Raw genomic sequence first — 72,089 nt, 5'->3', positions numbered from 1 at the left:
TTTTTTAGACGCTATTTTATGTACCAATTTGATTTAAGCCACATTTAGTGCCTAAACCTTTTTTTCAATTCCTTCCCTAACACTACCAAAATAAAAAATTAATTCAAATTTTAATCAATTAATCATTTATTAAGGTAGCTTAAAAATTTGCAACTCAATTGTCTACATTATTTCCTTCACAGAAATACCTTTACATTAGTTGGTTCATTCATGCATGTAATGTTTGTTATTCCTTATTGCCGTTTAAGGTATTGTAACTAATCCGTCTTGACTAAAGATGACCTGATCCAAAAGTGACTTGCTCAAGATTTCAATCCATATAACCACAATAATTTAGCATAATTTAAATCTGAACTATACCCCTATTCTACTAGACCCAATTGAACTCCACTCAGTACTTAAATTAACATCTCTAATTATAGTGGATTGTTTGAACCCCTTTTGTCCCCAATTTTTTTGTTTTCCTATTACTCCATTTAATAAAACTGTCACGCCTTATTTTTGGCCTGCCCCATGACAATTATCTAGATTTAAGATTTGTCATTGCTTCCACATATGTTGTAAAGAATGTTGATCTACACGACTACACCAACGAGATTATCACCTTCGGTATTAACTTATTCGTACTCTTAACTTCCTACTCTCCAATATGTATATACACTTTTTAGTTGTAAGTTTGTAACATGACAAAATTTTTACAACCTCTAAAGATTTTCTGTTCATTTTTTTTAAAATTCATTTCAAAATCTTAGAATAAAAATAAATAAATAAACAAATAAAATGAGTTAACATATCTCAAATTTAAAAATTGACTAGACTATACCTGAATCGAATGTGATCTCATATTCTCATGGAACCCAACGCAAATTGACATTTCTGGTGTATATATAAAAGGCGTTGGACAAGAAATGGGTATAGTAACGTGGTTAAGTAATGGCGCATAGCAGCATAATTGTTATTTACATGGCAAGTAAACTATAAGACAAAAGAGTGATGTTTTTTTTTTTTTCTTCAAGCACATTAAAAATACCACTGTAGTAATAAAAAATCACAAAAATTAAATAAATTTACCAATTAACCTTCCTATGTATATCTCAAACAAATAGCAGCTATACGTCTAGTTGCACCCTAATAACTTAAACTTTAGATATCTCTTGTAGCTTGGACCATAAAAAATAATATTTGGCGGCTAGGCAAGAAAGAGCCTTCCCCTGGTAAAATATCATGGGGTGACCCTTTAGCCGCTAGTTTTGGCTGGCAATCAAATCCACTGACTATCGAACACAACCAAACATTCAACCAAAATGACCCTTAACCATTTCCAAGAGTCCCTTTTACTTGTGCTTATTTACTAGTTGCCACACTCCTCTCTTTCTTTGTCTTTCTCTCTCTCTCTCTTCCTCTATTCATTCTTCAATCTTTCATAAACAATTCAATCCATTAATTATCACCATCTTTGTTGTTTTTGTAGTAGAACAGAGCAACAAAAAAAATGGCATTACTTCCTGTTAACAAGATCATACCACCAACATTAGCTTCATCTAGGAGAAATACTAGCCTATCATCGACAACGTTATCGTCGAGTGTGATAAGATGCCACCAGATTAGACCCCAGAAGGCTGGTGCTGTTTCACCTGCGGCCGAGACGGCACCGGCTTCGTCGGTTGATGCAGCGAGGCTGGAGCCGAGAGTTGAAGAGAGAGATGGGTTTTGGGTTTTGAAAGAGAAGTTTAGAGATGGGATTAATCCTGCTGAAAAAGTTAAGATTGAAAAAGACCCAATGAAATTGTTTGTTGAAGATGGGATTAATGATCTTGCTACTTTATCAATGGAAGAGATTGATAAAGCTAAGCATAATAAGGATGATGTTGATGTAAGACTTAAGTGGCTTGGTCTTTTCCATCGTCGTAAACATCATTGTAAGTTTTTTAATAATTTTTTTTGTTTAGTTTTTGATTTGATATTATTAGATCGGATTTTATGATTTATTTAGTTACTTTTTGAGTGGTTGATTACTTATTTTGGCAATTTTTTCTAATTTGATTGTTAAGTCAACCAATTTTTGTCGCAATTTAGATCCTACAGTCGAGAGCATGTGCATTATACGTAGCAGTTCATAGTGAAAGGACATGAATAATATTCGGAATCCTGAAATTAGATTGGTACACTGTAAAACCATTGCCTGTTAGTGTTGACTTTATTGACAATAGATTGTATAGAATGATAATGAACTAGGTAGGTGAATTGGTATTGAGAATTTTAACAAATTGGAGTAAAAGTCTGATGGATGAATGTAAATTTGGTGATATTTTTAGATGGGAGATTCATGATGAGATTGAAGCTGCCGAATGGGGTAACAACGAGTGAGCAGACGCGGTACCTAGCAAGCGTGATCAAGAAGTACGGGGAAGATGGGTGCGCGGATGTGACCACAAGGCAAAACTGGCAGATTAGAGGGGTTGTTCTGCCTGATGTGCCTGAGATCATTAAGGGTCTGGAAGCTGTTGGTCTTACCAGCCTACAGAGTGGTATGGACAATGTGAGGAACCCTGTTGGAAATCCTCTTGCAGGGATTGACCCTCATGAGATTGTTGACACCCGACCATTTACCAACCTGATTTCGCAGTTTGTCACTGCTAATTCGCGTGGAAACCTTTCTATTACCAATCTGTAAGTCTGTTTGAGACCCCTGAAGTGAAATAGTCGAATTGATTAGCTATTCTTTGGTTCTTATTTTTGGCTGTTTGTTTTGAACATTGGTACAGGCCAAGGAAGTGGAATCCGTGTGTTATTGGTTCCCATGATCTTTATGAGCATCCTCACATCAATGACCTTGCTTACATGCCTGCAACAAAGGATGGAAAATTCGGATTTAATTTGTTGGTTGGAGGATTCTTCAGCATCAAAAGGTGTGAAGAGGCGATCCCTCTAGATGCTTGGGTCTCAGCAGAAGATGTGGTTCCTGTCTGCAAAGCTATGCTTGAAGCTTTCAGGGATCTCGGCTTTAGAGGAAACAGGCAGAAGTGCAGAATGATGTGGCTAATTGATGAGCTAGTGAGTAATCATAACCAATCCTACTTCTAACTGTTTATTACACCTATTACTATGTACTTATGGAGAAATTCGTTCTGCTTTTTTCTCGACTATCTGTTTGGGCCAATTGATCAAATACCAAGTTGAATACGACCTCGCTAACCTTTTTAACATGTCTAACCATCTAACTGTTTTTAACATGTCTAACCATCTAACTGATGTACCAATAGACCTTGGGATACTGCTTTTTAGACAGTGATGTGTGCCCACTTAACTCCAATATAATGCAAAGAGATTCTAAATCTACTGCATTTTTTTTCTTCTCAATTGTAGGGTATGGAAGGATTCAGGGCTGAGGTGGAAAAGAGAATGCCTAACCAAGTCCTGGAAAGAGCATCTTCTGAAGAGTTGGTTCAGAAACAATGGGAAAGGAGAGAATACTTAGGAGTTCACCCTCAGAAACAAGAAGGCTTTAGCTTTGTTGGCCTTCACATTCCTGTTGGACGTCTCCAGGCCGATGAGATGGAAGACTTAGCTCGTATAGCTGATGAATATGGTTCTGGTGAGCTCCGTCTGACAGTGGAGCAAAACATAATCATCCCAAATGTTGAAAACTCCAAAGTTGATGCACTACTAAACGAGCCTCTCTTAAAGGAGCGGTTCTCCCCTGAGCCACCCATTTTGATGAAGGGGCTTGTGGCCTGCACTGGGAGCCAATTCTGTGGCCAAGCTATCATTGAGACCAAAGCTAGGGCACTAAAGATAACAGAGGAGGTTCAACGACTAGTGTCTGTGACAAGACCTGTTAGGATGCATTGGACAGGGTGTCCTAACAGTTGTGGGCAAGTACAAGTGGCTGATATCGGATTCATGGGCTGTATGGCTAGGGATGAGAACGGTAAGCCTTGTGAAGGAGCCGATGTGTTTGTAGGAGGACGTATTGGCAGTGACTCACATCTAGGTGAAATTTACAAAAAGCAAGTTCCGTGTAAAGATTTGGTGCCTATCGTTGCTGAGCTTTTGATCAACCAATTTGGCGCTGTTCCTAGGGAAAGGGAAGAAGCAGAGCAATAAGCTGCTTTGGGTGCCTGCCTGTTCTTGACAATTGTTACGCGTACCCCCACATGTACGATTGTTTTTTAAGCTTGCATAAGATCCCATGTACGTCTGCATAACAAGATGCTCGAGTTATGCTGTTGGGAGCATAAATTAGATTAATTTGTTTCTTTTATAGGCATTGTAAAATGTCAATAGCAAACCTGCTTTTGTTTATAGGCGTTGTGAAAGTTCATTATCCATTCGATCATTTTCTCACTAATTTCTTATTGCTTTCTGCTTTAAACCTTTTACTTGAGCTGTTTTCTCTCTTTTCTATTGCAAATTTGCAAGAGTTGTCAAGCTTTAGGTCCTATCACACTCGAACTTTATGTGTATTAGTAAAAGGTATATACAATGACTACTCATACATTATAAAAGGTGCATGAGACATTTAAAAGTTGTGCGAAAGTGTACCACCCAAGCAAGTGATAGACTTGCTGATGTTCCTAACCTTCAAAATTATTATCTTAGACATGTTTGTTGAAATTTGATCATCCAACTTGTTTTAGTCTAATAATATTCATATGCTTATTCATATTCATTAGAGACTTTGGGGCAAAATGATTGTTGTTTAATTTATTTTATTGTATAGATGATGTTGTAGTACTTTTTAGGAAAATTTGGATTTTGGTACCTCGAAAATGAGGGTAATTGAATTTTCGTACCCGTTTAAAATTTATTTTTAAATTGGTACCTCCAAAAACACAAAACTGTAGATTTCAGTACCTCCATCCATGTTCCGTTAAGTTTTCCGTTAGTGGGGCCCATTTTCTAATTATTTAATAATTTAATTTATTAAACAAAAAAGAAAAAACATTTTATAAAAAAAAAAAACTTAAAAAATAATAAAAAAAAAATACCAGCCACTGCCACCCTTCCCCTGTGCCGGCTTCCGGCTGTGGTGGCCGAATTCTCTGGACACCGATGGTGGTTGGTTTCGAAGGTCGATCGAGGGTGGTCGGACGACTGGTTTCATGTTTGAGGAAGGTCGGCCGGCTAACTTCGTGGGTCGAGGGTGGTCAGTTGGGATTGGGTGATGGCGGTGGGGGTTGGCGCCGGTGGTGGCTGATTAAGATTTTAGGGATTTTCGTTTTTTTTTATTATTTTGGGGTTTTAGGGTTTCAATTAGGGATGACAATTTAATCCGAGTTCGATTCGAATTCGATCCGATCCGAAGGAAAAAATCCGATTCGAATCCGTTTAAAATTAGTCTGAATCTGAATTCGATAAAATAAATTCGAATCCGAATAGGAGGTGGATCGGACTTGGACCCTACGCAAAGTCCGACGGAGTTCATTCCGAGTCCGAATCCGAGAGTATAAGCATATGCTCTATAACTTGGGACAACTATTTGCTTGTTTTGTAGCAAAATTTTGTTATGTAACTTAGTTTATAATTTAAATATGTTGTGCTTATACTTTAATTGGTATGAGAATACAAGAAATTATAGGTTTATGACATCACAAAAAATAAAAATAATAAAAAAAATATTCGGACCATTTCGGAGGTCCGAATAAACGGACCGAATTCGGATCCGAAAATTACAAGTCGGATCGGATTCGGACTCAAATTTTTCGGATTCGGACTCGAATTCGGATCCGAGTCTAGGGTCCGTTTACTAAACGGATCGGATTCGGATTTTGCCACATCCGACCCGAATTCGATCCGTTACCATTCCTAGTTTCGATGTGGTGGTTTTCAGATCAGGTAGGTCACAGCGACGTGGGGGAGGGGTCTGGGCTGCCGGTGAATTGGTTTGAGGTGGTGGCCTGGATTTTGGCTACGGTGGTCGGGCTACGGGGTATGGTGGTTTAGTGGAAATGATGGGCTACGGTGGTCGGTACGGGCTGGTGGGGGAGTGGCGTCGGCGCGGGGAGGCAGGGCTGGGTGGCGGTTGAGGGGAGGTTGCTGGGCGCGGGGTTGGTCTACCGCCGACGGAAGGTGGGTGGCTGGTGGTATTAGTGGTTGTTTTTTGGTTTTTTTTTTTTATTATTTTTTAAGTTTTTTTTAATAAATTAAATTATTAAATAATTATATTATGGGCCCCACTTACGGAAAACTTAACGAAAATGGACGGAGGTACTGAAATCTACAGTTTTGTGTTTTTGGAGGTACCAATTTAAAAATAAATTTTAAACGGGTACGAAAATTCAATTACCCCCATTTTCGAGGTACCAAAATCCAAATTTTTCTACTTTTTATTTATTAATATCTTATATCGTGTTTATTTCACCTTGAAAACTTATGTCATATATCAGCTTAGCTGACGGAGGAATAGTTAAGAGCTTAAAATCACTTTATTATATAAAATACTAGGTATGACACGAGATCTAGAGTTATGTATAGTTATAAGTTATTATATTTGATTTATTAGTATTAAAATAATAAATTAGTCAAAGAATAATAAAAGTATGTGATAGATTGATTTTGTATTTGCATATTTTAATTGTACCTTCTAATACACAACTAAAAGAAAATTAGGCAAACTATTCAAGCAATCTTTTTCTTATTGTAAAATAGGTTACAAACTATATATTTTAAGAGTATATTTTTGGTTTATAGTTTCCCAAATTATTTTAAATAGATTTGTGAAATTTATTTAAATATAATAATTACTACATTAATATGGAATCTGTCTATAAAAAATATATATTATTTTTGTAAATGATTTGTCTCCTTAATTAATAGATTTTTTTAAAAAAAAAAAAACTAAAGACACGTGTCATTATTGGTGTGTCTTTTAGTGTATACTAGTTCTTTACCGAAGCAGCACTCGAATATTCATCGAAAAAAATATTTTTATAAATTAGTATAGGTTTTGTATACAATTAAATATCTATTTATGTTATCAAATTATTATAGATGACACACTTTAATATATAATATATAATATATCTATTTTTATAGTTTAATTTTCTAACATATTATGAATTAAAAATTTAGTTAGAATTCCTTTTATTAGTAGGAAATGAACAATTTATTTTTATAGTTTAACGAATGAATATTCAAGGGGAATATAGAGTATTTTCTAATCTTAATACATACATAAAGTTTTTTTTTTAGTTTGGTAGTTTTCTATTTGAAACAATAAATTTCGGTTGAATTGATCAATTGATTTAGAAATTTGAAGGATAAAAAATCATTAATTTACTATGACTCTACATTGTTCGTTGGTTCACTTTTCTTATTTATTTATAGTAGTTGTTATTGTACTATTTTTTTAAGATTGTTTAGGCTATATATCTTTTTTAAAGATAAATTATCTTAAAATTATTTAAAGAATAAAAAAAATTATAAAAACTATAACGGGAATTTTTTTAATATAGACACGACACGTGTACTTTTGAGATATTTTTAGTGATTAAGTATATAGTATTGATGATTTAGTAATACAAATAAGAACTAAAACCCTTTAAAACAAACATACCCACATGAATGGTTTCACTTTCAATTTTTATTATCATTATTTTTTTTGAATAGCAAAAATATTTCATGAATTAAAAGTCACACAACATTTACAATAGAGATTCGACGTTAACAAATACATAAGATATTGAATCAAATAAAATTTTCCTTCATAAAAACTACGATCGTCGAGTAGATCTTGCACTACGGAGCATCTCCTGCTTATATCGCTGAAAATTACAGCCTTGTTGGAGAGACAATCTAACGATCCTTTGGTGCCGTGAGGATATTTTCCTTCTGATTCATCTGTTCGTATTCAAAAACTTGATAAAGTCGACAGGGTAAAGTCGTATCCCCAAATCAAAAGTAATTCCTAAATCCTCTAACTAATGTAGATAGGGAAGTAGGGTCGAATCCACAAAGAAAAGGATCTTTCTATTCCTAATTAACCAATATAATCTAGATTATGAAGTAACCAATATTTATGATTGAATAATAAACTAAACTACGGAGATTGAGAATAGGGAGAAAACAATATATAAAAGGATATGGAGCATAGGTTCACCAATAAATAATACTCCAGGGTAGAATATAATAATCATTCATCAATGCATATATTAATCAGATTATAAAGGGCTTTCGCTACGTATTATAATCACACAATTAATTTACCGGTATTAAATCTCATCTCTCGAATCTCGACTTAACCATTTATAAATTAACATGCCTATTGAAACTAGACCTAAACATCAATTCTCATCTGTTGAATCTCGAATCAATATTGTTAAACTCATGCATAAAAGATCTGCGCAAATCTAGTCACAGAGCATTAAATCAATCAATAGGAAATTAATCTAGCATTGATAATTAACAACAATAAATTACCCCTTCATATTATTTATGGATCCCCATAAACCCTAGAAATAAGACTACTCACACATAGTAAAAACTAAACTAATCAAAGCAATAAAACAAGTCATAATGAAAGGAATAAAATAAATAACTAAGATTAAGAGAAAAGAAATCGTTACCAAACAAATCTGGAATTAAGAGTAGATTAAGAACAAAGGTTTTAAGAGAGAGAAAATCTAAGAGAACAATTAAGAGAGTAAAGAAAGAGTAAAAGGAAAAGAAGAGAGAGAGAGACCCCAAAATCGCCTTACGGAGGAGTATTTATACTCCGTACAAATCCTAAACTAAAACAAACTAAAACGACGCTATTGTCCCTTAATGAATACACGCGCCCGATCGGGCGAGGCACCGCCTGATCGGGCGCGCCTTTTTGCTCTATAACACCACTCTTGCGCTCGGCCGGGCGCGTCACCAGGCGCCAACCTCATCTTTATACTTAAATTATCCATAGGAACATTAAATTATCTCTTACCCCTTTTAAACTCAAAGATAAAATTTAAAGCATAAAAAAAAACTTCATTAAAAATCAAAAACTGCTCGAATATCATATTTAGAGGCTGAATTTGGCCACGAGAGGCTTTTAGAAACTCGAAAAACACTACTTTTTTATCAAAATCGGAGGCTTTTAGAAACTGATCGAGATTAAGACGAGATTAATATTAACGAACGAAAATCTAATTATTAAAACATGAATTTGCGTGTTCAAAATAAATCTGGAATTAAGTTAAACTAATATGTAGTTATAATCACCAAAATTTCAAAACATCATTACTATAAAAGCCCTAAATCAATTATTCATAAAACCCCTAAAATCATGATTTTCGATAATTAAAAACCCTAGGTTATAAAATTTACAAAATCCGAAAATTATAAAGTTCAATCATCAACATACAATTTGATACTAATTAAATTAATTTCAAACAATAAAATCAAAACTCATAAATCAATAATTATAATTACACAAATTAATAAAACGAAGGAGAGAGAAAATAAGACTAACCTTTTTGTGTGGGAAATTTTTGGGGATTTATGGGGTATTTATAGAGTACAGAGTGTAGGGTTAAATTTGGGCTTATAAAAATGTGGGCTTGAGTTATAGGATAGGGCTTAAGTTATAGGTTTTGGAATGGATTATTCCAATAAGAGTATGTAGGAATAATTTACATTGCCCAATAATTAATAAATGTTTGGCCCAAAACATATTTTACTTTTAATAAATGTTTGGCCCAAGAAGGTTGCCCTGGGGGAAAGGCGGTCAAGTCAGGACTGGGTAAGGGAAAAATGGGCAAAGGTTACTCGCTCCCAGTCCTAATACACCAAAAGGGTGTCTGCTCGCTAACCGGTCGAACCCACCCCAACTCCTCAAAATACCTAGCAGTCATATAGGTATCTGGTCCACTGTTGGTTAGCTGGTGGGGTCCATCCACTACAAAACCGGCCTTTTTCACTGTTATCCGAGTTATAAGGCCTTCTAAACGGATGGGGGTTTTTGATGTGGTGCTAGCCGTGGCATGCCTACTCAAATGGTGAACAATAAACCTACCTATGTTCAATTTCCCGTACCCATACACATAGTGTCCTATGACAGCTAGTTCGTTAGATTGGGCATTATGGGGTTCGTACCTACCTAAAAAACACAAACCCGCAAATCTTTGCCAGATTTTTGGGACAGGGTGGTGAATAGGTTTGGTACTAGCATGTTGAGGGTCGGGGGTAGGCAAACATGTCAAAGCATGATATATATCACCCATTTTATAGTCCGCATGCCATTGGTGAGATAGTTCAGAATTTAATTCAAATAATTTACAAAATTCTACAAAAGTTAAACTAATATTCTTATTGTTCAACCTGAAAAATAAATTTGGCCAATTTCTACTACTAACAACATGTAAAGAAGACAGGAATTCACAAGTAAGTTCTCGGAATGTAGGATAGTGCATATAAACAAATTTTCTCATGCCAATGTCATTTAAAAATTGTTTTACAAAATCAAACAAACCAAATGATTCTAGAGTAGGGTGGTGTAATCACCGAGAAGGAATTACCTCACGTCCGATTAAGTGCTCTACGCTCCTTTTGCTCTCGGCTAGCAATGCGGATCGTCGACCAGTATGGAAGTTGCAAATCTAGGTCGTATTCCTCCCTCGAACTGGAGCTCCTACCGAAAATGGACCTAGCCCTCTTTGAAGCCATGGTTGAAAATGGGTTTGAAAATTAATTTGAATAAAATTTGAAATTTTTTATATGGAAATGTAGAAGATGAAGAGAGGATCACAAATATGTAAAAAGTTCTGAATTTGGATGAGAAATGGAGGAGAAATCTTAGAGAGAAGGTAGAGAGAATTTGGGTTTTAGAGAGAGAAAGTAATGGAGGAAAGAAGAAATGGAGGAAGAAAGAAGAAAAGAAAAGAGAAGAAGACGCACACTCCTCTCACGCCCAGTCAGGCGATCTAACTTGAAATTGCGCTGTGTTCTCGCGCCCGGTCGAAGGTCGTTCGCCCGGTCGGGCGATCTGACGATCCGATTTTATCCAACTCTCGCGCCCGGTCGGGCGAGAGTCGCCCGATTGGGCGATCTAATGCTCTAGAAATCGCCCCTTCTCGGGCCCGATTGGGCGAGGCTTGCCCGATCGGGCGGATAAAGTAGTCCGTATACGACACTTCTCGTGCCCGGTCGGGCGCCCATCGCCCGGTCGGGCAAAAATACCCATTTTTGGACCCTTGCTCTCGCGCCTGGTCGGGCGAGCTTCGCCCGGTCGAGCCCGAGACTAAATCGTCGAATTATTAGAAGCAAATGTACCCTGACCAGAATTCGCCAGAATTTGCTTGTAGAGATTTTTCTGTCTATGAAAGGAACGTTCGATCTCAAGATCGAATGGGATGTACCCTGATCTTGAACACCTGGGCATAAACAAAAACTAGAAGCAAATGTGAGATTTGCCTCAGAGAACTAACGCTCTCTGAGACAAAAGGAAAATAATCTATACTACAAAAACAATTAGAAATAAAAGTAAAACCGTTTCCCCGGCAACGACGCTAAATTTTTACAGGGTAAAGTCGTATCCCCAAATCAAAAGTAATTCCTAAATCCTCTAACTGATGTAGATAGGGAAGTAGGGTCGAATCCACAAAGAAAAGGATCTTTCTATTTCTAATTAACTAATATAATCTAGATAATGAAGTAACCAATATTTATGATTGAATAATAAACTAAACTACAGAGATTGAGAATAGGGAGAAAACAATATATAAAAGGATCTGGGGCATAGGTTCACCAATAAATAATACTCCAGGGTAGAATATAATAATCATTCATCAATGCATATATTAATCAGATTATAAAGGGCTTTCGCTACGTATTATAATCACACAACTAATTTACTGGTATTAAATCTCATCTCTCGAATCTCGACTTAACCATTTATAAATTAACATGCCTATTGAAACTAGACCTAAACATCAATTCTCATTTGTTGAATCTCGAATCAATATTGTTAAACTCATGCATAAAAGATCTGCGCAAATCTAGTCACAGAGCATTAAACCAATCAATAGGAAATTAATCTAGCATTGATAATTAACAACAATAAATTACCCCTTCATATTATTTATGGATCCCCATAAACCCTAGAAATAAGACTACTCACACATAGTAAAAACTAAACTAATCAAAGCAATAAAACAAGTCATAATGAAAAGAATAAAATAAATAACTAAGATTAAGAGAAAAGAAATCGTTACCAAACAAATCTGGAATTAAGAATAGATTAAGAACAAAGGTTTTAAGAGAGAGAAAATCTAAGAGAACAATTAAGAGAGTAAAGAAAGAGTAAAAGGAAAAGAAGAGAAAGAGAGACCCCAAAATCGTCTTGCGGAGGAGTATTTATACTCCGTACAAATCCTAAACTAAAACAAACTAAAACGACGCTAATCGTCCCTTAATGAATACACGCGCCCGATCGGGCGAGGCACCGCCCGATCGGGCGCGCCTTTTTGCTCTATAACACAAATCTCGCGCCCGGGCGGGCTTGTCACCAGGCGCCAACCTTAGATTCTCCCGCCCGGCCGGGCGCGCCTCCGGGCGCCAGCCTCTTTGGCCGGGCGGCTCACTTGGGCCACTATTTGGACTACGATGGGGCTCCAATTCTTCGGGCCAATCTGGGTTTCCTCTTCCGATCTTGAATACTCTGTCCAAATGCCCCGGTGTCACCTATACCGAGCCCTTAATCACCGGTTCGATGGCTATAACCAGCCCTGGGCTATAGAATCTGGTCGTGTTTCTCCAATGTTCGTGATAGCTCCAAAATAACTCAGGAAAATACTCCAGAAGCATTAATCCCTGCAATAGTCAACCAAATCTACAAAAACACTAGAAAACACCAATTAGTAATGAAAAATGGCTCTAAAGAGCCAAAAACACTACTAATACGACCAATGGACGGGAGTAAAATACTATATAAAATAGACACATCAATCATACACTAAAGTACGGTGGCGTCCAAAAGGAAAGAAGATAGAGCAAAAGAGTCGCCAACAAGTTTTAGGAACATGTAAACCGTTCACGAGGTGAAGATTACACCCCTTAACGATCCAAGAGATCGTTAACTCCAATAGGTCTGGAACCATGACTGGTAGTTCGGGGATGAAGGTACAAATTCAACCTAAAAGAGATTGAACTTGCCCTAATAATAGGCCTCTACTTTATTCTGATCGTATTTATGTGTGCTTTCTAACTAACATGCAATCAATAGATTTGTCCCTAAACCTGTTTATCTATGTTATTTGAATATAATGCACAAATAAACTATTATTGACGATCACTTGAAATTATAATCATATTAAACCTAACAAGATTATTAATCATCTTATTAAGCATGATTACAAGTACCAATTCCCTTTAAACATGCATAAAGGTGCGATCAAGCAATAACAACATATCAAGCAACATAATAATAATAAATTAATTATAGTCATCATAAATAAAATAATCATCATCAAAATAATAATAATAATATTCATAATAACAATCATAATCATAATCATGTTCATGTTAATATTAAAGCATAATAATAGCAGGATCCTAGGCATGATACTAACAAGATTAATAACAAACCCTAGCATGTCACTAAACAACAAAAATCAAATATTTAGCCCTAACATGATACTAACAATCATAAATATTAGGAAGAACATAGGAAGCATCGTAACAATCATATTTAACATATTTGATATTATAACTTTTTCCCTAAACATGATACTAGGAAAATCATAATAACAATTTAAACATGATTTCTACACCATAATATCAATTAACCAATTAAAGCACTTACTTTGATTCCTCGTACCTCTTTCTAATAACAAAATACACACGTTAGTAACTTCAAGGAAAATAATAAACAAACAATTAAATTAAATAATTGAAATAGAGATTTGGGACCAAACCCTCATAAATTAAACCTTTCACGTCTAGGGCGAAGGCAACTTCGAATATGGCTAGGTGTTTCTAGATCTAATTTATGCGGAATTTGGTATATAAAAAGCAAGGTTAGAAAAGAGAGAGAAAAATATGGTGAATGATTAAGGAAATCTTAATGAGAATTAGCAAATGATTAAAGAGAATGAAAGAGAATTGAAAACTGGTTGTAGGTGAATATAGATGAATGTTGATGAGAATTGGTGAATGAAAACGGAGCTTTTAAGACGTTATTTATAGAAAAATCAGCCAAAAAGATAAAATATCAAAACAGAGCATCGGCGCAAGCAAAACAGAGCTGGCGCCAACGTTTAGCGCCAGGCGCCAATGCTTAGCGCCAGGCGCCAATGCTTAGCGCCAGGCGCCAATGCTTAGCGCCAGGCGCCAATGCTTAGCGCCAGGCGCCAATGCTTAGCGCCAGGCGCCAATGCCTGGCGTTTGGCGCTAACACTGTTTTTGACGCGCTTTCTCAAATAAGATAAATTTTGTCGTACAGGAGGATAAAATCGTATCTTTTCCTCAAAAATGCTCTTTGATTTTAATTAAAACTCTGAAAAGTCAACAAAAGTCAATTTATCAATGATAATTTAATTAGGAATGAAAAGAACCTTCTAGAAGAATCTAGAAGACTAAAACCATTCTTAGGCCCCGTTCTTTAGAGCTGCTTTGCTCTGCTCTGCTGAAATCTGCATTGCTCTGCTCTGCTTTGCTGAAATCTGCTTTGCTCTGCCCTGCTCTGCTCTACTTAAAATTAATACTGAATATTAAATTATTATAATAATAATTAATAATTAATAATAATAAATAAATAATAATAGATAACAATAATAAATATTAAATATTAAATATTAATTATATTATTTAATATTTATTAATAATAATTGTTATTATTATTATTATTATTATTAAAAAATAATTATTAATATTTAATAATAATAATAATAAATTATTAATAATTATTAATAACAATAATAATAATAGTAATAATAATAGTAATTATACTAATAGTAATAATAATACTTATAACTAATAATATTAATTATAATAACAATAATTGATTTTTATAATAGAAATTAATATTAAGATAATAACTAATATTTAAATATAATACTAATTATTAATTTTTAATAATAATAATAATTAAATAATATTTAATAATAATTATAATTAATATAATAATAATTAATATTTAACTTTAAAAATTTAATGATTATAATAATAATGCGATAATAGTAGCAGCAGCAGCAGGAGGAGCAGCAGCAGCAGGAGCAGCAGCAGCAGCAGCAGCAGGAGCAGCAGCAGCAGCAGCAGCAGCAGAGCAGCAGCAGCAGCAGCAGCAGCAGCAGCAGCAGGAGCAGCAGCAGCAGCAGCAGCAGCAGCAGTAGCAGTAGCAGTAGCAGTAGCAGTAGCAGTAGCAGTAGCAGTAGCAGTAGCAGTAGCAGTAGCAGTAGTAGTAGTAGTAGTAGTAAATATTTCTTTCAAAAAAATAATAATAATAATTAATATTTAGTAATAATAATAATAATTAATATTTAATAATAATAATAATAATAATAATAATAGTAGTAGTAGTAGTAGTAGTAGTAGTAGTAGTAATAATAATGATGATGATGATGATAATAATAATAATAATAATAATAATAATAATAATAATAATAAAATCTGCTCTGCTCTGCTCTGCTTTGCTCGGCTGAAATCTGCTTTGCTTTGCTGAAATCTGCTTTGCTTTGCTTTGCTCTACTGAAATCTGCTCTGCTCTGCCCAGAAGCTCAAAAGAACAGGGCCTTAATTGCATTAGGAATGATAAATCATATTAGGCCCTCCCCTAGATCATTGGGCCGCATATAAGGCTCAAACCGAGCCCAGTTCAGTAATTTGGCCATAATTTCCTCAATATTCATCGGAATTGGGCTTATAATATATTGTTGGAAAGATCTTGTCAAGCCCCATACAACTACACTACTATTGGACCCATATCATGGACCAACCAAACTGTATTGACTGTTTTCTTAAAATAAGTTTTCAAAAACAGAGATGAGAAAAAAATTTAAAACTATCCGCAACGCTAGACTTTCCACACTTTCACCTCATTCGATTATGATTCGACGTGAAAGGTACTCATCACTGAGTTTGGTTTTATGGAGACACAAATGGGTGTCTACAGAAGCCCCCACTTTGACTGAGTTTGGAGAAACGCGAGTTTTGAAAACGAAAGTCAAAGTAGCAATAGGGACGGAGAATGATTCAGAACGTTCTGCGATCCTAAATCACTCTTGTAACGCCGATACAAATGGGTGTTTCCGTGATGAGCCAATTCTTAGGCGCTTTAAGCTAAGTGAGACGATCTTTCATCAGGTCGACCACTTATTGTGATTGTAATCAAACTGACTACTTAATCATGTCAAATTGCTTATAGGGGCTAACTGGCGTACCAAGGAACCCAAAATTGCTGTATGAGGTCGAAATCACCTTTCTGAGAGGCTTCGAGCTCTGTCGCTGCTGAAATACTTCTGGCGCCAAGAATTGACTCTGTCGCCAGACGCTGTAATCTAGCGCCAAGCGCTGAAATCTATTGCCAGACGCTAGATGTTTTCGCCCGGTGCTGGAGTTGGGTCTTCCCTGTTCTGCTGCACCTGTATTTATTTTGACTATAGAACTTTGCCAATTTCTTTAACCATCTTAGGGTTGACGTAAGGCTTAATTATTTTAGGGTTGACCTAAGGTTTAATGTTGCTTGACTTAATAACTTAACACGACTCAAGGTATAAACTTGACTCGATGTGATCGACTGACTCGAGGTTGACTCGACTCGAAGTGAAATGACACGTGTGACTCATGACCCGTGTGTGCATAGTAATGTGATCGTGCAACTCGAAAATGCAAAAAAGAAAAAAATTTCCGTCATTTTTGTGGAGGGTACCGACTTTCTCCCAAAAAAGAAAGATGCAAAAAAGAAAGAAGCAAAGTTTTTGAAGGTGCATGTTAAATGAGCTTAGTCAAATTCTTTTTGATACTATCTCTCAAGGTGCAAGGAATAACCCATCCTAGGCTATCTCAACTGTTGACTCCATGATGAAAGTATTTGGGTAACTTAGGCACGGAGGCTAAGTACTTCATACTTCGTGATGCAATGACAATTATAATTGATGAGTGATGTTGATATGACAAGGCATGCTTCAGCATTATGTTAAGATTTCATGACAAAGGGTTCCTAAGGGAAGTATATTTGGTCATGTATCTGTGATGTGTGTGATAGTGACACTAAAGCTAGGCCGCAAGAGCTAAGTGTGTGGAAAAATATTATTTTTAAAAGAATCAAATGGTGGTGACTCTTAGGCTAGGTAAGCTAATGATGTAGGGATCAATCCCCTAAGTCTAGCTCTAAGTGAATAGGGATGAGCATAGGAGATCCCTTGATATGATCATGGTGTAAGTGTGTGAATATGAATATGAATGCATTTTTATTACGGACGCACCCCTTTGTGAGGTTGCCTACGTATTCGTTAGGAATCAGGCCGAACGTAGCTCTAACCGAACCTCGCACAAGTGTGTATACCTCAAAAAGGTATTTTGAGGTTTGTAACGTGGTTAGGCTAAAGTTTATAGAAGAAGGGGATAAAGGCTCAAGACCCTAGACAAGCCCCCAAGGTGTGCAACCTTGCTTTTGAGTCTTTATATTTTTATGCTTGAGTTTCTACTCTTGTTTAGCTCTTTATTTTAATTTCATTTTTATAAGTGTGGGCAATCTCGATCATGCGGTCTATCACTCACTTGGCATTCATGTTTCTCAGGCACGGTACCAAGCACTCGATAAGAGACGCAATCTGAGACGTGTTCTTATCAAAGATATTGGAACACTTGCCCTTTTGTACACTTTATTTATTTATTTTTGCTTATTTTTGCTATTTTAATCATTTGAATTTGCTCAAGCTCTTTTTTAGAATTGCACAAGTTACACACCATCCCATCCCAAGGTTAAGTAAATGTAGGTTGAAAAAAGAAAGGTATATCGTTAGACGAGGCTCAAAGTGGTTTATGAAGAAAGGATTGCATATTTGAAAGGTGAAAGGAGATATGATGTGGCTATAAGAGGTGCCTTAAATCATTGGTACACCTTGTGCTTAATTCGACATGGTTTTTTTTTTAATGCAATATAATGAAATGATCGTATATAAGGAAATAAATGCTCATTTTCATTAACAGAAAATATATAATGATCCTAAAAAATAAATCTAAGGAGAATAAAAAGGTGCCTATGATAGACTTATTGGGGAAAGGGTAAATAAAAAAGAAATAGAAAAAAGAGGTCACGAAATCTTGTCGTTGAAGCTCGCCTCTTGTCTTGTGTTGTTTGCTTTATCATCACTCGCTCTTCTTGTTAATTGGAGGTATGGGAAGCTTGTTATTATCAATCAAATGTTGGATATCCTCCTTTAGCTTCCAACAGCTCTCAGTAGCATGACCCCTACCTTGGTGGTACTTGTAGTGTTCGTTTGGATTCCAACTAGGCAATCTTTTCTTAAGTGGGGGATCTTGAATAGGTCCAATGGGAGTAATGATTCCCTAGGCATGGAGTCGATCGAAAGCCTCATCGTAGCTAATTACAATAGGGGTAAATTCCTTTTTCGGCTGCTTTCGATTACCCATGGCTAGGATCTCACTAAGGTCGAAATTACCAACACTATTACTAGAGTAGGTGTTTCCAGAAGAAGAAGGATAGTCGTTCTTCTTCCCTTTACATCCACTGTTACTATTGTTACTAGTCTTGGCCTTCTTGTCGCTCGAAGGAACATGAAGGAGACTTGAATCAATGAAGTCTTGAACACGATCCTTGAGGGCGAGGCACTTTTCGATAGTGTTACCGCGACCTCTATGGTGTCGACAATAGGAATTTGGATCCCAATTTGGAAAACATTTTTCAGGTGGAGGACCTTGACCTTGATCGTGAAGACAGTCAGAAGCTTCATTGTAAGTCATTCCTATTGGTGTGTATTCTTCAATGGTCCGTTTTGCCTGTGGCTTAGAAGCATTGAGTTCTTCATTAAACCCTTGACGAGAATTTATTTCGATGGCCATTACCCGATTTGCTAATCCTTCTACCACATTCAAGAGCATGACAATGACATCTTGCAGTTTTCGAACGTCCTCTTTTATACTTAACGAGTCTTCCTTGGTATTATCTAAGAAAACATTTTCATCCTCCTCAATTATGGCCACTTCATCAAGAGAGGTCATATAAGTTGTCTCAATCATGGGCTCTTCTACAGGTGTGATAAGAAGTGATGGATCGAAGGATGTTTGATCTTCTTCGATGGCTAGAATCTTAGAAGTTTCGTTGTTATCGATCAGATCTTGAATAGCTTCTTTGAGTTTCCAACACTCTTCAGTGTCGTGACCCTTTCCTTGATGATATTTACAGTGCTTATTAGGGTCCCACTTAGGTGGCCTGGCTTCTAGAACTGGATCTTTGATGGGCCCTATGGGCATGACTAGTCCTTTGTGGTGTAGCTTCTCGAAAGTTGTTTCATAACTCATACCAAGTGGAGTGAACATCCTTTTTGACCTTTGGATTCGTGGTTTAGAGGTGTTTGTGGCATGTACTTCATTAATGGGAGAGGAAGAAGAAGGATGGTCGTTCTTCTTTCCTCTCGCACCATTTTCTTTCAGAAGGTCATCTTCAATGTCAATGCCTATGTTATACACAGCCTTGAAAGTATTCAAATTGTTTTGGTACTTTAAGTGCCTTGAATACTTCCCTTGGAGATTCTTGATAAACATCATCACAAATTCTTTTTCGGTAGGAGCCTTGACCATATTAGCGGAAGTTTCCTTCCATTTATTGAAGAAAGAAGTGAACCCTTCGTTTTCTTTTAACATTCAAGTTGTATGTGGTCTGTTTTGTCTTGGATGTTGCACTTATATCTATCTATTAAAGCGTTTGTTATCGACTCCCAAGAAGAGGTTTTTTCTTTCTCGAGAGAAAAGGACCATTGTTGACAAACGGTTTTGAGAGATAGTGGGAACAGAGAGGGGAAAACCTTCTTATCGATACCCTTAATGCTCATTAAATTATGGTTTCAAAAGCTCTTAGATGGAAATAAGGGCTATCTGTTGCCTTGAATTTAGGGATGTTAGTGGCGTTGAAGTTATGTGGAAGAAGTTCCTTGTCCAGCGAGACTTCTTGTGAACTCATGCCCTGAAATTTATAGTCACTCACTAGCTTGCTCAAACTTTCTTGCATGAGGTCCATCTGTTGTTGCTTCACAAGACCATTGATCTTGAGTGTGAGTAACTTCAGTGTCTCAGTCACGGTAACCAATTGGTTCCTAAGCTCATTGACTTCTTCTTGACTTGCCATTATCTTTTCAGCCTTCCTCTTTTAACAAATCGGTTTATCAAAAAGCGAGACCTGAACAAAGGTGTTGTCCTTAATTAATCACCTTTCTCTCCTCGACCAAGTACTGTGGAAAAGGAATTTAGTGATATACATTGTTAATTATTTGACTTAAATTTTATTCAACATGCAATGGATGGAGGAAATGAAGAAAAATGGAATAAAATATGAAGGAAAAATGATGTAGATGGAGGGATATGAAGAATTAGGAATAGAATGTACCCCCCAACTCAAATGACAGAAAAGACCGACTCATGCATGAACCCAAGACATGGCCATGGTGTGAAAAGAGTATGTACAAAGTGTGTGCTAAGACTAGTGAGTGTAGGTGACATATTAAGACTCGTGTCATGACCATGTGGCTAGACTATGTGACTAGACTCAATTAATGACTCGACCAATAATCCGAACTGTCGGCCAAACGACAGGACTGGCGCTGCACTGTGTAGTGTAGCGCCAGACAACAGAGCTGTCGCCAGGCGCCACACTCCATAGAGTGGCGCTACAGCTCAGATTTTCGCGCCAATGCTGGAGCTTCAATCTGGGACTGCTTTCGGTGTTATTAATCAGCTGGGGTATGCCTAAAGTCGTACTAGGTCAATTCTGATTAAAATATTAGACTTTATTGACTCAAATTAATTAATTAATTAATTCATTAATTAGGCAAATTTCATTTAGTCATTAATTTATTTAATCTCAACACAAGTCAAATAGACGGTTAAGAGAAACATAGAATATATGCACAACAAATAATGCACAATTAGTCAAGTAGGCACAATATGATGCAATGAGTTTGCAACCTAACCATGGCTCTAGTTCTCTAAAGTTCGAGATATGGTTTAGTCAATAGAGGGTCCATGGTTAATTGTCCGGATGCACTACGCGGAAGCCTAACCGTGAAGGGTTGGCGCGAGTGGATGGGACACAACGACCTTTAGAAAAAACTCGCTTCCATGGTTTAGTGAATTCAACATTCTCGGTTGTACCCTTTGTTGCACAAAGCGTTCAATCAAGTAGATGGAGCATGAATTCCCAGAGGGTTATGTCCATATGTAGAACACATATGGGTTTCAGAAAAGTGAGAAAAAATTCAATCGGGAAGTAGGATCGAGCAAACAATACAAAAAACTGGTCGAAATTAGAACGCATATTTCTGGCTCGATATTGGGGGAGGTTGGCGCCAGCAAACAGAGACTGGCGCCAGTTTTTAACTGTAGCGCCTGGCGCCAATGCTGGCGTCTGGCGCTACGGCTAAAAGTCTGGCGCCAATGCTCTGGCCCCTGGCGCTACTTCCCACATGCCTCAGTAGCTTTCTGTGCTCGATAAAATTTTCTAGTTTCGGGCAGTGTAATTCAGGTCCTAGTTGTGAAAGATATTTCTCAAATTTCCTACGTGTAAAATCAAAATTATGCACATGAAATACTTAGAACATTTCGAGTCTCATCCACTCATTCTAAATCATTGCCGAAACAAATTCAGGAATTAAAATAGAAATCCTCCCCAGTGGAGTCGCCAAAACTGTAGGGAATAATTTCAAGCGTTAATCCCCTAGCTTGAACCCCACTGTGATCATACACTAAAATACGGTGACGTCCAAAAGGGAAGAAGATAGAGCAAAAGAGTCGCCAACAAGTTTTAGGAACTTGTAAACCGTTCACGAGGTGAGGGTTACACCCCTTAACGATCCAAGAGATTGTTAACTCCAATAGGTCTGGAACCATGACTGGTAGTTTGGGGATGAAGGTACAAATCCAACCTAAAAGAGATTGAACCTGCCCTAATAATATGCCTCTACTTTATTCTGATCGTATTCATGTGCGCTTTCTAACTAACATGCAATCAATAGATAAATTTTGCCTTACAGGAAGATAAAATCGTATCTTTTCCTCAAAAATGCTCTTTGATTTTAATTAAAACTCTGAAAAGTCAACAAAAGTCAATTTATCAATGCTAATTGAATTAGTAATGAAAAGAACCTTCTAGAAGAATCTAGAAGACTAAAAACATTCTTAATTGCATTAGGAATGATAAATCATATTATGCCCTCCCCTAGATCATTGGGCCGCATATAAGGCTCAAACCGAGCCCAGTTTAGTAATTTGACCATAATTTCCTCAATATTCATCGGAAATGGGCTTATAATATATTGTTGGAAAGCTCTTGTCAAGCCCCATCCAACTACAATAATATTGGACTCATATCATGGACCAACCAAACTGGATTGGTTGTTTTCTTAAAATAAATTTTCAAAAACAGAGAGAATAGAAAAGAAATTAAAACTATCCGCAACGCTAGACTTTCCATACTTTCACCTCATTCGATTATGATTCGACATGAAAGGTACACATCACTGGGTTTGGTTTTGGGGAGACACAAATGGGTGTCTACACATGTTTATTTTGCTCAAAATCTACGGTGATTCCATATCGGTAGGGACAATTGAATCGACAATGACTAATCATCAGGTATATCAGTGTCTCACAACATAAAAAGCCCTTCAAGATTTTGCAATAATCATTCAAAGTTTAAAGGCCAATTTATCCGCCTATCCATAGTCTGTAATAGTTGCCGACAGTGGCTGCGCTAGAGGTGAGAATTCTTGATTTTTTTTTTCTCATGAAATTGTAATTTTTTTAATTGTTAATTAATCTTGAAATGTTGAACTCTAATAGAGACTATTAGTAATTTTAAAACTCAGGATTTGATTTTATTTTTCCTTTGCAATCAGCAGACCAAGCCAAAAAATTTGGCTAGGGCAAATGTATCCAAATGCTGCTAAATATGTTGGTCCGGCTAATGTGAACATTAAAGTGATATGCGATGAAATACAAATGGGAAAATAATTTGGAATTGAGGGAGTTGTTAGTGCACTACACACGGATTTATATGTGGGAGAACGTTGCTTTGGTGGCTACTTTGTATATACTACATTCGTTCTTATTATTGCAACAACGGAATATTTTATCTCACATATAATAACCCGTTGTTACAAATAATAAGTACTCCCTCCATTTTAAAATACTTGCTCCATTTCTTCATGCGCGGAGTTTTAGGAGAAATTGGAGAAAGTAATTAAATATGGAGGTAGTGGGGTAGTTGAGAAAATAAAAAATTGTAAAAAGCAAAAGTAGTGGAAGAAGAGGAGGAGAGAGAGTATTATGTTGGGTCCACTAAGGCTATGTTCTTTTCACCTTAAAAAAATTATATTAAGTAAAAATAATTTCAGTTCAGTAAAAATAAGTTCAGTTCAGTAAAATTAATTTCTGTTCACTAAAAATAATTTCATTTCAGTAAAAATAAGTTCAGTTCACTAAAATTAAGTTTTCTTAAAGAAGAATTATAATAGAAAATCAGTAAAAATAATTTCAGTTCAGTAAAAATAATTTAAGTTCAGTAAAAGTAATTTCAGTTCAGTAAAATTAAGTTCAGTTCAGTAAAAATAAGTTCAGTTCAGTAAAAATAAGTCCAGTTCAGCAAAATTAAGGTGAATCAAACAGGGCCTAAGTATGAGAAATGAATTAAATATTGTAAAAGATTTCCATAAAAGGAAATGGAGCAAGTATTTAAAAACGGCCGGAAAAGAAAAGTGAAGCAAGTATTTAAAAACGGAGGAAGTAATAGATATAGTAATATATATGTGCAATATATGTATAATATATAATATAACATGAATTTGTTTTTAGGATTCTAAAATCATTATGAAAGGTTTATATAAATATTTTTAATCTTTTTATTAATAATTTTGAATAATAAATTCATTTATCATTGGTTAAAAATTAGTTAAATAAAATTGATTTAAAATAATAATATTAAAAACGAAGATATACTTTTCCATATTGAATGTGCTGACGAGACTATGTTGTTGTCTCGACCCTTTGTACAAGCCCATTTCGATGAGGCTTGTCGTTTAAAATTTAGAAAAGTTTCTCTGCAATCTGCCTTGACCTTTTACGACCGTTAGATATGTACTAACAAATTTTAATTTTGATTTTACTAATAATATTTCGTGCATACTTTCACTTATTTAACTTAATTTAAAAATACTTTTTTATTAGGATATCATCAAATTCTTCAAACTCGGTGGAAACATAATATTTTCCAACGGATTGAGATATCCTTATCAAGTGGGGGATAATTCTTCAATTTAGATTTTTTACTATTTGATAAAATAACATAACCTTACTATTTACTTACTTGACTAACATAATATTCACTCTAATTGATTGGATGTTAGATGATGTATCATCAACCATAGTTGCAATCTATATGACTCAGGGTTTGAAACCTTTTTTTTTTTTAAGATATATAATGATGTTATGATTCAAATACTAATTAAATTATCAAATAGTAATTTAATTATTACACTACGATAGTAAATTTTATCTTCTTTTATCAATCTCAAGGTTCAAAAAGGGTTGGAGATGTAAAGGGAAGATGAATTGAAGATTTTTTGAGGTTGGGTTTGTATTTCATCATATACCCAGTACATCTTCCTATCTTATCAATGTATTTTGGTTACAACTTTTGATTTTTGTTTTATATTTATGTGTTTAATTTAATTAATGGATGTTTTTTTTTTTTGGTATAAATTTAGGTTTATTATGTTTATGTGTTTTATTGGATCACCTATGACTCAAGTAATTGAGTTAATATCAGCAAATTTATGTGTTTATGCATAGTATTAATGTTTATGGCGATTTTATGTAGTATTGGTGTTCTTTGATTTATTTGTTATTCATTATAATAAGATTTAAAAATGATAGTTAATTGAAATTAAATGAATATATTAACTATTACTAAAACAGAATATGATGATATCATCACTGCCCACGTGTCATTCTCTTAATAAAAAATTTTCCGCCTAAATGCAATGATAATGTCATTTTTTTAATTTAAATTTTAGAGTTATCCTATTTAACATTTTTTAAATGTAAATATTAAAAGCTTTTATCGAACAATTAAAACCTATCAATTTATTGAAGGAAATTGAAACAATTTTTAATAACACACTAATAAACGATCTTCTATATTGAACTATGAATTAGACGACGTCGAACGGATACTATATCATAGTTTTGATGAAAATAAAAGATTTTAAATTACAAATGTACGTAATTCTTATTTATATTCATTTATAATAGCGATTTATTATTAAAATGTACAAATTAAAAATAGGTTTTATATAAACCGTGCATCGCACGGGTTCTAAAATAGTTATATATAAAATAAAATTATATAAAAAGGTATACATCATTTTGGAGGGAAAATTTTCACAAAATTATGCCAATTGTTATATCCGGTGATTATTTTAGTATATAGTATATATCTAGATAGATGGGTATAGACTAGTTCTTTGCCCGAGCAATTCGGATATTTACAGAAAAAATATATATATATATATATATATTTTACAATTAGTATAAGTTTGTACTTCGTATATGTTAATAGATTGTGTATACATTTAAATATCTAATTATGCTATTGTATTATTATAGATGTGATATGTTAATGTAGAGTATTTCTATTTTATTATTTGCTTACAAGTTATGAATTTAAAATTTAATTAAAATCCTTCATTATTTTTTTTTTGAAATAAAATTGATTCATAAATAAGTCATACGGCATCTACAAAGAGATTTAGATCTAACAAATACATGATAATTTAATCAAATAAAAACATTCTGTAATCAAAACTACGATCGTTGTTGCAAATCGTACATTTTTCATACTCTCTTTCATATCCCTGTGATTTACAGCCTTCTTCGGCGAGGGGGTCTATCGATCTGTTGTAGCCGTGCAGAAAATTTCCGTCTGATTCGTTCGATGGTTGTCAAAATATTAATCTCTTTTTCAATACCGCACAAAATTTTACCCATGAAACAACTCTATAGCAATACATGAAATAAAAAAAGCAAATCCTCCCTCAAAAGAGAGAAGAAAAACCCGGTCTTTTGAAGGAGCCAAATTCTCCTAAAGAGGAAGAAAAACAGCGAGAAATATTCCTCCTAGAAGAGGAAGAATTATTATAAACCTAAAGCAAGAGAAAAGGCACAAAAGAAACTACGATTGGGGCTTTCCACTGGTAAATCCGATGGAAGCCCCTTCAAAATTCAACAATGGAGGCTAGGGTTATAGAGAGAGAAGAGAGGAAAGAGAGGCTTGTTTTATTGAATGACTTCGAAGTTGGTAATCTTGTACTCCGTATTAATCAATAAAAATCCTTCATTATTAGAAAACCAGAAATACATTTTATAGATTAACAATTAAATATTCAAGATAATATACATTTTATAGATTAACAATTTTTAAAATATTTTTATTTGATTGAAGTTATTATATATACTACCTCCGCTTCTTATTACTCGCAACAAAGTACAAGAATGCGGAGGCCGAGGCAAAAGATTGAAGGGGGATTAATTAAGGGGAGGGGTAAAGTATTAGGGGAGTTAAAAGGGAGGGATAGGGAAGTGGTCCATGTGCAGGAGAGAGAAAGTGAGGGAGGGAATCTTATAGAGTGGGGATTTCCCACTCTTTTTTTCTGATTTATTCCAAAAGGCTCCAAATTTTTTGGCTCCTTATTTTTCCCTCCTTCCCCTTTCCACGAAAATTCAAACTTTTCCCCAAATTCAAATTTGTCATTGATTTCAAACAAAAAGACCTAATTATAAATAGGTCTCCCATCCAACTAACCCCATTTTTTTTAAGCAAACTGTTTTGAGAATGGGATAAGTGGGTTGGGGGGGGGATAATTTCAGTATCACAGTATTGTTAAAACACCAACAATTAGTTAGCAAAATACAGCCCTACAAATTACATCTTCCTACATAATCAAATTAATCCTAATTTCCAAAAGTTGTGTTAATTCCATCAGCAGCATCATATGTACAGAAATCAGGCTCCATTGAAGACCGCAAAAAAAAGCCACAGCCGCCATATCATCACCTTCAGCTAATCTGAAAAAAAGGACTCATGGATGATTTCTTTGATGATGATTTCTCTCACATGCATCATCTTTATGCACAAGAACAGCAGCAGACAGAGTTTTACAATGAGGGACTCCATGAATACTTCTACTCAGGAGCAGATTCACAACAGCAACAAGGCAACAACTCCAGTGAAGACAATGCATATGATGCAGATGATGATGATGTGCAGGAAGAGGATGGTGAAGAACATGATGCACATCAACAAGAAGCACAAGTAATTACAAGAGCAAGTAGAGAAATGACTATGGTTGAAAAGAGGCATCTAGTTGATGAAATTATGCTGAACATGGAAGGGGACTCTTTGCCAAAGGGATTTTTGTCCAACTTAGCAAAAAAACACAATGTTCACAGATCCACTACAACCAGGTGGTTCCAGGTAATTAAAAGACACTTGCTTGAAGGAAATGTCATTGATGTTAGAACAAAAAAAACAGGTGTTGTTGGGCCAAAACCAAAAGAGTACACTGATGAATGGTTAACTTCAGTGCCTCTATATAAGAGGACCACTGAAAGGAGCTATGCTGCTGCCCTTCATGTGTCCCCTTCAACCATTCATAGATTAAGGAAAAAGGGTAGGCTTAGAACACATACAGCAAACAATCATCCAACACTGTCAGAAAATCACAAAGTTGCCAGAATGAAGTGGGTTCTAAGCTGGGTGAACCCTGCTCCATCCTTAGGGGACCCTACTTTCATTGACATGCAATACACAATTCACATAGATGAGAAATGGTTTTTTTTTAACCCTGAAACCAGAACATTTTACTTGCTGCCTAATGAAGAGAACCCTTATAGAGCACAGCAGTCAAAGAGATTCAAACTCAAGGCAATATTCATGGGCATGGTTGGAAAGCCTTTATATGATGAACACAAGAATATGTTGCATGATGGGAAATATGGGTTAATCCCTTTTGTGAAATATGAGATGGCAAAGAAGAAGAGCAAAAATAGGGACAAAGGCACATTGGAAACAAAGGCAATACAGTCTCTGAACAGAGATGCTATAAGGGAAATGTTACTCAATCATGTACTGCCAGCATTGTATGAAAAGTGGCCTGCACAGCTACCTAAGAATGTTACAATTCAATGGGACAATGCAAGACCCCATCAAGTGCCTAATGATCCTGAGTTTCAAGAAGCATGTCAAGCATATGGGTTTAACATCCAATTTGTGTATCAACCAGCTCAGAGTCTAGATTTAAATGTTTCAGACTTAGATTTATTTAGGGTGATTCGATCAATTCAATATCAGTCATTCCCTAAGAACCTAGATGAGCTAATTGTAAAGGTGGATGAGGCATGGAATTCATTTGATCCAACTGTCAACAAGTACACTTGGATAACACTACAAAGTTGCATGCTTAAAATTCTGGAGAAGATGGGAGGGAACAACTATGTCCCTCCACATATGAAAAAAGGCATTTGGATTGTCTAGGTCTACTACCAGACTTGTTAGAAGTGGACAGGGATCTTCTAAACAGTGTAGTTAACTACTTGAACACAATTGAAGTTCAAACAACCAGCAACCATCAACAAGAAGCTAACATGGAAGTGGATGCAGATTAAGCAACAGGGGACTCTTAACTCAAGCTTTTGGGACACAAAGACTGCCACACATAACCACTCATCCCTAAACTTTATTTTTTTTTGTTTTAGTTTAAGTTTTGGTTATGTGTATTTTGGTAAATAACAAGTTCATATTTAATGGCAGTCTTGTACTAAGGAAAACTTGATCAAAGTAAACTTTTGTAAGTAACAAAGACCATTTGTAACTATGTAAATCAAGATTACTTTTGTTTAAAGTCCATCAGATAGGATTTTATGTCATCAAAGCATAGTAGATAATGGGTACCTCAACAACAACCTCTAAGAGAAGTCACTAGAGCTTCCACATGTATCAACTAGCTCTCAGCTGAGTCCCTTCATCATATGGATTTAAAAAATTGAATTGCACTGTATATGGGGGGACTCATTGCGTTATAGGGCCTTTATTTTTGGGACTCAGGTACTCAATATAAGGGACATCAAAATCAACCCACAAAGACAGTGCAATAACTAGTAAAACAGAGGCAGGAAAACAGAGGCAGCAGAATCAATGAAATGCAGCAACTACAATTGAGCTATCAGTTGAGTCCCTTCATCATTTGGAGAACTAAGTGTCACTGATGCAATACACAATTTGGGACTCATTGCATCTAAGGGGCCTAGAGGGGGACTCATATGCCAGTACACATACATATACAAATCAGGCATCAACAACTATAGCACAACCAAGTACAGATTCAACCAACAAAGACAACACAGGCAAGTAAGTGAATAACCAACAGAGACAACTACTCTAATGATCCAACACACTTAACAACCCCCAATGAACCAACACATCCAACTACCCCAAGAGCCAACACATCCAACACATCCAAATTAACCAACACAGCCAACAAGTTAATTAACCAACACAGCCAATAATCCAAATTAACCAACACAGCCAACAATCCAAATTAACCAACACAGCCAACAATCCAAGTTAACCAACACAGGCAACAATCCAAATTAACCAACAAAGCCAAATATCCAAATTAACCAACACACCCAACAATCCAAGTTAACCAACACAGGCAACAATCCAAATTAACCAACAAAGCCAAATATCCAAATTCACCAACACAGCCAACAATCCAAATTAACCAACACAACCAACATTCCAAATTAACCAACACAGCCAAATTAATCAACAATCCAAACCAAATATTGCATTCAAACCAAGTAAAACAGGAGTATAACAATTGAAGTCCAACCAACTATCATATCACAAAAAAGGACTCAAACAACATACATAACCAATTATCACCCACAAGTTGATGCAATTAACTAAAACAATTAAATTAATTGCCAAAAAAAAATTACTTTAGGGTTTAAGAGATTACGCTGCCCATTTAGTTATGGGGGTTGGAGAACTGGGGATAGTAGATCTGGTGATAAGCCGAGTAGACATCATCAAGCTCCAAACCAGCAGGTAGCCCAGACCGTATGCGCTTAGCACCAGAAGTAGGGGCATCTTCCACCACAGCCAGCATGGGGTGGGACTCAGGTGGGAGGAGAACCTCCTCAGCAGTTAATTCAACGGGTTCAGACTCCCCAGTCTCAAATCCGGTGTCTGGAACCCCAGCAGCAGGTACAACGGCGACGGAGACAGCATCTCCGGCAGGTTTTTCTACAGGAAGAACCACGAAGATAGGTACAGGGTCCGGATCAACAACGGTGGTAGTAGGAGCGGGCCTTTTAGATCCAAAAGCAAGCTTTACTTTCTCCTCCTCATCTCTTGAAAACTCGGCCAATTTAGCACCCCTTATTTTTCGCCGAGCAATAACAGAAGCGCGGCGAAGGGGTTTCATCACACCAGATCCCCGACGGGGGATGTAGGTGGTAGCAAAAGAAGGACGAGGGTTGGATCTTTTAGTAGCAGCAGAAAGGGACTCGTAGCCCATCAGATCTGGGTTCTCTTCATCAGAGGAAGCCATTTTTACAGAGAAAAAGAGACAGACAGAGAAGAATACGAAGAATTGAGGAGAGAGAAAGGAGAAAACAGAGTAGAATAAGAAAGAGAGACAGAGCGTTGGGAGAGAGAGAGAAAGATAGAGAGAGAGAGATGGGTATATGAAGAACTAGGGTTGGGTTTAATTTCTAGAACATTCAATTCCAGAATTCAATTCGTTCAACCACACCCAACTTCAATTAAATGTTGATTCATTGAAGGAAGTAGTTGAGAATTTGTAAAGTTTTAAATAAATTGGGTAAATATGGTGGGAATGGTTAAATAAATTAATCTAAGGTTAATTGTAAATAAAACAGATTAGTAGTAATAAGTTGGTTTTAAAAAAATAAAATAAGGGTAAATATGTCAATTTGTAGGGTAAAACTTACTAAAATAGGAAAGAAAAAATTTTGTTGCGAGTAATGTGAAGCATCCATTTTTGGAAAGTGTTGCAAGTAATAAGAAGCGGAGGTAGTGTGTGTGTATATATATATATATATATATATATATCATAAGTCATACCAAGCTAGGAAAATTCTTAGTAATATCCTTATGACGCAGGCTACTTAACTTTAAATTAAGTTACAAGTCTCCAACATTTGAGTTCAGCAAGCTTGATCTAAAAATTAACTAGTGCATGAACTAGCCAGGCTATCCATTTTTCAAGGTCAATCCAATGGACTTGTTCATTTTGTCATCTGAAATCTCAAAATTAACTATTGCTCTCTAAGATACAAAGATGTGAGGCCAACAATGGAGAGGCATACCAAAAAAATGAACCAGCATTCAAATGTTATGTATAAAATGCCATATTAGTCCATAGACCTTTCGATTTAACTTGAAAGCTCCTATATTTATGTGTAATTATGAGCAAAAGATGCAAGAAGTACATAAAAAGATTTTTTTTTCTAAAATGCCGAGATTTTATATAGAATAAAAGATACACTCTTTAACTGAACTCAGATTATCAATCAAAGAAAACCCAACTCCTTATCATCTATACATGGCATTCCATCTCCTTTGAATCTTTACTATAACAAGCTCCAAAAACAGGCTTCTTTAGTGCCTTGAAAGCCCCTCAGTCGTTCGATAAACATGTACATAAGAATGAATGTAAAGCTTAAATATACCAAGCAAAAAAGAGAAGTATAAAAGTGTAGATACATAATTGATAACCATGTACAGCATAGAAACTGTTGATGCCGCTTCAGAAGAAGACTTTACGGAAAGAAGGAAGAAAAATGCAGCAGCTGACAATGACAAACCACTGATCCAGGAGCTTATGATGTCTTCTGATTCTGAGAAGATTTTCTCTTAGTAAAGAACATAAGGATCCTTGGAAACAAAAACCTACGCTTTTTCTTCAATGTGTTACTCAGCCCAAACATACCCTTTGGACTTTTTAAGTTTTCCTTAGGACTTCCTGGGTCCGGGGAAGTGCTACTGGTAGCTTTAGACTGGGCTATCTGCTCTACATTCTTCAGACCAAGTCCTTGTCCATATTGGAAAGGAGGGGATGACGAATCAACTACCTTCTCAATTTTGATTCCCTTCAATTCCGGTCCATTCTCGACACTCTTTCTAGGGCTATTAGCTGCACCTAGGCCTAATTCTGCTTTACGCCTTTGTTCACTCTCAGCCCTCCACTTCCTTAACTCCTGTTCTACACCCAATTTCCCTTCCTTGGCCTTCTCGGCTCTTTCCAAAGCGATTCTCAGAGCTTCCTTTCTTTCTTCTACCTCTTGATTTGCTTCTTCCAATTGGGCCAAGGATTTCAATTCAGATTCTTTGGCTACCTCAATTTGAGACATTGCAGCAGCTACCTTCAAGTTGGCTTGCTCCTCTGCCTCATGAGCCCGTTTGCTCAAGTCGTAGTACTCTTCTACAGAAAGTGTTACCCCGTTAGGTGAGTCATTGTCTTCAACATTAGTTTTGGTTGATTCACTCTCTTGGAGAGCCTTGATTGCTGCAAGGGCTAGCTCCTCTGAAGCTTTGGAAGCCTCCATCTCCTTCCGAGCAGCAAGCAATCGGCTATCCATGGTATTTGCTCCAGCTTTAGCTTGGTCAGCATCCTCCTTTGCTCTCTTCAATTCTTCACGAGCCAAACTAACAGCGGATTTAGCCACATCTGCCTCTTCAGAAGCATGCTGCAGTTGCTTGGGCAACTCAGCCATTTTCTCTCTAGCTTCCTTCTCTCTCATCTGAACCACAGCTATTTCTGACTTGATTTTCTCCAACTCGGCCTCAAGAGATGCAACTGCAATTGAAGCCATGCCTTCTCTCTGTCTTAGGTTGGCTAGTTCCAACTTTTCTTTCTCAAGCTCTGACTTTAATGAAGTGGCGGCCACCTTAAGGCAGTTTACTTCATCATTTGCTTTTTCAATATTGAGCTTTACATCTTCAAGTTCCTTAGTTGCAGCAGCAACTGCTACTTGCATATCGGCATGAGTTTTGTTCACTTGAGCTGGTGTATTGTCACCATCACTAATTTCTTGACTTACTTTTGACTCCATGTATGCTGCTAGTTCAGCTTTTAAATCAGCAAGAAGTTTGGATGCTGAGTTCAAGTTAGTTTTCAGTTCCTTAGCCGACTCAATTTGCTGGTTTAGTTTCTCCAGATCTTCTTCTGCCTGTTTCAATTCTTTGTCCCAAGTGAGACTATCTTGGTCCTTGGCCATAGCTGCTCCAATCCTTTGTTCCTCCGCCTCCAGATGAGCAGCATGTGCAGACTCTAGGGTTTCCTTCGTAGTAATCAGCTCTATGGTATACTCCTCCACAGTCTTCTCAATCTCTTTAGATGCAGAGACAGCCTCTTCAGCTTTCTTCACAGCTTCTTCTTTCTCAGTCAATAAAGAAGCATGTTCTTTTTGCAGCGATTGCAGCTCTTCCTTAACGGATTTAAGGTCAGCAATTGCAGCAGCATGTCGAGCTTTAGCCACCTCAAGCTGTTGCTTGGCTGCCACACTAGCTTCGTGGGCAATACCTTGTTCCATCTCTACAACTCTTAGCTGGGCAAGTTCAGAATCTTGCTTTGCCTGACACTCTTCTGTCTGTGCCCTTTCCAGATTCAACTTAAGTTCCTCAACAAGTCTCTTAATGTTTTCCAAGTCCTTCAGTATCTGGATCTTTGACTTCTCAGCCATCTCGGACTGCTCCTTGTACAGGGGGATCTCTTGCTGTACCTTTGTAAGCTCTTGTTCTATGATTTTGCGCCTCTGCACATACATAAGCAGAACTTCTAAATAACGAGAAACCAATATGTTAACAATATCTCATGTTCAGGACTTAAGGCAAAGTACTGGTCTACAAAGTACTAAACCAAACTAAAAACAGAAAATCAGCTATATTAACCTCCACAGTCTGAACTTTATGAGCTTTCCAGTCAACAATGCCTCCAAACTTAGAAACTGCTTCTTTCACAGATTCAAATGGTGCTGCTGTATCAATAAGAATTCTGTTTAAGTCATACTCAGCAGTAACGTTGGAGGGACTATCAGGAGTTCCACCTCCAACTGCAGCCCCAGCAGCCTTGCCATTTGTGGCAACATCTCCAACAGAGGGAGCCTTAATGTCTTTTACAGAATCATTGACAGAAGCAAGTTCTGGAGAATCTGAAATGACATAAGTAAGAGCGTGTTGAAAAAAGAATGAAATGAAACAGATAAGAACAAAGCAATCTGTTCTGATATGTGGTTTCCAAAAACAAGCAGATCTAAAAAATCTTTTTTTATGAGATCTAAAGTACTACATATATGATATTCACAATCCTAGGTACTTTGACATATCAGCTCAAATTGACCTCAACTGTTCCTAGCTTAATATGCTCTATAGTTTGATTGAAGCCATTGTTTGTATACCAAGTATAGTGCAAAGTATGAGAATAATTTGTCACCAGCTTTCACAATGCTTTTTTGTTTTGCTTTCAAGTACCTGAATTTTTATTTATTTTTCCTTATTTATCCCCTTAAAATCACCCAAAAATGTATCTATGTTACTACAGGAAATTAGCAAGACCTAGATCAATTAATTTCACTATTTACATCACATAAAACAAACCATTATGCATTATGAAACCAATGCACTAAGGAAACAGTGCAACAGAAAATAAAAGAAAAAATATCAGAAAAATGGATCCCCTCGGCCCTCCCTACTTTAATTCTCTATTAATATGTAGCAGAAACTCCCCCATTCCCAGAGAGAGAAAAACATAGAACCAAAAGAGAAAGAAAGATGGCAATATATTCTTTCTAAAGCTATTTATTTAACTTTGGCACTTGAAAATACAAGTACATTTAGATTCCTTACTTCTAAATGAACCAATTTGAAGTAGTGGGAAAATGACACTAACACTAAATTTCTAATAAAAATTAAACAAAGAGGGCAAATAATCTACAGCTTGTTCCATAAGAAAATCCTTTGTTCAGCTAAAAGAAAACGAGCAGCAGACAGATCATGTAGAGACAAATAATCCTACGCTCATGTACAGGCACTAACAACTGCTGAAGTATGCCACTTTTTCATCAAATTAATAAATCACCCGCAACATCATCAACTGACCTCCCACAAATTATTACACCAACTTAAGGAAACATAAGTTTCTGCTTATTTTGGGCTACTGTTCTGACTACTGAGCACAACTTTATTGTTCCAAGAAACCACGTATGTTCTTGTATCCCAATATATAAATCTAACTGAAAGTAGTATGTTCTTGTATCCCAGTGTATAAATCTAACTGAAAGTAGTATAACACAGAAGCGCAAGTGCACAACAGATCCCATGTGCAATTGATAGTTGACATATAATAATCAATTTCAAAGCACTAACAGCACCTGAACCCAAGTATCCTTTTGTCAATTCAATTGACCCCTCGATTCATTAATACATATCCCCGACAACTAGTACATATTAGCTACAGGCATGAGGTTGCAAAGCGATCATGTACAGCAGTACAGACATGAGTAATACTCTTGTTAAGGATGTTTACTAACGATCATTCACAACCATCCAAGCTTCATGCCATCAACTTTTTCACATCAACCACGAAATCAATCACCATTCTATCACATGACACATGACATATAGTCACTATTGACCCTTCCTCAAACTACTAGACCATCAATATAGTTATCATTTAATTTCTAGCTCACCCCACATGCCTCCTTACCTACAATTCTACAAAGAAACTACATGTGTTCCCTTGATATAACTAACTAGTACAAAATATGTGGAACGCACAAATTTATAAATCAAATTCAAGGCAAAAATAATACCTGAATCCAAATTATTCTCTAGTTGTCCATTCAATGGACCATCTGAGCCATCAACACCACCCGAATTATTATCCGAAGCCCCTTCAACCGGTACCGATGACCCGGTACCCTCATCCAATTTTTGCGGATTAGGATCTTCCCCAGATTTTTCATTGTCTTGTATGCCATTAGATAATTCCATATTTTCACTAATTCATTAATAATCACAATATCAATAATTAAGCATACACTTTATGAAACCAATACTAAACTAGGAAATAAATTAATAGAAGTTGAATCAATACAAGATGGATCATAAAATACCTTGAAGATTTTGTGCTGACCTGTTCTTCCTCAGACTGAGCCAATGAAATCTGTGGATTTTCTTCAATTTTTGTACCCATTTTCCTATTAAAACAAAAAAACTTGTTTTCACATAACGAAATTTAACCTTAATCAAACTTCCAGCAGCAAAAAATCTCTAAACTTTAAGCTGGGTACTCAGAAAAAATTAAAAAAGTGAATAAAAAAAAAAAAAAAAAAACTTGAACAGAAATTACCCAGATAAAATTCAACCCAAATTTCAATAAACCAGCTCAGAAAAATTCAATATTAAAACCCCACCAAAAAAAAATTGGAACTTTTTTATATATGGGAATTATTTTTTGGAATCCAAGAAATTGGGTTTTGATTAATCAATGAAAAGAAGGGTAAAGCTGAAAATTAAGGAGGAAATTAAGCAGAAAAAGAGAAGAGAAAGTTTGAAAGGATATGATAAATTAATAGAAACTTTTCCTTCTACTTTACCTAATTTTTATCTTTAAGATTTTATTATGAAGTTGATTGGAGGGAGAAATTTTTGGGGAGAGCTAGAAAAAAAAAAGACCAGAGATTTCGATGGTAGAAATTTTTAGTTCTAATCAAACTGGAAAACAAGGTCAACCTTTCTTTTTTGTGATGTTGATTTGTAGTTCACACTAATTTAGATTGAGTTTTATTACCAAAAAAAAAAAAAAAAAAAAAAAAAAAAAAAAAGAAAGAAAGAATGCAAATCTTACAAGTAGTAATTTCTCTCTCCTCCATTGTCCTTGACTCCGTGCATGCAACGGGATTTCTTGATTGGCTTTTTTTTTTTTTTTTTTTTTTTAATTTTATATTTTGCTATTATTAGTTGGATTATTTGGATTTTGGGGTACCTCACTTGGCTCACTCTAACATTTATGTTGGATTATGACAAATTGACAACTATGTTAAAACAAACATAAGACATAACAACTATTTTTTCATCTGGAAAAACAAAATACAGCTACTATTATACTCTATTTATTTTATTTATGTAACACTTTGATTGACATATAGTTTTAGGTTGTTGAGTTAAAATATTGTGTATGTATGGTTCATTGAATAGTTAATTTACGAGCCTTCAAAAAAAATAATAGTTAATTTACGAAGTATTTTTTATTTTTAAATAGTGGGTTACATTTTAAAAGTAAAGGAAAAAATAAAAATAAAAAGGAAAATTTGTAAATTACCACTCAAAAAGGGTTCTGTTTTGAAATTACCACCCATTAAAAAATTTATTTTAAATAATCACCCATTAAATTAAAAAAAAAAACATTTCAAATTACCTCCTTTTTTGAATTTCCGATGAAATATACGGTTGTGGGTCCCACATAACGGCTATTACCGGCTAATATGACTCTTTTGACTGTTTTCCTCCCCGATTTCTCTTGTTTATAAATTCTCCAACTTAAATTCACAAATTTTGCTCCAAATTTCACCCAAATTTCCCCAAATTTGAACTGGTACTGTGTGAAGAAGTTATCTACTAAAGTTCAGACTCTCAATTTGCATCTAAGGTAAGAATCATTTACTTCATAAATTAGTGTTTGTCGCCAATTTAGGAATTAGGATTCTTGGGGTAATTAAATTGGGGTTTTTTTGCAATTAGGTTACCTTTTTGCAATTAATTGGGCATTTATGTTCGATTTCTGCTAATTTGAGTTGATGTTGTCCAAATTTGTTGAATGATCGTGTTATTATGTTGAATAATTGTATCTTATGTGTTGTGTTTTGTGAAAGAAATATTTGAATGATTCATTGTTTCATGAAGTTGTAAGCTAGTACCTTTTTTTGTTTTTGGTATGTCTTGCAGAAATGGAGGAGGATAAGTGAAGTTAGGGTTTTGATTCAACCCTAAAGGGGTGGTTGAGAATTTGACAGAGAAATAAAGGAAGAAAAAGGGGAAAAAATGATGATTTTGGAAGAATTAAGTGAGGAAATTGGTGAGAGAAGCTGAATTTTGAGTTTAATGGAGTTGTCAGAGTGTTAGGTTGAAGAAAAGAAGAAAAAAAAAGGAGAGAAGTTAATAAGGTGAAACCCACAATCGGAAATTTCACCAGAAATTCAAAAAAAAGTGGCAATTTAAAATGTTTTTTAATTTAATAGGTGGTAATTTCAAAATATGATCCCTTTTTGGGTGATAATTTACAATATTCCAAATAAAAAATTAAAAAGTATGTATAGGGTGAAAACTGAGAATAGGGATAAGGAGATATACAATATAATTAAACAATGGTAATTTCCATTAAAAGATTTGTTTCATAAAAAAAATGGTTGTATTACTAAAGTGTTGCATTTAAAATAAACTGGAGACTTTTATAAGGTTCATAAGTTGTGTGATTTGTGAGAAATGAACTAATTAAGATATGATTAGAGAAATAAATAAAGCTTTAAAGGTAGCTGATAAATTGCGTAAACAGTAAACATCAGCATGTTGCAATATATCAGATTCTGAGGTAATAGTTTGGAAAATGCCTATATAAAATTATAAATAGCTAAATACATTAATATTTATATGGTACTGGCTTTTCTAAAATTCTTAAAATGGTTCTTTGAAACAGAGGAAGCGGAGATTTTTACATGGTGACACTGTTTTTCAGCTTGTACATTAGCATTTTCGCCGATTAAGCTACCTTGAAGCTAATAGCCTCTTCATATTTGATTCAGTTTCCTTATCCCGTGTACTGTCTTTTCAATCATGTGGACTAAAAAATGTCTAAATTTGAACCAAAGAGTAGCAAATTCACTACAAAAGAGAACCAAAAAATTGTACTATTTTGAGCTTGGGAATCTATCAAATGATTAAAGGGGAAAGTAAATGCTAATTGCTCCCTAAGACTTTCTAAAGTTAAAAACCATCTTCCATCTGAATGGCACTTTGTATTGAGGTGCATGCATCTTGCAAAACTAATTTGAACTTCCATTACCATTTCGCAGAAAAATACTCCAAGCCCTGAACAAAACTTCGGAATTAAGAATATGAATAACAAATAAATATTGACAACCACAGGAAAAATGTATCACTTTACATTTCATTGTGTATCAACTCACTTCCTATCGAAAAAACACAAAAACTGCCTACGAAGCTACCCTCTACTAATCCTATGTAAGTAACTATGTATATAAATGAAACTAGATATTACAAGAAAAATCAGTACCTTCCATATATATGGCATATTCCCATATTCTTATGAACGATTTCTGCCCATCAATACTGGATACTCCAGGAAATCTGTTAACATAATCAGCTGCAGTAACTGTCCAGAGAGGAACAGAGGAAGATGAGCCTGTGATATCTTAGTAGCGGCATCATATACCTCAAACATATCCATCCAACCTCCAAGGCTTCTCAGGATAAAATATGCTTCCATGGATATAGGGTTCTCAACATCACAAGAATTTGGATCGTTTCTTTTCTCTCTTCCTCTCTTTTCTGGATCCATTTTCTTCATAACCATTCTTACCGATGCTTCCATTCTCTTTGACCTTCCCAAACGATTTTGATTTCGAAGCCTTCCTCTTCTTACCAGAGGAAGAGGGACTACTACATTCGGCATTGCCACCACGAGGCAGTGGTTCTTCCTCATAATCATTGTCAAATTGCCAATTACACAAGATATCCTGCTTCTCATCATACTGTGAATCCAATGCTTCACCAGCGCCTGTTAGTAAATTGTTGAAAGTCAACTCGCCTTTAATTCCTCCCTTTCGTTCCAACAAAACTGGGTCTGGTCTAATAATTGTTCCAAGTATACTTTTATTGGGACCCAAATTCATGATGGTTTTGGTATTTGTAAGCGTCGCATAAGCCATCATGAATGCTGATCTTATCTGAAGAGGGAAACACAACAGTTGAGAATTTAGCAGCAGAGTAATAAGCAATGAGCCAATGACTCACCACTTCGCCAGTACAAAAGATACAAACTATGTTTGTGAGCTCAGCTCAGGATGAAACAGCAAGAGCACTAGAATCAGAGAGTTAAGACATTCAAGCAATCAAAGTTCCAAATAAATACTAGACATGCATCTAGATTCAGCTCACGATGAAACAAGCAAGAGCACTAGATCAGAGAGTAAAGACGTTCAAGCCATCAAAGTTCCAAATAAACACTAGACATGCATCTAGATTCAGCTCACTATGAAACAGCATGAGCACTAGACTCAGTGAGTAAAGAGGTTCAAGCAATCAAAGTTCCAAATAAAAATTAGACATGCATCTAGATTCTAGAGCACCTGTAAGAACAAAGTTATAAACAAAACAGAACTACACATGGTCCTAGAAAAAATTCTAAGATCCTAAAAATAGTCCCAAAAATAGAGTGCAATTGTACATGAAACAGATGATTCACCAAAATTAATCTAGGTTAATTGCAACCACCAAAGCAATAATAGAAGTATAGCATGTAACAGAATATCTCAATAGTGCTTAATCTGGCTTCTTTGGTTACAATTTCATATTTTACTTGTGCCCACTTACGGTATGGCCATTATTCAATTCTAAAACTTGTAAAAACAATTAAATCAAATTAACAATTAAAATTTCTTCAGTTTGCATTCTTATCATTCAACAAAGTAAAGACACTTTAAAAGGTTGCACATTTGTTACAGTATAAGCTTGGAAAAACACACTAGAAGGGTTAAGCTCTTAATTTCTATGTAAACACTAGACATGCATCTAGATTCAGCTCACTATGAAACAGCAAGAGCAGTAGAATCAGAGAGTAAAGATGTTCAAGCAATCAAAGTTCCAAATAAAAACTAGATATGCATCTAGATTCTAGAGCACCTGTAACTCTGTAAGAACAAAGTTATAAACAAAACAGAACTATACATGGTCCTAGAAATAAATTTTACGATCCTAAAAATAGCCCCAAAAAAAGAGTGCAATTGTACATAAAACAGATGATTCACCAAAATTAGTCTAGTAAATTGCAACAACCATAGCAATAATAGAAGTATACCATGTATACAGAATCTCTCAATTTCATATTTTACCTGTGCCCACTTACGGTCTGTATGGCCATTATTCAATTCAAGAACTTCTAAAAACAATTAAACCAAATTAACTATTAAAAAATCTTCAGTTTGCATTCTTATCATTCAACAAAGACAAGACACTCTAAATGGTTGCAATTTGTTATAAGCTTGGAAAAAAACACTAGAAGGGTTAAGCTCTTAAAATTTCTATGTGAAGGCATCACAGGAGAATATAGCCCCAAATAGCATCTAATGGGTTAATGGGTTCTTTGTCTCATGGGTTAATGGGTTCTTTGTCTCACTCTTGAGTCTTAGGTATTGTTTGGTCGAACAAAAAAAATGAGGGAATTAGAACATCATGTGAATTTGAAAATGAGAGGTTTGTTTGGTTGGCTAAATAAAGTGGAAATGTAGAAATTGCAAATTCATGGGAATTTTCAATTTGCACATAACATGAGAATCTACTCCCTCCGTCCCAAAAAGAACGACCCATTTGGGTTGATTACGCGGGTATTAAGGAAGTTAAATAAAAAGAAGTAAAAGTATATTGGAAAAATAAATTTACATGGGGTTTGTAAAAAAATAGAGAGAGAAAGTAATAAAATAACATGGAAAATCAAATTTTTATATGGGGAAGCTAATTTTGCACAAATATTGTTGCAAATTGGTGGTGTTTTAATGCAAATGGGTCATTCTTTTTGGGACAAAGTTTTGGCCAAATGGGTCATTCTTTTTGGGACGGAGGGAGTAATTACCAAGCCCCCCTTGGTAACTCAAAATTCCCATGCTTTGCAAATGGCTTAGTCACAACCAAACATGTTTAGCTAATTCCTACGAAATTTGATATAGGAATTTAATTCTAATGAATTGTGAATGTCCATGAAATTTATTTCTCACATCAACCAAACATTACCTTAAAATGGATATTATTAGAGAGATAATGCAAGGAACTAAATCATAAACAACCTCTGCTTCATATTATGTGCAACATTTGCTAAATATGGATGTGACACAATGTGCAATAATTGTTTTCTTTCCTTTCAAGTTGTGATTTCTCTTCATCTCTCTCCTCATCACATGCATTTCTATCTTTCTCTCTCCATTTAACACTCACAAACATATTTTGCCTAAGAGTCCATGTCAAGGCCTTTGTTGCACATAATATGAAGCGGAGGTAGTACAATGATCTCAAAGATTCCCATAAAGTAGCATCCGTCTTAGCCACCAAATAATTTATCTTAAGCTGGCAATTATAACTTTAAAGCAGAACAGAAAATATGAAAGGAGCATAATTCAATACCCCTGAAAAATGAGTCAAACGTTAGATGATCGAAAGTCATTTGCTCGGAATTTCGGAAATCAAGAGCTAAATGACACTCTCACCACCTATAATGCTTGGACTAAAACAAGTATCCAACTTGGGTATGGATCTGAGAGTTGGGAATGAAAAATTCTAAAATAAAATATATCAGGACACCTAAGAAGTCTCCAAATTCAGATATGATAACTGTAATGCTAATTTTTGTTCTTACAATTGATATTTATGTGGTCAAAGTAAATAAGTTTGACTATAATTTATGATTTGCATACAAGAAAAAAATGTACCTCATATCATGTATGATTTCATTAGATTCATTTAATGTATATCCTTAAAATATAATTTTTTTTTCTATAATGTCACTAGTGTGCAATTAAAGATATTGATGCTCAAAGATGTGCATTAGAGACCACATACAATGCAAGTGAGTAGAGCAAAATGACAAGTATTAAAATCTTCAAAGAAAAGGAATAAAGGGTTGAAGGGAGGAAAAAGTTAAAAAAGGCTGCATAGGAAAACTCAAAGGTTACCATCCTGGATAGATTAGGGATCTGGATGTGCTTATCCCATTCAATAAAAGACAGGCTCTCATCAACATTATTTTTACTCCAATGCCTTCAAATATTATATAATTAGAATACAAAAGCCAAAAACATAAGTGAGTTCTCCATTCAAAATGAGCAGGAAGATACAGAGAAGAAGGTGACTAAGGGGAGATATGAAGACAAAACGAACCCAAAAAAAGTCACTAAAACAGGATTAATTTCCTATATCTGCAGAGCACTTAAACGTAATGGTGTCTACAGGATCCTACCTCAACATTTAAAGCATCTGCTTATTTGTTATAATTACCCAAATTCTCTCATGGCATGTACAATAATGCAAGATTAGAAAAGGAATTCGCATGCAGACAATGAACCCTTATTTAAGTATAAAACTTTCACTGCAGAGAATTCAATGATCACAAACTACCAGCAGATTAAACAAATCTGACTGATTCAAAAATGTGAACGGAGAGAAGAACAGAGTTGTCAAGGAAAAGAATATACCTGAAAGTAGTTAAAAGAGTTCTTCCCTATGTCATTTCCAGGTGTCTGCATACAAACAAAAGATAGTGTCTGCTGAGTAAAAGGAAAATTCAACTTTCTAAGAAAACTAAGACAGCTAGCAAACCATTTTTAACCTAAGAGTATAATGCAAAAAAGCAAATTTCTCAAGTATCACAAGCACCAAAAAAATAAATATGATGAACAGCAGAAGTCAATTTGAGAGAAAAAAGCATAAGTTTGACCTGCGGATCTTCTATTGATATAAGAAATGGGCGCCCCTTAGTTTGAAACCTGGAATGCAAACAGAGAATGACATGTGTAAAGTATGGGAAACCATCATCATAAAAATTTAAGCCATCAATCTGTCAAATGGTCAAAACTACATAGCAAAACATGATCTTCAAAAAGACAAGAGTTTCAAGCAAAGAAAGAAACATACCCTTTGCGACTCTTTAAATAAAAGGTTCCTGTTCCATTGCAGGACACACCAACATCCCAAGTGTTTAATCTATGAGCATAGAACTCAAAAAATTTAACCTGTTTGCAAAAGAAAAAAACTGCTTATAACATATGTAGAGAGGCATGCAAATTAACAGTAATAGCTACGACTCACACGTGCCTTCAATGCCCTTTAATATTGATTAGGGAAAAAAACAAATTAACAAGACAAAGAGCAAATTCAATCCCAATTCACAATGCGCTATCCCAAAGTTAAGATATGTACAAAAATTACCTCAATCAATATTCCCAATAAACAAACCATGCATATTTTCCAATAGATATAAGCTACAATGAGTGTAGTATTTCCATTTTACAGTTAACCTATTTGAAAAAAATAAATGAATTGCTTCCTCCGTTTTTTTTAAATGCAACATACCTTAGCACGCTTTTTAAGAGTTGATAAAAGTAGGTTTTGTTTGAAGGAAGTTGATTAGAGTAGGTAAATGTGCGGCTTTATCAATATAATTTGAATACCAAGATTAGACAAGGGTTAGGTACCACATGTATAAATTATTCTGACTAATTTGTCAATTTACAATGCTTAATCCCTACCTCAAAGTGTGTGCCAAGGTGTGTTACATTTAAAAGAAAACGGAGAAGTATTAAATAAAAACCTATATCCAGCACCACCATCCTTCTCTCCTCTCCCCTCTACTCTAAATAAGCCTTTGAAAAGCATAAAAGTTCATACTTACAACTCTATATGAGTCCCTTTACTTCTCCTCCCTTCTTTAATCAACATATCTGACTAAAAATAGAAGCTATAATTTCAAAAAGCTATGCTTTTTTTATGGAAAATCAGTGGAACACACTTAAAACACATCAAAAGGCTTTCAATCCTCAAATTGAACAGCTCCAAAGATAAAAACTTACAATTTTCAACAAGTCCAAATTCACTATCCTGCACTACCTACATCTCTAAACAATAAGCCGAAATTTCCCTAAATTACCGTATACTTCAAGACTCACCAGAGTATATAGCTTTGAGCTTGAAATGCACATTTAAAGACTAAAATAAATGCAAATATTTTTGTCAAGTCATCAGCCAACTCCAAGCAATTCCTTGATTTTCTTGTCAGAACAATTTGAATCAGTAACTGTTGGTCTTGGGTTGAAACTTCAAAGCAATAATTTTTTTTTCTTGACAAAAACTTCAAAGCAATAATTGAGTACTTAGGTACAATCAAATCTCTCGTATAACTGAGATCAACCCCCCCACCTTCTTCCTCCTTAAAAACTGTGCGACAACAACCCCCCCCCCCCTCCCCCGGGGCGGGGTTGTGTTTAATAAATATATCAAATTAACAGTTGTACTACTGAAAACTGGAGACAAAAAGCTACTTAGGCCCTAATCTCTTCATCTTACAAAAATAATATTCAATAAAAATAATTTAAGTTCAGTAAAATTTAATTCAATGCAATAAAATAATTCAGTTCGGTTAAAATAAATTACAATCTACAAAAGTCAACAACTTTAAAGGACTGATATAATAGAGAATCAATTAAAATAATCAGTAAAAATAATTTCAATTCACTAAGATTAATTTTAGTTCAATAAAAATAATTTTAAGTTCGGCAAAAATAATTCCATTTCAGCAAATGTGAGGTGAAGAAAACAAGACCTTAGATAGAACTTCCAAATTTAATTAAACCTGTGGGTGCCTAGGTGGCATTGTAAATAGACCCAAGAAAATGGATGAAAAATTAAATCATTAGCTCCTTTTGCATAACTGTCATGAATTCATGCTTCAATCTTTAATGGTCAAATAAAATGTCAATGCCAGTTAGGAAAATAGGACAACCTCACTACAGAAGAAAATCACTTTGACAAACTTCAAAATGATAACAGAAAGGAACTTGCACGAAGCAGCCTCAAAAAATTACCATCAATACCATGTGTCTCAATGTTCAGAGAAAAACACATGGTCCTCATCATTTCAGACCTATAGCGCAATTGCTAGTAAATCTTAGTTTATTAAATATAGAAAAGACTGTAAGCGAAATAAACTGTAATAAGGTATACGATAGATACGGAAATCCTGTGACTCTCATTCCCTGTAAACAAGGAAGTGAGAGAGAAAATTGAGATTTCTTATCTTCGTAACATACCAATAATATTCCCAAGTTCTGCTCTGGAGACCTTTGGCAGTCATTCACACTCTGTACACAATTAAAAGAGGTTACAAAGTCAATACAAACCATTACAGAAAATTACAGGTTCAGTAACACAAAATGCACTAACTTATAATTGGCTAATAAGTACAAAGAGAAGAAAGATAGTCTTACAGAAATTACTACCTCTGTTCCAAATTATTTGCCACTATTTGACATAAAATGTGAGTAGAAAGTGTCTAATCATTACAAATAATATGAAACGGAGGTAGTAGAATAAACAAGCTAAATTTCTTCTTTGGAGTCATGAGCCATAAAAGAGCAATAATACTTAAACTTTCACGACATTCCCTCATACTGTGCTAACAGGTTTCAAGAGACAGAACAGATTCCCAAGCATAAGATGGCAATCTCTATATTTACACTTAAAAAATCATATCACATAAATGAGAAATACTTCATTTTTATCAGTGGAGCAGAAATTAAGAACAAATTTGGTGAGCTATTCCTGAAGATGCCTCATTTTGAAATAAAAAATGAAAACGTAATTATTAAAAACCAATATAATAAATATCTTGTTGGTAACACTAATACAAAAGTAACAGATATGTAGAGTACATTAGGTTTTAAATATCAATTTTCAATCCCTCCCTTGCTCCTCAAAGGATAAATCTAATGAGTTATTCGATAGATCAATAGTATACACTAAGAATGAGGAGGGAACTACGAACAAACAGAAGGAACAAAGTGCCTTCTCTTTCAGTCTTTCATTCTTGAGATTTTTTTACAATACCAGGAGGGGGGGCAAACAAGATAATATAAAATATATTCTTTTTTAAAGGTGTTCTTCATTTCTTCAGAGATAATATGAAACTTTAGAAAGAGTGATCAAGAGGAGAATGAGGGAGAAAGCTACTTCAAGGAATCAAATTGGTACGTTGCTCCGCATATTTACAATGGAATCTCTATGGTCTCTCGCACAAAAACAATACAATAAATCCTCCTATTCACCAACTCTAAAGATTAAAGTTTCACTTACTCGCAGCATAGCAATCAGCATGGCAAGCAGTGCATAAGAGCCAACTCCTCCAGAGTAAACCTATAATTGAGCAGAGATCATGAAGTCAAAGGGAACTTCAACTCCCAAGCATATGAAAAGAAGTAGATAGCACATTGCAACAAAGTACCTCGTTCAACTCTCTCTGCTGCAGGAAAACCTTAAGAATCAAACAGAGAGGCCGCAAGGGAGGCAACCTTGATATTGCATCCTGGGAAATATATTACAAATATATTATTGAGCTATTCATATTAGACAATAAAAATGATAAATATAGCCAAATAAGTTAAGCAAGAAATTAAATTAAAATCTATGGTAGTAAACATTGAAAAACCCATCATTTCAAGGGTGGAATAGTGTTCAAGATTCATATCCAAAACAAGGTATACGGCAAACTTCAAGTTATTAATACTTATTATGGTGTGAAATAATAGCCATGCATCAATTAAATCTTGATCCAAATCCCAATCCCTGAAAGTAAGGAGATACATGGATGCTGCGAGGTGGGGAACCAAATGAAATGAGAAATAGAGAAATATTGGGTTTATCTATCCACTTGTTGCATCCAGGTTGGAAGCTCCCATATTCAAAACTGTCTTTGGTGCCTAAGGCTGGCTCTAAACACATCTACTTGCTTCACCCACAAGGATAAAGGAAGGACATAATCCAGATATCTTCCTATATTTTCCATATATTACCACAAGTCTGGACAGCTGAAGCAATATATGTAAAAAAATAAATCAAATTCCAGCCAAACAGAAACCCAATAATGTCACATCAGCCAATTATCATAAAGAAAACTATTTTGGAACACAGCCAGCCATTGAAAGGCTCCAAATATTAAGATCGTCATTCCAGTCTGTATCTTCAAATTGTGCAATTTATCAAACAAGGAATGTACGTTTCAAACTACCTATTTCACAGAATAGTGATGTAATCTGAGCAGACAGATCAAATATTTGAATATTTTAATCATAAAAATGGAGGCAGCTACTTACATCCAAAAGGATTAGAGCTCATCAGATTGAATTAGCTAGTTTTTAAGACATGATATTCACTTCTCCAAAAATAAAAAAAGGTAATTCAGAACAAACTACCTAATAGTTATCGAGGTTTGAAAACAACTGCCTAATAAGTATGTTTATTTAAACAACTATCATTTATCAAGTCTTGATTCGAGCAAAACTACCAAAAGACAGATTTCGCTAGCAGCTTCCATCAATAAACCTCGCTTAACAAAATTTCTCTCCCATTTCAATATCTTCTTCTCTTCACAAATCCAACAAACTCCATTGAAATTCAAAAGCTTTTACTTAAAATCCACCATCTTTCAACATTCATGCAGTAAATTGAAAACCTTGGCAATTTCCATTTTCCAACATAATAAAATCAAAAAGCTATAAGTTTCAAATTGAGGTTTACAAATGTTGAGAATCTTAGGATAGTTATTCAATTCTTTAGATTAAGATTGTCAATCGATAGTAATAGTTCTATTCTTTGGATTAATCATTGGGAGAAATTGTTCAATTAACCCATTGCAATTTACAATTACCGCAAAAACTGTTAACTTTTGTTCATTACTTCTGGAATTCAGTGGAAAGAAGGTAGAAGAAAAAAGAAAAGAGAGAGTAATGACGTAGGAGATTTGAATAGTGAATATACGTTTTAACTAATAACAAGGACTACTAGGTAGTTGTAAAGGATGATTGTCTTAATATAATAGTTAAAAACTGCAAATAATATGCCTATTTAGAAGAATAGCTACATAATAGAACATTGAACTTCCTATGAGAAATAGGATTCACCAACCTGGATATACTCAGCAGCTTTGGGACCATTGTCAACATCAAAACTACAACAGCAAAAATCCATTAGATTCCAAAGCAAATGTAGATATGATCAAGCAAACACTCATAATACAAATTTTACTAATCAATTCAATTTTACTTCAAGAATATTAGGATCACATTGTAATTCATTGAAGGGGCCGGCACGTTTTAGTATTTTAATTTATTGCATACACCTTGACCATCTTTTCTTCTCGTGTTTTTTTACTAATTCCCAATCAAGCTTTTCACCAACTCTCTTTTACTACATAATCAAATAACTTTTATTAAGAGAAGTAAACTGATGACCTGATATTTCAGATGATTACAGGGGAATGGCTTGAGTGGTGAAGGTTTAATTTCCAACTACTGAAATTAATGCTTTAGACCTCTCCAACCACCACGGCACCATCCCTAATTTTTCTTCCTATGAAACTACTGAAAGTCATTTTGGTAGCCTCAAACGGAATGTCTCAATCATTCCAACCCACATTTTTATTTTAATTGGTAAAACAGAATAGTACTTTAAGCTACCAAGAAGGTGTTAACTTTACTCAAAAGGAGGGTTACAATAAAAAAAAAAAAAAAAAAAACATCATGCCAGTGACTCAATGCATCAGTTGGAAGTCTCCTACAAGGAAAAAATGAATAAACGAAAACTCAATCCCACAATCCATATGCAGGACCATTGCCACAAAGTCAAGATATAATTGATCCACAAGTCCACACAGATAATAAAAGGAGCTAACACACTTCCTTATGATGATCCACTGGTTCCTTTACATAGATGCTATGTTACTCAGGCTCACCAAAAAGTGTCAAACTCACAAGACGTTCTGTCTGCTATTCTTCAAAGTATCACACCCATGTCCAACACGAATGCAGCAACTTTGGTGAAATATCCGTGTAAAATAGCATCCACAGGTACAATAAATATCTTTACCAACTGATGCAGATTGTTTCCCATATTTATTAACACCACAAGCAACCTCAAAATTTCTAATACATCATAATCAATATTACCAAAAAATTCCCTAAACAGCTACCATGCCTACCATGCAAAGGTGATTGGATGTAAGATTTCTTCTGAACCATATTCAGAAAAGCAATATCACTCATGACTCCATAACAAACATAAAATACAGAAAACATCAAGAGCCTTTGTGATGATATCCAAAGTCAAAGGCTAGTCATTTTGTAAGCTTTGTATCCGAGCAGAGAAAACTGAGGAATCAAATTAAGACAGTAAGCAAAAAGGAGGATTTCAAACAGAACAATCCAGCCCTCTGCAGAAATCACCTTATCAAAAAAAAACAAAAAACAAAAGGCACATGATATTGAGTAGAAACCAGAACAAATAACTGAAGAATATTCTCTTAATTCATAGGTGCATGATACTCCCAAAACCCAATTGAAGATCAGGGCTAGTACTATAGAACACATCATCTGATTCCCACCAAAAAGACAACATAATATCCATAAATTCTACAGGTTAAAACCACAACCAACCAACCACAAACCAGGAATCTCGAAAATACAGCAGTCAACCAGAAGCTCTAGAATTACATATTAATTACCTCTATAGTACCCTACACAAACATGGAAACAATGCTGCACAAGCCTTAGATAGCTTCCAGGAAAAAGAAAGTCATACAATTATCAAGAGATTAACATTTCTTTCCCTTTTTCATTAACTTAACTCCTGAAGCAAAACCAGCCAAGGCATAACGTGCTATCCTATTTGGAATCCTCAAAGGTGCCAAAATAGTTAAAAATATTTGGCAGATCAGAGTTCTTTTGAATGTTTTTTTATTATAATCCAAGAATCATATCCAAGCGTACACAGGTAGAAAATAAAGGCCATTCAGTTACAGAAGAAGATGAGATAATTTAATCACAGTAGAGAAAATATACTTCTCTTCCTAAATTTCCATCAACATGTCATTGCATAACAAGTGACTGTCATTAAAAGCTGTTAAGATAAAAGCAGCCACAAAATCTTTTAATAAACTCATTACGTGAATAAAAACTATTGAAATTCCATCATTATTAAAACTTTGTCATAGGCAAATGAATTTAGAAAAAGATTCAAGTCTTAGAATTAAAAGGTCCATGCGCCAACAATATAGAAACGGCTTGATTCACATATACAATAATGCCAAAGTCAAATTCTTGGTCAGTGACGGTGATTTGTATCATAAGAATCTCAGTGTTGGGAACATTAAGCAAGTATCAACCATATAAGGCAAGCCAGAGCCAAACTCAACATAAAAAACACTATGATCTGCCAAACAGCACCCCTTCCCCCTGTCACAACTCACTCACAAGTACATCTTAGTAATTGGTTCATACTCCTTTTCACATCAAACATCAGACACACACAAACACACTGACATACCAGATCCAAAACTCCCAACAGTAGAATACAACCAAGCATTACGCAAACCAATTCACACACTCCCAACATTAGAGGACAACTAAGCAATAGGACAGCACAACGAGCAGAAAATACTGCTACAAAACTAGCCTTCACATTTTAGGCTGCCTACAACCAATTGCTGCTCACGAAAAAGCAATACATGAGCAAGAAATAGAAGACTACTCAAGAGAAGATAAGTAATTGACCAAAGGGAAAAGAACAAAAAAAAAAAAAAAAAAAAAAAAAAAAAACAGAAATTGGGAAGAAACCAGTAAAAAGAAGGTACACAGGAAAAGATTTACCCACAAAACTTACAGTATTACTGCCTATCATACTTTCCATTCATTTAATTATGAGGTAAGTCTAAACGCAAGAATAGGTTCAAGGCATAGAATGAGGCAGCAAAAAGTAACTTAAAACTTGTAAATAAAGACAAGAGAAGGGTTACAAAGAGATATTGACCCCACCTAATGTCAAATGCAACATCAGTCACCTTCTCCAGAAATTTAATAATCGGCACCCTAGCTTTACCAATCACCTGAAAATCCATTCACAGCATGTTAGGTTAAATACTGTGTGTTCAGTGTACATAAAAACGAAATTACAAATTGATGAAGCAAATTCCAATTATAAGAGGTACTCTAGTTAATGAAATAAAAATGGAACATAAAATTATTAACGAAATTTCAGAAAGCACAATTCCACAAAACGATTTCCTTTATGAATCGGAGAATGAAATAATACTTCCCCCGTCCTTCGATTATGGCAACATTTTTTACTTTATGCAAAAGTAAATGTTAGTATATAATAATTAGTTGAATTACACTAAAAATGTTGACCCAAGGAGAGAAGAAAAGTCCCTGTGAACTACAGACTACATAAAATTATCCAGCACCTTGACAGAGAGAATCACTGGGTAAAGTGAGGTGATGAGTGGACCTGTCATACAGTAGGCTTTGATAGGGTATCACCATGTTTGCGCAAATTTTGGCCAGTAACTTCGAGGAAGGATCAAATGTTTGTTTAGGACTCAAAGCATTTAATCCAGGTTTGACCAGCCAGAGGACAGATTTTAAGACGCTCATTCTATTCCTTTCTTTGAGTAGGACAAATGTAACCATGGCATTGTAATATGCAAAATGTGTCTCACAAAATCATGTCATAATAAAGATTCATAGCCAGATCCAATCATACAAATGATAAAGAGTCCAATGAAAGTCAGGCTAGATCCATGGATACAAATAGCTTATGAGTCATGATGACTTGTGTAGGAACATTCTCATGATCTCATTTCTTTGCCTTTCATGCAACGTTTTCATGTAAAGTATAAAACGAGTCAGGATGTATCAAGTAAATACTGCAGAGGACAAACCCACTTTTCTCAAATCAATTTCATATTGGGTTGGTTTATGGCAGGTCTACTTAATGGTGAGTAATATAGTTTGACAGCAAGAAGCAACAAGGCATTGGTTAGAAATTCAGCACCAGTGATTAATGTGTTAGGGATGAGAGAACAGATTAACAGGAAATTCGAAAGAAGCGAGACTTAGGTCATCTATGTTCAAAAAATGAACCATGTATTTCATGCACATATCAAAACACTAAGCCAGAATCATTCTTGGATATGTATTTTTCCCGAGAGTAGTTACATCCATAAGGTCACTCTACAAAATATATTAAAGCATGTGACTTTTTTCATGCTTCATAAAAGGCTAGCACATAAGAGAAACTTGTGATCATCCATTATGGGAAGCTTATACCAATTACTCCTCTACTCCCTCTAGCTACTTGGCTCCCAAATATTCATCCTCGATTAGAAATCCCAAGATAACAACTTGAAAAAGTTAAGAATAGACTACTTAAAAGGCAAATGTGCCATGTAAGACTTCGGTGACTACAAATCCATTCTCTAGAAGTCCAGATATAATGATACCGACTCAATATCCTTGCTCCTTTGCAAGTTAGCTTATTGAGTGTTTTCCAAATATTAATAATGATCTCAGATAACAGTAAAACAATACCACGACTACTCATACCTGCATCTTTTTCGCAATACCCTTTTGTGACAATGCCCTAGACAGAGCTTGTAAGCCAAGTTGTGGAGTTTTGATATTTGATTCGAGAATCACAACCTGCAGTTAACAACAAAACTTATGTTAGACGTATATAACAAAAATTTAACGTATCACAGTCATACAGCATAAAATATTTTTAAAAAAAAAATGGTTCCTATTAAACGGGCACAAATTTATTTATTTTTTTTTTTTATCCAGCTATAAGAATGAACTCATATATTCCTGGCCCCTTGTGGAGACATAGCTAATGTAAGGCCAGATAATTTTCATGGAAAAATCCCATAATCATCATTTAAAATTTGCAATATTTCCTTCAAGCTTTTCTATATTAGATTGGATACAGCTGTGAAGGGGGTAAGAGGAGAAAAAAAAAACACAAAACAATTTAAAGACAGCAGTATTTTTGTAAGATTTAAATATACTGCTGCCTTTAAGAGTAGAAAAAACAAACGCAATATACTGCTGCCTGTGGCCCTGTTGCTTTTATTCATGTGGTTCGATGTCTCCAGTATTCATCAAACCAATAGAATAAATAAAAGCAACAGGACTACAGGAGACATTGAAAACAAATCTCAATACCTAACAAAAACAATAACAGAACACTTATGTCAATTAACAGACAGAAATGCAAGTTCAGCAAGGAAAAAAATGATAAGAAACATAAAATAAGTAAAACACTTTGAAGGCATAAAAACATACAGAATCAGTACAATTAACAAGCATTAGCCCATAGGGTGAACCGGGTGAAACACCAAAAAAAAAAAAAAATTAAATTAAAAAAATAAATAAATAATAAATAAATAAATAAATAAACATTAGAAAACAAACACCCAGTCAGACCTAAAAAAATTGCAACTCACACACCCTTACTCCCTTTAGATTAACCCACTCCTTCAACACCCCCCCCCCCAAACACACACCCGTGACCCACCGACCCCACCCCCAATTAAAAATAATTAAATAAAATGAAAACTGGAAGCCTGAGTGATTTAGATAGGTAGGAAATAGGTAGTGGATGGATCTGAAGTAAACAGTTAACAGCAACATGGAGTACATCACAGCTCTAGTGTTAGTCTGTTATATAAATTGTTTTGATTTATCCACCAAACTAGGCTTTACTCAAGCATACAGCCATACATCTTATCTCATAGGCAAACATACAAAGAGTAAGAGCTCTTAAATTACATATTATCACATGACTAGTCATTCATTGCCCAAAAAGCACATATTAGTAAGAATACTTCAATTAACTAAATAATACAAAATTTTGAATTAAAACAGCAAAATAAAATAAACTAACAAACTGAATGGCTACAGGAACTAAGCCTGAAAAAAGGAGGCAACATACATACATCAATGTCACTTGATGGCAGATAGAGCCCTGTTCTATATGACCCGAAAACCTCTACCTGAAAACCAATAAAAATAATGAACCACAACAAAATAAATAAAACAAAAAAAAAAAATAAAGGAGGCAAAGCCATATATGAGAATCAAAAATACCCTGCAATAGGGCCATATATATTTGATAACATCAGATACACGTTCAATGGCTGCATTGCGTGCTGCAGCTTCTACAGGAGTTGGGGAGAGAAAATCACAGAAGTCCAGGATCTCTGCGAGGCCAAGTCAAAGGTCATATTATAAGCAAATTCTCTATTCCACTAGTTATACAACGATAAAAGTATTTCAAATTTAAAGATGTAACACAGAAAATAGCACTCATACATTCAGAAAGTTAAATCTTTGTTTTTTGTTTATTTTTTGTGAAAAAAGAACCTGGTGTATAGTGGGGGAGAAAAGTTTATTGTTTTAGGAGCTTTTTAATATTGAAAGAAGATGCAACAAACCTTGGTCTTTCAATAACAGAGTGGAGGCAAAACAAAACAAACATATTATATACATTGCTCATTTTCTAAACTGCTAAAAGGATCCTTAACTGCCATTCCTGTTGATAAAGATGTGGCCCAAATATTTTTATTTACAAGAGGTGCATGCCGTAGTCTCTTCTTAGCTCTAGTCCTTCAACAAGTCAACCCAACTTGTCAAATCTAGGACTAGGTCCAGGAAAGCAGCAGACAATCAACTGGCAACAGCAATTGCAGCAAACAAGTCCAAAATTTTAATCCCATTAATAAACTATACAAAATTCACAAGTTACCTAGAAGAAGACGCAATGTCATTACACCAATTTCAGCAAAATTTTCTTGACCCTCATATTGGCTATAGGCTCAATAGCAAGTTCACTAACCCTTCCCACCTACTTGAGCAAGGAAAAAAGAGAATGAACAAAAGGTTGCAGCGTAGTTTTGCCTTCATCAGCCATCAGCATTCATCAACTACTAATAAATTCAGCACCATAGTAATTTACCTACATAGCCTTATTGTGGCAAAACATGGCCAACAAAGGCAAGGAAAAAGCTTGCAAGAGGCCCCTATATCTTTCTCATTGTAGGTAGAGATCTCTTTCAAGAAGGCAATTAAATTCTTGGAGCATGACATGGAACAAGTTTGATTTCCAAATCGGTACATTTCCTTTTCGTTAATCATCACCCTAAAGATTTATATACAAGTACACAATTAATCCAGCCTGTCTTCTAACCTTTTTTTTTTTTTGGAAAGCAAAACAGTAGAGGGGTTTTTAGAAAAATGTATAGACAAGCCATAACTGAGCATCTTACTTGGGAATTTGGGAACTATAAACTTCTAAAATCTTGAGTTCATATTCTGCCCTCAATAGTCAACCAAACACAGATGGTTCGAGGTAAAATAAAAGCGAAAATCATTAAAGTAGGCAAGGATTACTGCAGATTCAACATTAACTAGAGAAGATAACAAAAATACATGCAGCCACAAATTCAATAACCTTCACTAATCTATTGACTACTGAGTACTGCCTCCCAACAATAATACTCTCTCCATTTCTGTTTCATTAAACATTTTCACTCTTTGGAAATGTCACATTAGTTGCAATCATGTAAAATTTAGTAATTTTGCTTTGATGAAATACCAGTTGAATGAGTAACTATACACTTAGGGGATGTTTGGTTAGCTATAAGATATAGGTTTTGTATGGAATTGGAATCACTAAAACCCATACTCCTTGTTTGGTTCATAATTATTACAGCTTTCATACCTGTGGAGCCCACAATCTAAATCCCCCCCGACGTATCTGTTCTCATACTGGGGAAGGGGTGAGGAGGTGGGTTTGGAGGAAACCCATCCTTAGAATTGGCCAAATTACATGAAATTAATGTTTTTTTTTTTAAATCCAACTGCTAATTACACTTTTTCAGCATCTAGCCTTCAACAATTTCACACTGTCACTAGCCATCCAGATCACATACACTTTAATTCTGAAAACTTGCCAACATAACCTCCACCACTACCGAATTAGAATCACAAGAGGGAGGTAAATTTGGAGGAAAACCATCCTTAAAATTGGACAATTCTTGGGAAAAAAATTCAAAAAAAAAAAATACTACCAATTAATCTTTTTCTCAGCATCTAGCCCTCAACAATCTCACACCATCACTGGCCATCTACATCACATACACTTCAACTTCATGAAAACTAAGCAACACAACCTCCACCACTATAAAAATCAGAACCACACAAGGGAGGTGGATTAGGAGAAAACCCATCCTTTGAATCGGCCAAATTCTAGGAAAAACTTTTTTAACAAAAAAATAAAAAATAAAAATAATAACTGCTAATTATAAATTTTCTCAGCATCCAGCCCTCAACAACTTCACAACAACCCTAGCCATCTACATCTCATACACTTTAACTCCATGAAAACTAGCCAACATAACCTCCACCATCCCCAAAGCAAATGACCATGAGAATTCAATTCTTGAGGTTTTGAGTTTTATATACACAAGATCAAATAAATGGAATTAGGAATGGATTTCTATGTATCATCCATTTTAAACCCAAGAATTTGAAACCAAACCCCATATTTGATATCATATGTCGAGCCAAATACCCCCTCATCTACCTAACCCCTCATGCTTTTATTCTGTATCATCAATAAGGGAACCAAGCAGGTAAATGAATTGTGGATTACCAATATGAGATATGGGTTTGTAACGGTTGAAACCCATAGCAAGAGTTTCTGTTTTTGGCAGATGAAAATTATATGCATAAATGAACTACACCAAAAACATGGTCATAGATATCAAGCTCCAACTCCATACCACCCAGTTTCATTCTTAATTCCAAATCTATACCACCTTGCCAGCCAATCATCCTCTTAATTTAGCAAATCCCATACCCTACTCACTTCCTCTCTCCTCTTTCTATGCTTGTGTGCCATTTGATTTGGTAGCAACTAAATAGAACCTAAGGAAGTAATTCCCAATAGTACACTGGGCTCAACATTACATTGACAAGGCATAACATCTTCAGAATTCATTATAGCACGCAAAAGAAAACTAAAAGATGTTAAAAAGACAAACAGTTATTGCAAATTCACTACAGTTATGGCGCCTTACTTCATAAACAACATAGCCTTGTATGCTAAAATGATGATGCCTTCCTGTGAATATTCATAGAGCCCAACAACAACCAGCTTCTCAGACATCTCAGACGCTTAAACATTCACACCACATAAATGACCAAATATAGAGTTCAACTGAGAGTTGATAACACTACCATACAACATTAAATACATGACAAGTCTTCTGTGGACAGAAGCTTATATATACAGAATAGTAATCTTATCACAATACAGACCACATCTACGACTGTATCCCATGTTATTCAAGGAAGAAAAGAAGAGCAATAACACTATGTTTGGATAGAGTAAAATGGAGGGAAAGGAAGAGAAGAGAAAAGAAGCAATGCATCATCCTTTATTTGGATATCTAATGCAAGGAGGGAAGGGGAGAGAATTGGAAGGATCCATTGTCTTTCCCCTTTAATAAACCAAATTCCTCCATTGTTGAAGAGATTTAAAAGGAGAATGGAAGTTCACCTTCTCCTTCCCCTCTCCTCCCTTTCCCTTCCCTCTTTTTCCTTCTTCTCCCTTTCCCTTCACGATTGGCAAACAAAGTGTAATTCTTGTTCATGTTGTTTCTTCAAATTGATGAAAAAAATAATATAGTAAAGAGTTTATAACAACACTAATAAGGCACCCACAAGAAAGTCACGCCTCACTCTGAAAGGTTTGTAATGGTTGATGAGTGAATTATTACTTTTCAAAATCAAACACCCTCGTACTTCCTATACATTGTTTTTTACTGAAATTGCATGCAACAAATCAGCAAGCAATGTCTGTGCATCTTCCACCCCTTACAACTCTCAACAAAAATTCGGCACAGATTGCTATTGCCTAATCTCATATACCCGTTGCTTATACAAAATAAGGTCAGTATGCTTCTATTCAAATATAGCAAATATGATTAAAACAAGCCCAAAAGACGGGCGACTGGTCTTCTATTCACCAGGTAAGAATGAGGAGAATAAGCAAAACAGAATGCCTCACTCATAGTTTCACCCTCAGTAGCATGAACTCACAAACTATCAAAAATTTCACTTTCTCCCAAAAACTCCCGTTCCCATCAAACTTCTAGCAACATTTATAGCAACCCACATAATGAAATATTTGCACGCCTCGAAACTCGAGTATATATTTCAATCTTCAAATTTACAAATGATGCCCAAAACACAGGAAAGTAGTCCCTACTCCCTAAAGTCCACACCCAATAATGTCCATATCAATATACAATCTTCTACTTCATAACAATAAAAAAAAGGGCTATACTCCTAAATTATAATAACCCATAACACCAAAACAAACAACATACATATATTTGCATAACATACAATAAAACTACAATCTTTGATACAAATTACACAAATTAAACTAATCATATTAGTATCCAAATTAACCTTTATGAAGCTGAAGCATAGGGCACTTGAACCGACAATCGGCCCGAAACCAACCACTCTCGAGCGTCCACTCCGGCGTCCGATCAGCATCATTTTCTCTCTCCTCCGCAGCAACCACCTTAGGCATAGGAGTTGGATCAATTACTTCATCCGAAGCATCATCGACGTCAAGGGAGAAGTAATCGGTCGCGGCGGCGTCAGTGGAGGCGGGCTCCAATGACGTAAGAGAGATTTCATTGCGGAACACTACGTAGTCGCCGGCGTCTTCGCCGCCGGAAATGGTGGTTTCGACGGCGGCGGAGGGAGGTAGGAAAGGGCTTAGGGTTTCATAAGAGTATTCGCCAACCGCCATTGCAATTGATTCGGAGCTTCTTTGCTCCTTCGGTTTTCATACAGTACTGAATACAGTGAAAAGAGTTTTGTTAATGAAAAAAAACTAGGGTTTTCTTTTGCTTTGGTTTTTTTAGGTGGAGTTTTTTTTTTTTTTTTTTTTTTTTTTTTTTTTTTCTTGAAACAACCCTCAAAAGAGACTTAGGGTCGTTTGGTTAAGGGTAATCATCAAAGGGAATGAAAATCAACTGCCTCCATTCCCTTTGTTGCTGTTTGTTAAGCTTTTTTTCCCGTTCCCTTTACTCTCTCCATTCTCCTAAATCCTTCCAACTTCATTCCCTATCCCCCTAGGTATTCCCATTCCATTCTTATCCCCTAGCCACCCCAACAACACCATACCACCATCCTACTTCCGACAGAAACCACCGGGAAACCCATCCCCCTCACCGTCGGTCGTCCCCCCGCCCTTCGTCGCACTTGCCCCTCGCCGCTGCTCACCGTCGCTCGTCGATGTCCTCTCCCCCGTAAAATCCTCCTCCAACCCTGCAAAAACCTAGAAACAACTTGTAACTCCCCATGAAACCATCAGTGGCGTTCCCACCACACTCGAAATCTTAAACACTAAGGTTTCGAAGGTGGTGGGGGAGCCGCCGACGATTTTACGGGGAGTGAGAAATGAATCTAGGGTTTTGCGGGCTGGGAGAGATTTTACGGGGAGTGAGAAGATGCTTCTAGGGTCGCGACGAACGGCGGCGAGGGGAGGGGAGATGCGGAGAAGGGCGGCGAGTGGTGGTAGAGGCGCGACGAGTGGTGGAGTGGCTGGGTGGAGGCGCGAAATCGTGAAAAGTTAAGCGATGTGGTGGTGGTGTGGTGGTTGGATTGGTGGCAGTGATTCCTTTGTTATTCAAAACAAACAACACCCTAAAAATGAGGGATTTTCATTCCATTCCGATTCATTTCCTTTATTCATTCCATTCCGATTACCCCATGTGAACCAAACGGCCCCTTAGATTAATAAATCACTAGCATAGCACCTGTGAATGTACACTTACAAATCTTATTACTTATATTTATTTGGAAAATTTGACATTTGCTACCAGCAAAAGCACCTTACTTTACATTTACTATCGCTTTAATTTTATTTTTTTTTACTACCACCCAAATCCCAAAATTTTAGATATCACTATCCTTTACCTTATGTCGTTACCATTGCCGTTAGGGGGGGCCAATCACCGTCCAACCACTTCACTACCACCTTCCAGCCACCGCTCCATCTTCAACCACCCTCATTGCCACCATCAAACCCATCAATGCCAGTGCAAAAACGATTCTCCGGTGCCGGCGACCTCACACATCCTAACAGCAGCAAGTGCGAACTCCACCAGCAGCGCCAGCGTGAACTCCACCAGCAGTGGCACCGCAAACTCCACCAGCAGCGGCCCACCTCCTTTCCAAACACCACCAACATCAACCTTGCCCCCAAATCGCACCAACCCACACCAAAATACACCGTCCAATGCTGCCCCCAAATCACACCACATACACTGTCCAATCCACACCAACGGCGGTTGTGCATAACTCACTCCTCCGCCACCAATACCCTAACCTGATTCGAAAACGACCACTTTTCCCCTTTCCCCCAACCGAAACGGCCCATTTCCCTTTCTCCCACCCTGAATCGACCCCCCCTCCCCTTCTCCCACCCAAAAACCGCCACCAAAACCCTAAATTTATCCCCCAAAACCACACTAAACGGGTTTCAGGGTTTCGTTTTCACTCGTTTAAGGTGGTTACGGGCATCGTCGTGTTTGGGAAATGGTGGAGGTGGGGTTTGCCGACGTTAGGAGAGCGTTTGGGCGTCGGCACGGACAACAGAAGCCGGCAAAGGGAGGGGGTGGGTGGCTGGGATTTTATTTTTAAAAAAAAATCATTTTTTTTAATAAATTATTATTTAATGAAATAATGGGTCCCGCTTAACGGAATCCTTTTTAATGAAATAATGGGTCCCACTTAACGGAATCCTAACGGATTTCATTAAGTGTTAGCAATATCTATAACTTTGGGATTTGGGTGGTAGTAAGATAAAATAAAAAATTAAAGTGGTAGTAAATGTGAAGCAAGGTCCTTTTGCTGGTAGCAAATGTCAAATTTTCCTATCAATTTCACAAAATTTTAAGATAAAACGATTTAATGAGTAATAATGAATTTACTTACATATATGTCTTAATCATGCATTTTTAACCTCTTAAAATAATCATATCTACTTTAAAGACAACTTTTTTATTCTTAAGTTGAATGTAAAGTTTTTAAATATAACTAGCCTTTTGGTCCGTGCAATGCACGGGTTGTTTATAGGCATATGATGGAGTAATTTTTTTTGTTTTACAATATGGTTTTATAGGAAAATGAATAGTTTTAAAAGGAGAGGAAGGGGTGAAAATTAAATGTAAGGTGGAAGATATTAAGTTAAGGGAAAGTGAATCAAACAACCACCATACATGTTAATGCTAATGCTTTTTTTTTTTTAAAAAAAAAAAAAAAAAAAAAAAAAGAGAAAGAGGATTTAAAAAAAGAAAAGGTTAAATGAAGTGACATGTGACATAGGTGAAAAATAAATTTTACACGTGGCATGATGTGCATGATGGTTTGTGTTTTTTAAATACTAAGTATAGATTCAACTCAATCACTGAACTACTGATAATGAATCCCTATATTAAGTCATTTTTTTTTTCATTTCTACTTGACACACTGGCCACCTTATTTTAAAAATAATTAAACTCTGTCCACTAACTTAATATATATAACGCTTTTTCTGTGTGACTGGCACGGCTAACACAAGCCAAAATACGAGTAACCCCGGACCAAGTAAACCCAAACTGACTTAGTGACCCTTGACCGATCGAATTACCCTTGACCAAGTAACCCCTAATCGACCGAGTAACCCCTGACCAAGTAATCTTGGCCACGCGGTGTAGCCAACCAGATATGAAACTTTGTGAACTCAATATATGCCTGGAAAAAAATTTCTATTACAAAACAACATGATTATTGTATTAATATTGTATTTCGTATACAAATAATGTCATATCTTTTTTTCTATGGCCTCGAATACACTAGAAATTTAACATGTAACTTCTAAAAATAGTAATTTATATTCACATATAGCATGAATATAGACATATAGTCACATCTTTTTACAGACATTTGATATGTTTATCACAATTTTTATATGTAGCATGATGTATCGTGCGACATGATATGGGTTACTCGAGTTACTCGGTCTGGGGTTACTTGAGGAGTTACTCAGTCAGTAACTCGAGTAACCCCTGACCGAGTAACTCCTCAAGTAACCCCTGACCAAGTAACCCCTCGAGTAATCAATGACGTAATAACCCCTGACTGAGTAACCCCTCAAGTTACCCCTAACTCCTTAAATAACCCTTAACCAAATTACTCGAGTATATATTTAACCCATGACTGAACTCCTTAAATAATCCTAACTTTGTAACTCGAGTAACCCTTGACCGAGTAACCCCTCAAGTAACCTTAGAACTGAGTGAACCCCTCGATATCTAACAAAATAACTCGAGTAACCCCTGTCACATGGTGTGGCCTGCTGCACTAAAAAGTTGTAGTAGTTTAATTATGTATGTAAATATTAGTTCTCATATTTTTCTTTCCCTTGTGGAGAATAAAAAATATGAAATTATCTTGTCTCACTACTAAATTTTATCACATGATAAATCAACCTCATCACCACACACATATTGCATCTTCCACATCCAAAAATTTGCACGTCATCTGAAAAGCCACAGCTTAGTATAATTTTATTTTTTCAAAAATTGTAACCTTTAATTAGCTATATACGACCTTAGAAGGATGTGTAGGCTTGTCCTTAATTGTTTAATTATTACTATTATTATTATTATTATTATTATTATTATTATTATTATTATTATTATTAAATAACAAAAACCTACAAAGTCAAAAGATTTACAAGAAATTAGTGGGGAGCCGAGATACAATCTAGGCCCCCACCCCTCTAGCTATAGCGAACCCAATCCTGTTAAAGATGTGAGCAGCCGCACGAGCTCCAATATCCTGAGTCCTAGCGAACGCCTGAACCCGCTTCAGCAACGCAACGACATCCTTCTCTAATTCCCCCAATGAAGAAAAGGAGAAAGGAAGAAAACCATAGCCAATAGCCCTGCAACGCGCCCCATACTTGTCTCGCTTCCGCTAAGCCGCAGACGACATAACACGACCAGGAACGAAGTCAGACAACCCAGATTGAGTCAATGGAGAAGACCCCGTCAAGTCAACACATACATCTAGGCCTCTATCCCAGGTGTTAAGCAACACATCTGCTGGCCGAAGAGCCCCGTCGTTCCCTCCAGTTAACCCAACGTTGACCTCCTTCCTTGCAGATTATTATTATTATTATTATTATTATTATTATTATTATTATTATTATTATTATTATATGTAATCAAATGATATTTTTATTGCACATACAAGTATATAATAGTGAGAAAAAAATTATATGTAAACAAATATAAGAAAAGTAAAAAAAAAAATGCGTATTACTCTTACATATCACTCATGATGACATATAAAAAACATACAACTCATTTTCTATGCGACTGGCACGTGTGATCGCTTGTAAAAAGAAATAGTAACGCCTTTGACACCGACAAAATAATCCCTATTATACTAACATATTAGAGTAGCCCCTAATTATACTTATTGAGTAATTCTTAAATAATTAACAAATAAAGTATCCCCTACAACACTCACAGTGTAACCATTATATCACTTACTAATAAGTAAGCCCTATATTTTCTTCAAAAAAAAAAAAGTAAGCCTTATATCACTAATTGAGTGTATCTTATTAATATGTAATTTTCATACTTAATATGTAATTTTCATAATTTTTTTCAGTACGAAATTAAAGATATTTAGCGATAAAAAATTACACATAAAACGATGATCTAATCTAAACTTATTTTTTCTGATATGAACTTATTTTTTCTGATCTGAACTTATTTTTTCTGAAATAAGTAAAAATAGGGTGAACTAAACAAGGACTTACTAAGGCAGTTCACTATTTTTTAACGGTTCTTTGGGTTGATTATAATGTTAGAATAATTAGGGAATAATTAGTGCATAATTAGGATTATCCAAAGTTAAATAATAGTTGAGATTAAAATAAGAAGACATCTCATAGTTCAGATTACGTACTATTGTTAATTTTTCCTAAACATAATCACTACAACAAATCATCACTTGTGCCACAAGTAGCGCTTATCCCGTGACAAATTTTTCATTTGTGTCACAAGTAGTGTTTTCACGTGGCAAATTTTACACTAGTGCCACATGTAATAATTTTTAAGTGGCAATCACTTTTACGACACGGGTTTTATATAATATAAAGTTTTTTAGCTAAATTTACCTATGTCACGGTTTTTACATACACTTATGAATTACAATTGTAGAAAAAAAATAAAAAGAGATAGATAATATTATTAGCAATTGGTTAAGATCATTTAGTTTTGTTATTTATTAGTGTTGAATGATATCATAATAACTAAAGTATATGCCTAAATTTACATTATTGGATATTGCATTGGATACTCGATAGCCAATCTCAAAATCCAAGCGAACTTATTGATCCGGTTGATGGTTTTCATTTTTAGTGTTATTGGTTTGGTTAACGGTTACGTGAACCGATAGTGTTAATAATACAGATACCCAACTCATGTTCACCCTACAAATTTTTACATACACTCCACAGCAGGGAACACTGCCTGCACCTCCCACGCTTCGCGCGTGTTATACTCCACCCCTTTTCATTTACGAATTTTCTATAAATTTTTATAAAATGTTCATTTATGTATTAGTAAATGTTCATTTGTGTATCATAAGATGTTCATTTTTATAATAAGGAGTTTTTTTGTTCAAATTAATATATATTTTGAGTTGAATGTAATTGTTCCTTGTTGCAAACTCTAATCATATACTTCTGTGTTTCCCATGAAAAATATAATCTGAGCACAATATATATATGTTGCGTTCAACTTCCTTACTTGATTATCCTGTACAATGAGAGATCGATCAAGTTTTTCAAATAATAATAATAATAATAATAATAATAACAACAACAACAACAACAACAACAACAACAACAACACATTCCAAACAAAAGTATGTGAAACCTAAGGATTATATTCAAAATTGAACAGTTACTCATGAATAACAATTAGAATCCAGAAATGAACACACTACAAAGATATAAAAATCTTTCAATATATATATGAGAATGAAAACGTGTAAAATCTAAATGAACATGTATTGTATTCTAAATGAACATTTAAATCTTTTCCATTAAACAAAATATGACAATTAAATTTCACAAAAATAAAGTTGAACACATTGCCAGAAAATGAACAAATGTTGAAATCTAAATGAACATACACCAAAAGTCAAATGAACATTTTTAATACGAGAATGAACAAATAAAAAAATTTGGTTAAACATTTTTTAATATAAAATAACAAACAAGTACTAAAAATTGAAACAAATATCTTTTAGTATGAGAATGAAAAAGTATAAAACTAATGAATATGTTTAGATATAAAAATAAATATTGTATTATGCAAATGAACATCTTTCCATATGATAACGAACATGTAATGCAAAGATAATGAAAATGTATCAAATTTAAATGAATATATATTAATATGAAAATGATCCTAAATAAATATGAATTCCATTTAAAATGATATTTTTTTTTTCCATCTAAATGGAACATTTATGATAGATACTAATTTCGTCAAATAACACTTTTAAGTGATAAAATAAGTAATATTAAATTATAATTGACGCTTCAATTTCATAAATCAAATTGATAATTTGTCTTTATCACTAGTAGAAAAATTGAAAATGCCAGCGCTTAAAGGCCACCGGTTTTTGTAAACTGGTGGTTTAAAAAATGGGCGGGCTTAAGGCAAAAATTATTGCCACCGGTTCAAACCGAACCAGTGGCAAAAATGCTTAAGGCCACCGGTTTTGAACCGGTGGCAATATTTGAATAAAAAAAAATGCGCCTCTTCTTCTTCTCTTTCCCCATTCTCTATTTCACTCTTAAAAAAAAACCCCCCTTTCGACCAAAACGCCAGGCCACGAGCAACTATAGCAACGAATGACTCCTTCATCTCCCTACCACCACACACTCCACCAGTGACGCCACAGGAGCCACCGCACCACCATCCACCACCTCTGCACTCCCTCCACCACATGCGCTCACCTCCGAACTCCCTCCACCACTAAGCACAAGCAGCAAGCAAGGGGAGGGAAGTGTGCATGGTCCCTCCACCACCTGCCACCACAGCCACCGCACCACCATCTCACAGCCACCGCACCACCATCCCACAACCATTCGGTGAGATTTCGGTGTTTAGCCCTAATTTACGAAATTTGAATCAATTTTTTGGTTTTTTTTCGGAATTTTCTGGCTTTTTTTTGTTGTTGGTAGGGTTTAAATTTGAGTAATTTTATTGTGTGTTTTAAGTATCAATATTTAATCAATAATCTCCTCATTTGTGCGTATTTTTAGAATGCAAGAAATTGATTAATTGTTCATGCATGAATTAACAGTATTTTCGAAAATTTATTTTGAATAATTTTTTAATTTCTTTCACTGTATTATTATTATTATCAATTTGTTGTTGTTGCTTAATTTTTGGTTAATTATAGTATGAATTGAATTATTTTGGAGTTAGATTGAGGAGTAATTCGTTTTAGATTACATTACATAATGATTTTCCTAATGCTTTTAGGAAACATATGGATTATGGAGTATAATTTGATATGTTGGAGTGGTATTAAATTGATTGTTAGGTTTTATTTGGAAATTTTGAATAAATTAGAGATTATTAGTAACCTTGTTACTTAATTAGTTGAATTTGGTAGTATATTGTTGTTTTAATTTCTTTTATATTATTATTATTATTATTATCAATTTGTTATTGTTACTTAATTTTTGGTTAATTATAGTATGAATTGAATTATTTTGGAGTTAGATTGAGGAGTAATCCGTTTTGGATTACATTATATAATGATTTTCCTAATGCTTTTAGGAAATATATGGATTATGGAGTAAAATTTGATATGTTGGAGTGGTGTTAAATTGATTGTTAGGTTTTATTAGGAAATTTTGAATAAATTAGAGATTATTAGTAACCTTGTTACTTAATAAGTTGAATTTGGTAGTATGTTTTAATGTGTAATATTAGGTTGTTTTATAGTTCTTGACAAAATTACTAACTTTTATTTTTTGTTTTATTTTTTATTTTTGTAGATTCATATTATGTAGTGAAGCACAAGTTTATTAGCTATTCAAGTGGGAAGTTCGAGACATTACATCCATTATACTTGCTATATTGGTATGAACTATAAACTTTATGGAGTTATATTTCTTTCAATTTATCCATTTGATAAAAGTTTGTTCATGATATTACAAGTTGTGTCTTGTTTAATTATAAATAATTACAATAATATGTTGAATGTTTGCATCATCATATGCTTAGATACCCGTTTAAGGCTTTCTCATTAGGAGAAAGTCTTGAATAGTCCTCGGTTGGGATTGTTCTTGAATGTTTACTCTCACTTAGGTGGTGAATGTATGTCTTTTTTTCGATTTTAAGGAACATCTTGGCTTTCCATTTCTTCTCCATGTTCTCTGGGTACATATGTGGGTAAGTAATTATCTACATCTTGTACTTGAAGAACTGGGGGGAAGTGCTGCCGGATTTACCTTAAAATTGGAAAGTTGACATACATTCACTAGTGAGAGTAGACATTCAAGGATGGGTTAGGTTGGAATGATAAGGACACTTTGAAAACATGCATTTTTTCACTATATGAATGGTATATTCACGGTGTGTACTTGAAGTTGATTTACATAAGATATGTAGCAATTGTACATTATTGATAATATGTTGCTATATATGTTTAGAGACACTTTACTAAATGGGGAAGGGTCGTGGTTGGAGTGTATGGTAGACGTGATACAATGGATTTTTGGAATGGGGTTCAAGAGTTTTGCGAGACGACTTTATCTTATCAGCGCAAAATTGGTGAGGAAGGCCTATACTGTCATTGTGTTGATTGTAATAATGTGAAGGTGGTCAATAGTGTTGAAATCATTAGAGATCATGTACTTTGTCGTGGGTTTAGACTTAAATACCATGTGTGGATTTGGCATGGTGAAAGTGGAGAGTATAGTGGGGATCTTGATGGGAATGATGTGCATGATAGAAGCAATGAGATTCATGTGGACGAGGAATGCGAGAATGATGAATATGTTATTGATAGCGGTGAGGATGGAGCTGAGGATCATCCAGTGGATGAGGTCGAGGATAAGGACGTGGATGAGATGTTGCATAGTGTCGAAGGTGATGTGTTTGAATTACTATCGGAGGCTTCCAAAAAGCCTTTGTACCCTGGGTGCAAAAAATACTCCAAACTTTCTGTCGTGCTAACACTTTTTAACATTAAGTCGAAGCATAGGTGGATGGACGTTAGTTTTACTTCATTTTTGACCGCATTAAGTGAGATGTTGCCTGATGGGAATGAAATTCCTAAGTCTTACTATTATGCAAAAAGCTTATGTGTCCATTTGGTTTAGAGTATAAGAAGATACATGCCTGTCCTAATGATTGTATTTTGTATAGTAATGAGTATGAACAATTGGAGGAGTGTCCCCGATGCAAGCAATCGCACTACAAGCGCATGAGTTGCAATCCTGGTACGAAGGGACCTCCTGCTAAGGTGTTGTGGTATCTTCCTATTATTCCAAGGTTTAAGCGTCTATTATCAACACCAAAAGACGCTAAAAACTTAAGGTGGCAAGCCGAGAGAAGGAAGAAAAACAGAATACTGAAGCATCCGACTGACTCCCCGCAATGGAAGAACATTGATTTAAAGTTTCTGGAGTTTGGTAATGAAGTCAGAAATTTAAGACTTGGGTTGTGCACAGACGGGATGAATCCATTTGGCACTCTTAGTACTCAGCACAACACTTGGGCGATTCTTTTACTGATATACAATTTACCTCCTTGGTTATGTATGAAACGGAAGTATATAATGCTTTCATTGCTAATAACGGGGCCTAGGAAACCTGGAAATGACATAGATGTTTACCTTGCGCCACTAATTGACGATTTGAGAAAGATGTGGGACGAAGGGGTTTCTTGTTTTGATGCTCATAAGAACGAGGTGTTCACATTGCGTGTAGCCCTTATGTGGACCATGAATGACTTCCCTGCATATGGTAACCTGTGTGGGTACAAGGTTAAAGGGAAAAAAGCATGCCCCATATGTATTGATGAAACATCAAGCATATACCTTAAGAATTCTCACAAAGATGTGTACCTAAGGACTCGAAGGTTCCTTAGGCGTGATCACCAGTACCATAGGCAAAAAAAGGCTTTCGATGGGACAGTGGAAGAGGAGACTGCGCCTAGGCCATTGACCGGTGTTGAGGTTTATGCCCGAGTTAATGGTATACGAACAGTGTTTGGAAAATCTGAAAAAGCTCCGGTCTCAACAACTCTTTTTAAAAAAGAATCAATTTTGTGGAAGCTTCCGTACTGGAAAGAACATGATGTTAGGCACTGTCTTGATGTGATGCATATAGAGAAGAATGTGTGTGATGCTCTTGTGGGAACACTTTTTAATATTTCAGGAAAAACAAAGGATGGAAAGGGTGTACGGTTAGATTTGCAAGAGATCGGGATTCGTCCGGAATTGTGGCCTCAAGACAAGGTTACAAAGGGGAAGGACAGAAAGGGAAAGGAACCAAAACAAGATACTGTAAATGTTTCGAAAAAAGGAAAGGGGAAGAGCAAGGGAAAGGGAAAGGCCGCGGATGCTTCAAAGAGTAGAGATGAGGGTAAAGGCAAGGTTGAGAAAAAGTATTTACCACCGGCTTGCTACACATTGTCAAGGGTAGAAAAGCGGATGTTTTGTTCATGTCTTTACGGCATTAAGGTTCCATCTGGGTACGCATCTAACATGAAAAGATTTGTATCCTTAAGTGGAGAACTGAAGCTGACAAGTATGAAATCCCATGATTGTCACATGTTGATGCCAGTATTTCTACCGATTGTAATACGTGGTATTTTACCGAAGCACGTGAAGGAAGCTATTACAAGCCTATGTTCGTTTTTCAATACAATATGCAGCAAAGTGCTTGATCCTTGTACACTTGATGCTTTGCAAACGGATGTGGTTGTGACTTTGTGCAAATTTGAGATGTATTTCCCACCCTCATTTTTTGACATAATGGTGCATCTCATTCTTCATTTGGTGCGTGAGATTAAGTTGTGCGGTCCAGTTTTCTTGAGGTGGTTCTATCCTTTTGAAAGACACATGGACACATTTCAAGATAAAGTAAGGAATCCAGCTCATCCGGAAGGAAGCATGATTCAAGGGACTGTGAGTGAGGAGATTGGAAATTTTGTGGCCGACTATTTAGTCGTTGCTGAACCTATTGGTCTTCCTGCTTCTCGACATAAAGGGAGACTAGATGATCAATTGGGTCGAAACAAATGTCACCGGATCGAGATCAGTTCTTACAAGCACACCTTTATGTGTTGCACCATGTTGCAGATGTTCACCCATATTTAGATGAGCACATGGCTAGTTTGCGTGATGAATTTCCATCAAAAGCTGAAAGGGCACTAATGCAGTTGCATAATAAGAGGTTTGTGAGTTGGTTTAGTGAACGAGTGATGAGTCGCTTGGATGATAGTGTCACCGATACAGTAAGGTTGCTTGCTTATGGTCCAAGGGATGATGTTCGCTCATTTGAGGGATATGACATTAATGGGTACACTTTTTGGACAGAGGGTCGGGATTTGAAATATTCGTCGACCCAAAACAGTTGAGTAACGCTTGTGGAATCGTCAAGGGAGTTTGCAAGTGCTAAGGATAAATCACCTGTCGATGCAAAATTGTCATACTACGATCGAATTCAAGAAATATGGGAGATTGATTATTGTAACTTCACGATTGCTCTTTTCAAATGTAAGTGGGTTGGTAAT

At 35.4% G+C, this 72,089-nt stretch overlaps 4 protein-coding genes across 8 annotated transcripts; 2 read left to right on the top strand and 2 right to left on the bottom strand.

The window, feature by feature from the left end:
• Positions 1–1,286: 1,286 nt before the first annotated feature.
• On the top strand, positions 1,287–4,351 carry LOC110720167 (ferredoxin--nitrite reductase, chloroplastic-like). The gene is made up of 4 exons (XM_021899183.1): positions 1,287–1,919; positions 2,316–2,670; positions 2,766–3,054; positions 3,367–4,351. Exons 1-4 carry the CDS (start codon positions 1,493–1,495, stop codon positions 4,105–4,107), a joined length of 1,812 nt encoding a protein of 603 aa, XP_021754875.1. The 5' UTR covers positions 1,287–1,492; the 3' UTR covers positions 4,108–4,351.
• Positions 4,352–27,283: 22,932 nt separating this feature from the next.
• Positions 27,284–28,735, top strand: LOC110720230. Its single transcript, XM_021899236.1, has one exon. The coding sequence runs from the start codon at positions 27,284–27,286 to the stop codon at positions 28,733–28,735; it is 1,452 nt and encodes a 483-aa protein (XP_021754928.1).
• Positions 28,736–31,761: 3,026 nt separating this feature from the next.
• LOC110720166 (protein WEAK CHLOROPLAST MOVEMENT UNDER BLUE LIGHT 1-like) lies at positions 31,762–37,234 on the bottom strand. 4 transcript variants are annotated; one of them, XM_021899178.1, is made up of 5 exons: positions 37,140–37,234; positions 36,406–36,489; positions 36,103–36,290; positions 34,184–34,443; positions 31,762–34,047 (listed from the first exon to the last, which is right to left on the bottom strand). In XM_021899178.1, the coding sequence occupies exons 1-5, from the start codon at positions 37,181–37,183 to the stop codon at positions 32,113–32,115; spliced, it is 2,511 nt and encodes an 836-aa protein (XP_021754870.1). In that variant the 5' UTR covers positions 37,184–37,234; the 3' UTR covers positions 31,762–32,112. The 4 variants fall into 4 exon arrangements, with proteins under 4 accessions (XP_021754870.1, XP_021754873.1, XP_021754872.1 ...); XM_021899181.1 differs by lacking the exon at positions 37,140–37,234 and adding an exon at positions 36,889–37,113; XM_021899180.1 differs by lacking the exon at positions 37,140–37,234 and adding an exon at positions 36,642–37,112.
• Positions 37,235–39,124: 1,890 nt separating this feature from the next.
• On the bottom strand, positions 39,125–60,439 carry LOC110720165 (non-canonical poly(A) RNA polymerase PAPD5-like). 2 transcript variants are annotated; one of them, XR_002511290.1, is made up of 14 exons: positions 59,653–60,439; positions 55,261–55,373; positions 55,110–55,166; positions 53,719–53,814; positions 52,150–52,220; positions 49,247–49,289; positions 47,568–47,648; positions 47,420–47,479; positions 46,378–46,428; positions 44,207–44,304; positions 44,010–44,058; positions 43,768–43,812; positions 39,582–40,254; positions 39,125–39,376 (listed from the first exon to the last, which is right to left on the bottom strand). XR_002511290.1 is itself a non-coding variant. In XM_021899177.1 (13 exons), exons 1-13 carry the CDS (start codon positions 60,002–60,004, stop codon positions 39,814–39,816), a joined length of 1,557 nt encoding a protein of 518 aa, XP_021754869.1. In that variant the 5' UTR covers positions 60,005–60,439; the 3' UTR covers positions 39,378–39,813. The 2 variants fall into 2 exon arrangements, 1 of the variants encoding a protein (XP_021754869.1); XM_021899177.1 differs by lacking the exon at positions 39,125–39,376 and having other exon boundaries at positions 39,378–40,254.
• Positions 60,440–72,089: the final 11,650 nt, after the last annotated feature.

This window comes from Chenopodium quinoa, unplaced genomic scaffold, assembly GCF_001683475.1.
Source record: "Chenopodium quinoa cultivar QQ74 unplaced genomic scaffold, ASM168347v1, whole genome shotgun sequence".
Classification (NCBI taxonomy): Eukaryota; Viridiplantae; Streptophyta; class Magnoliopsida; order Caryophyllales; family Amaranthaceae; genus Chenopodium; species Chenopodium quinoa.
This window is presented reverse-complemented; position numbering and strand designations above follow the sequence as displayed.

Bases quoted from the DNA above. Each gene is read 5' to 3' on its own strand.
- LOC110720167 (XM_021899183.1), top strand. From the start codon at position 1,493: ATGGCATTACTTCCTGTTAACAAGATCATACCACCAACATTAGCTTCA. The intron at 1,920-2,315 runs GTAAGTTTTTTA...TGATATTTTTAG, and splicing joins CCATCGTCGTAAACATCATT to ATGGGAGATTCATGATGAGA. The intron at 2,671-2,765 runs GTAAGTCTGTTT...ACATTGGTACAG, and splicing joins AACCTTTCTATTACCAATCT to GCCAAGGAAGTGGAATCCGT.
- LOC110720165 (XM_021899177.1), bottom strand. From the start codon at position 60,004: ATGGCGGTTGGCGAATACTCTTATGAAACCCTAAGCCCTTTCCTACCT. The intron at 47,480-47,567 runs GTACTTTGTTGC...GCTCAATTATAG, and splicing joins AGCAGAGAGAGTTGAACGAG to GTTTACTCTGGAGGAGTTGG. The intron at 46,429-47,419 runs GTAAGTGAAACT...AATTGTGTACAG, and splicing joins TGCTGATTGCTATGCTGCGA to AGTGTGAATGACTGCCAAAG.
- LOC110720230 (XM_021899236.1), top strand. From the start codon at position 27,284: ATGGATGATTTCTTTGATGATGATTTCTCTCACATGCATCATCTTTAT.
- LOC110720166 (XM_021899178.1), bottom strand. From the start codon at position 37,183: ATGCACGGAGTCAAGGACAATGGAGGAGAGAGAAATTACTACTT. The intron at 36,490-37,139 runs GTAAGATTTGCA...TTGTTTTAATAG, and splicing joins GGAGAGAGAAATTACTACTT to GAAAATGGGTACAAAAATTG. The intron at 34,048-34,183 runs GTTAATATAGCT...ATGTATGTGCAG, and splicing joins ATAAAGTTCAGACTGTGGAG to AGGCGCAAAATCATAGAACA.